Source organism: Pygocentrus nattereri, chromosome 24 (genome assembly GCF_015220715.1).
Source record: "Pygocentrus nattereri isolate fPygNat1 chromosome 24, fPygNat1.pri, whole genome shotgun sequence".
Taxonomy (NCBI): domain Eukaryota; kingdom Metazoa; phylum Chordata; class Actinopteri; order Characiformes; family Serrasalmidae; genus Pygocentrus; species Pygocentrus nattereri.
The window spans coordinates 15,142,481-15,203,426 of NC_051234.1; the positions used below are offsets into that span (position 1 = coordinate 15,142,481).

A 60,946-nucleotide genomic window follows, 5' to 3' on the forward strand; every position below is an offset into this window, starting at 1 on the left:
TTCTGTACACTCAAAAAGTCTGATAAGGCAGTTACAGCAAGGCAGAACTACCCAAACGCGGTAAAAAGGGCTAAAGCAAAACACATTTTATTACATGGACAACTACATCCTTATCTTGGCTTTGGGATTATTATAAACAGATATTTCTGACATGAAACTCACTTGTATTATCAGAAAACTAAAAGCCAAACACATTTTATGACATGGACAACTACATCGTTAACTTGGCTAAAGAGACCAGTAACAATAATGAAACCGTCGTTGTAAGCACACAAAAAGCGTGAAAAGGCAGTTATAGCAAGCCAGAAGTGCCATAAACGCGATAAAAAGCCCAAGATCATTGTGCAGTGAGCTGTTAAACTGAAAACTTGGGGATTGTTTTAAACAGACATTTCTGGCATGAAACTCACTTGTCTTGTCAGAAAACTGAAAGCCAAACACATTTTATGACATGGACAACTACATCGTTAACATGGCTAAAGAAACGAGTAACAATAATGAAACCGTCGTTCTATAAACTCAAAAAGTCTGATGAGGCAGTTACAGGAAGGCAGAACTGCCAAAACGTGGTAATAAGACCAGAGACGTTGTGCAGTGAGCTGTTATACTGAAAACTTTGGCATTATTACAAACAGACATTTCTGACATGAAACTCACTTGTCATGTCAGAAAACTGAAAGCAAAACCAAAGTTATGACATGGACAACTACAGCCTTAACTTGGCTAAAGACACCAGCACAATAATGAAACCATCGTTCTGTACACTCAAAAAGTCTGATAAGGCAGTTACAGCAAGGCAGAACTACCCAAACGCGGTAAAAAGGGCAGAGACGCTGTGCAGTGAGCTGTTAAACTGAAAACTTCAGGATTGTTATAAACAGACATTTCTAACATGAAACTCACTTGTCATGTCAGAAATCTGAAAGCAAAACACATTTTATTACATGGACAACTACATCCTTAACTTGGCTTTGGGATTATTATAAACAGATATTTCTGACATGAAACTCACTTGTATTATCAGAAAACTAAAAGCCAAACACATTTTATGACATGGACAACTACATCGTTAACTTGGCTAAAGAGACCAGTAACAATAATGAAACTGTCGTTGTAAGCACACAAAAAGCGTGAAAAGGCAATTATAGCAAGCCAGAAGTGCCATAAACGCGGTAAAAAGCCCAAGATCATTGTGCAGTGAGCTGTTAAACTGAAAACTTGGGGATTGTTTTAAACAGACATTTCTGGCATGAAACTCACTTGTCATATCAGAAAACTGAAAGCCAAACACATTTTATGACATGTACAACTACATCCTTAACTTGGCTAAAGAAACCAGTAACAATAATGAAACCGTCATTCTTTACACTCAAAAAGCCTGATAAAGCGATTCCCGAACGCCAGAAGCCCCAAAACCCTGTAAAAAGGCGAGAGACGTTGTACAGTGAGGTGTTATACTGAATATTTTAGGATTGTTATAAACAGACATTTCTCACTTGAATCTCACTTGTCTTGTCAGAAACTACCAAACTCGGTAAAAAGGGCAGAGACGTTGTGCAGTGAGCTGTTAAACTGAAAACTTCAGGATTGTTATAAATAGACATTTCTAACATGAAACTCACTTGTCATGTCAGAAATCTGAAAGCAAAACACATTTTATTACATGGACAACTACATCCTTATCTTGGCTTTGGGATTATTATAAACAGATATTTCTGACATGAAACTCACTTGTATTATCAGAAAACTAAAAGCCAAACACATTTTATGACATGGACAACTACATCGTTAACTTGGCTAAAGAGACCAGTAACAATAATGAAACCGTCGTTGTAAGCACACAAAAAGCGTGAAAAGGCAGTTATAGCAAGCCAGAAGTGCCATAAACGCGATAAAAAGCCCAAGATCATTGTGCAGTGAGCTGTTAAACTGAAAACTTGGGGATTGTTTTAAACAGACATTTCTGGCATGAAACTCACTTGTCATATCAGAAAACTGAAAGCCAAACACATTTTATGACACGTACAACTACATCCTTAACTTGGCTAAAGAAACCAGTAACAATAATGAAACCGTCATTCTTTACACTGAAAAGGCCTGATAAAGCGATTCCCGAACGCCAGAAGCCCCAAAACCCTGTAAAAAGGCGAGAGACGTTTTGCAGTGAGGTGTTATACTGAAAATTTTAGGATTGTTATAAACAGACATTTCTCACTTGAATCTCACTTGTCTTGTCAGAAATCTGAAAGCAAAACACATTTAATGACATGGACAGCTAAATCGTTAACTTGGCTAAAGAAACCAGTACAATAATGAAACCATCGTTCTATACACTCAAAAAGCCTGATAAGGCGATTCCTCCACTCCTGAAGCGCCCAAACACTGTAAAAAGGCAAGAGACACTGGGCAGTGAGCTGGTAAACTGAAAACTTTGGCATTGTTACAAACAGACATTTCTGACATGAAACTCGCTTGTCATGTCAGAAAACTGAAAGCAAAACACATTTTATGACATGGACAGTTAAATCGTTAACATGGCTTAAGAAACCAGCACAATAATGAAACCGTCGTTCTGTACACTCAAAAAGTCTGATAAGGCAGTTACAGCAAGGCAGAACTGCCCAAACGCGGTAAAAAGTCCAGAAACGTTGTGCAGTGAGGGACTCTGGGATTATTATTGACAGACATTTCTGACATGAAACTCACTTGTCATGTCAGAAAACTGAAAGCAAAACACATTTTATGACATGGACAGTTAAATCGTTAACATGGCTAAAGAAACCAGCACAATAATGAAACCGTCGTTCTGTACACTCAAAAAGTCTGATAAGGCAGTTACAGCAAGGCAGAACTACCCAAACGCGGTAAAAAGGGCAGAGACCCTGTGCAGTGAGCTGTTAAACTGAAAACTTCAGGATTGTTATAAACAGACATTTCTAACAAGAAACTCACTTGTCATGTCAGAAATCTGAAAGCAAAACACATTTTATTACATGGACAACTACATCCTTATCTTGGCTTTGGGATTATTATAAACAGATATTTCTGACATGAAACTCACTTGTATTATCAGAAAACTAAAAGCCAAACACATTTTATGACATGGACAACTTCATCGTTAACTTGGCTAAAGAGACCAGTAACAATAATGAAACCGTCGTTGTAAGCACACAAAAAGCGTGAAAAGGCAGTTATAGCAAGCCAGAAGTGCCATAAACGCGGTAAAAAGCCCAAGATCATTGTGCAGTGAGCTTTTAAACTGAATACTTGGGGATTGTTTTAAACAGACATTTCTGGCATGAAACTCACTTGTCATATCAGAAAACTGAAAGCCAAACACATTTTATGACATGTACAACTACATCCTTAACTTGGCTAAAGAAACCAGTAACAATAATGAAACCGTCATTCTTTACACTCAAAAAGCCTGATAAAGCGATTCCCGAACGCCAGAAGCCCCAAAACCCTGTAAAAAGGCGAGAGACGTTGTGCAGTGAGGTGTTATACTGAAAATTTTAGGATTGTTATAAACAGACATTTCTCACTTGAATCTCACTTGTCTTGTCAGAAACTACCCAAACTCGGTAAAAAGGGCAGAGACGTTGTGCAGTGAGCTGTTAAACTGAAAACTTCAGGATTGTTATAAACAGACATTTCGGTAACACTTTACTGTAGGGCACGGTAATGAAGGCTACATGACACCTACATAAGCACTTCATGACAACCGACACAAACATACATAAACATTTATAAACACTTATTCCATAAGTCGTCAGTTGTCATAAAGACTGCTTTTGTCAACTTTGATGTCATGTTGACATAACAACTATGTCAAGAGACATAGATTTTTGGTGACATTAGGTTGTGTCATGACATTTTCTGAGGTGAAATGACATAGCATGTTATGACAGGTGACTTAGTGGCTTTGTGTTTGGTATGTCAGGGTGACACAGTGCTGATGATGTGATACAGCTTTATAAAATGAGGCAGTTGGTTAAACTGAACAAAAGTGTTAATTTCAAGGCCTACACAGGCGCAGTAGTGAGTGAGAAGAAAACAGACTACACAGAAAGGGAAGTAAGTCTATGAAATTCTTTCTACAATTTTATTTCATCATGTGCAAATTCTTTAACCCTTTACTCGTTCTTCATTAAAGAGTAAACAATGGTGCAGGATGCAAGTTTCAGTACTTTTCAGTGACTCCTCTGTTGAGATCCTGTTGAGGGAAGAAGATACAACTCTTTAGTTCTTACCTTCCAAGCACACTGGCTTAGGTCTTCCACTTCTCTCTTGAAATGTCCTTCCATAAAATACAAGCTTGCCTCTCAGGTTACTGCTTCAGTGTCTTGGCCCCTCAGTGGTAGAACACACTTCTCCTTAAACTCTGCACTGCACCATCTCTCAGCTCCTTCTATTATCGACTGAAGAACCGCACTCTTAACTCATCTGTAGACTTGTGGTATAAATATGTATTTTACTATATTTAACTATAAGGTTTGACGTCTTTTAGGATATAGATTCCTGCTGTCTCAATCTAGAATATTCTGTTTTGATTTTGCTTCCACTGTTTGCACATTTTGTGCAGGTTAAGAGAATCTGCTAAATGACAAAATAATGTGGGTTATGAAAAATCATTTTCATGAATCCTTAATCAAATACTATGACACTGTATTGACATTCTTATGTATGTTTTCTCTGGCCCCTAAGTGAGTTTTACAGTTTATAATATTTTTATGAATCCTTATTCAAGTGCCATGATGCTCTTATGTATGTTTTCTCTGGCCCTTAAGTAAAGTGAGTTCCATTTTACAGTTTATAATGTTTTTATGAATCCTTATTCAAGTGCCATGACGCTCTTATGTATGTTTTCTCTGGCCCTTAAGTAAAGTGAGTTCCATTTTACAGTATATAATGTTTTTATGAATCCTTATTCAAGTGCCATAACGCTCTTATGTATGTTTTCTCTGGCCCTTAAGTAAAGTGAGTTCCATTTTACAGTTTATAATGTTTTTATAAATCCTTATTCAAGTGCCATGACGCTCTTATGTATGTTTTCTCTGGCCCTTAAGTAAAGTGAGTTCCACATCTTTACATATAATTTCTTAAATAAACTTTAGTCTCAACTTGTTTTATGTGAGTTTCATTTAACAATTTCTAATGTGCTGTTTGACATGCTACCTAATAAACAAATATTTGTAAATTAGTATGAAAATTGTTACTGTTAATATCAAATGGCAGCAGTAAATCAAAATGTGGAAACAAATTTACATTAAACACCTTTACTGAGAAAAAGAAAATGCCTTCAGTATACAAAGTTGTTTTTTTTTTTTCCAATATTTGTGATTAATAGGCAGGTTGTTCCATTACGTTATCACTCAAAAGTTAAATGCACGGACATATTTACTAGCTCGTACTACAAACTGACTGTAGTGAATATAAATGAAACTTGCATTGTAACAATCATGTTAACAATACCAAGATCCTCCAAAATTCGGTAACACTTTATTTGAAGGCTACCTACATAAGGGCTTTATGACGCATTCACACTGAATAATGTGTTTATGAAGCACTACTTGAACATTTATTAAGTGCTTATGTCGGTTCTCGCAACCTGACATAAGATGTTTTATGAAATAAATGACATTGTCCTGACATAATATGAATAAACCTTGAACATATTTACAGCACTAAACATTTAAAACACTATACATAATTGCATCAATCATCTTATCCATGCCATCGAGGGAAGAGGGGGTGGTTTCCAGGCACATTTCACCTGATATTAATACAGTCGTCTTAAGAATGCTGACATATACTTATGTATAGCATTTTAAATATGTTTAGTGCTGTAAATATGTTCAAGGTTTATTCATATTATGTCAGGACAATGTCATTTATTTCATAAAACATCTTCTGTCAGGTTGCGAGAACCGACATAAGCACTTAATAAAGGTTCAAGACATTTATTATTCAACACATTATTCAGTGTTAATGTGTCATAAAGCCCTTATGTAGGTAGCCTTCAAATAAAGTGTTACCCAAAATTCTAAGACATCCTATTTAAACACAGGCTTTAATTACTTAACATTTCCTACAAACAAAATTTTTTCAGTACAAAAGAAAACCTAAATGAAGTTTACATATTCAGATGCCTTTGTATCACAAATATTTTATCAACTTAACTTTTACGTGAGCTTATACACAATTGGTAGAAGGAGGTGTTTCTTTTTCATTTCTAGAATTTGCTGAGCCATGTCACTAGTAATTGCTTGCCTACAACGTTCAGCATATGCTGACATCTTCTCAACAGTGTCATTCCATTCTGGCAAAGCAGCAAAGGCATCTGGAAATGCTATGTAAAGCTCTGCAATTGGAGCAGTTCGCACAATCGTGTTTCTGTCGACATTTTGCTTTTCAAACGCCCTCTTCATCGAGCCACATCTTCTGTACGACTTCAGTGCCAGCTTATAGCGTTTTATGACCCCTTCAATCGTCTTCACTGCAAAAAAAAAAAAAAAAGGCATGAAAGGTCATAATCCTCAAATACTGTTCAATAATCATATGCATGAATATATAAAACTACAGTCTTGTATCTTTGGAAAACCTGACTAAGAATGCTGGCAAAATCAAACATGATTTTTTTTTTTTTTAATTACTTAAATAAATTGTGCTGTACAGTTAAAATGCCAACAGCAACATAAATACTGTATTTCTATGTAACCTGACCAGCATGAAAATGTCTAATTACTTCAGTGGTTGGTAATATCACTAAAGTTAAAATTTCCTATGTCCAAGACACAAAGCGAATCTTAATGATCAACACATTTTGCAGCTATGGCAACGTCTAGGCCTGCAACTATTGAAAATTGTTTTGAAAAATCCATCTTACAAAAGTAAGAAAAGCTCAAGACATGAACAATAACTGAACAATAATTGCTATTATTATTACCATCACTTACTGTTAGGTTGCTTATGTATGATTGCTGGAAAATATTTATTTATTATGCTCTTTATTTACAGTATTTTACAAAAGTTTTAATAGCCCTCCTCAAATCAGACTTGTTGATTATGTAAGTGTAAATAAATTAACACATCCACTCTAACAAACAACTTAAATATGGCATATATGTGGCAATTTCTAGCAATTTGCTAAATTTAACACATTCGAAAAAATTACATTTATATATATTTTAACTTTTGTAACATAACATATATAAAGTCTGCACACAGCACATTTTTTTGAAAAATTTCCAATCTGTCAGTGTCAGCAAATAACAATGATAGCAAATATTTTTTTTATTCCTTTGACCAGGGGTGTCCACACTGTCCCATATGGCTCTTTGCTCTTTAAATAAACTTTTTAATAAAAAAGTTTATTATGTAACACAGCAAAGTAATGAGAAAACATAACCGATAAACAATTATTGTTGTTGTGGGTAGCATATAGTGCTAATCCAAGTAAACCTGTCCAGTCCAGTAAATCTGAGCATGCTCTTGGTGTTCAACAGGCTCAGTAAAGACTGGTGCAGGAGACCCAGTCTGGTCTTAATTTCCTTTTTGCTCCAGCTAATTAACTAATTAATGTAGAGCAGCAGGAAACCTCTGTCCTGCCTCTGACTACAGCCAAGAAGTGTTTGCTTTGACAGAAAACAACCAAAAAGTGTTTTTTTTTTTGTTTTGTTTTTTTTTTACCTGTGAGCAGGTACTTTGCTAAGTTTAGACGTGCTACTTTTTGCAACAGGTTACTTGCTAGTGTTCAACAGTTTCCAATCAGAATACAAAAACACTCAGTACAGAAGCACATTGTAAAAGCCACTACAAATTTTCTGGCAAGGTGTTTAAAAATGTCTTCTAATGGTGCTGTACATTATTCTCAATTATGAAGACTTTGTATTACGCATATTTTTTTCAGAACTATGATTTTTTTTTTCCACAGTTTTCTACAATATTGCTCTTACATTACATTGCAGCATAAGACAATCATTAAAATGACCACTGTAGAAATAAGTCTAATAAATCACAGAACTGATAAAGACAAAGTAAACAGGAAAAATCAGTAATAAGGTGGAGTGAGAAAAGGAACCAGGAAGGGAGTGAGCAGAAGAGTGTGCTTATTCACTTACTACGGGTCCTGCTGTTGCCAAGTTGAAGACTCTCGTTATCACATCCACGAGAAGACTTTTTCTTCTTTTTCTTTTTTGGCACCTCCTCTGAAGAACTGGACGTGTATGATGATGTGCTCGATTCATCATCTGATGAAGTCTGAATGGTTTGCCTCTCTGGGTATACAATAATGAAATAAATAAGGGAGGAAGAAAACAAGAAAAATGCTGTTTTAAAGAATATGGATTAGGTTTAAGTCTGTTGTTATGTATGTATTATGTTATATGTATTAATTTACCCCATGTGTTACAATACATTGTTGCTGTTTTTTAATACATACTCAGCTGAGGAGCCGATGATTTTATCTGGCTGAGCAAAAATTCTTTGTCATCCTTCAGATCCGAATTCACTTGTTCCAGCATTTTGATCTTTTGTTCCATCAGTTCAACTTTGCCCCTCAACTTTTGAAGCTCCAAAGCAGCTGTGGGAGACATCCCTACCATGAAAAAGGTAACCGTTTCAAAAAATTACAAGACATATGAGACAAAAGAATAGACCTAATGGATCAAGTTTATCCATAAGCTAAGATAATATATTGCAGACACTGACTTTCCAGTCTGTCTTCAGACCTAATAAAAGATTCTGGGTCCTATTTAAAATGTATAGTATATAACTAAATGGAAACAAGCACATCATATTTAGGGCTATGTGGTACAAAAAGTTAGCGGAAGGCATTTTAAAAATGCATTTGCAATGCAAAAAAAAAAAAAAAACTCAAATTCAACACTAGTCATGGCACAATTAGAAAGAGAATGAATATAAGGTATCTTGAAAGTACCTCTCAGAAGGCAATATGATTTCTGTCTTCTGTGAAATCTGTTACGCTGAATTATCTCACATTACTAGCCTAATGCTTTCTTTCACCTGGAAGTTGTTTTCTTGTATGTGTGTAATCTTACTCTTAACGCCAATGTGAATATCCGGCTGTGAGGTTTTGATATAGGTAATCTGGGATAAATTGGTGGAATTTACATAGCTGGTCATTCTAATTCCTTACAAATTGCAATACCAGACCTCCTCTAGGAAAACAAATCCAGCTCAAATAGAGAGAAAGCTAGTCCTGAGCTCAGGTACTGCTAGAAACAAAAAGTCACTGTTGATAGGGCTTCATAAACAGAGTGTAAATACAATGTAACCCACTATGAAAAAATTATTTTGTATAATAACCTTTTTTCAGGGGGCTTGCCATCTGCAGCTTTCTCTTTTTAGGAAGTGAGGTGGATGCCTTGTCTGGGCTGGAGTCCAAAGCCAATGTCCTCTCATCTGTTTTATAGAAAAATAAAAAGAAGAGACAAGCATTAAGAGAAAAATTAAATGAAAAAGAAAAACAAGATAAAAGGAGAGAATTTATGCTTTCAAATATTATCTATGCTTGCATGTGAAATGTACAAACAATATACATAAAGATAGATAGAAAGAAAATTATAAACAGCTACTATCTACCAAGCTTGACAACCTAGACCTAGTTAAATGAAATGTAGGATATGTTTACTGTAGTTTGGAGTTTTTTCATTCACATACAGGCAATTTGTGGCTGAAAGAAACCTGTATTAATGAGATCAGTTCCCTTCCTTTCAACAAACGCACATTAAATCTACTTCTTGGGTGCTAACAGCTCCATCTTCAGAGAATTTTTACCCTGATTTTGGTTTTGACCTGGCTTTGTCCTTTTACCTGACTGTAATATGGATGTCTTAAATGATAAATGTATATGCAATAAATAAGTACAGATAACAAGCGTATAATAGTAAGAGACATATTATGCTTTTTTAAAAAAAAAGACCTATTATGCTTTTTGTGCTTGTAAATGGTCTCCAAAGTCACGAATTCTGTCAAATCGAAGTTTAGAGGGAGAAAATCTCTCCCACAGAAACCAATTTTCTCGGCTGCTCAAAATACCTTGTTGGTACTCCAGCCTTTTCTCTGTTACAAAGTGATGCCATCCCATAACACAATTCTTACTGCCTGCCTACCGGCAAGCTTAGCATGCTAATACAACATGGTAAAATGATTTAGTAACAGTGACGCATGTAAATCTATTCTAGTAGACCTCAAAAATAAAATCATGAACACGGAAAATGAGCATAAAAGGCCCCCTTTCACAGAACAATAATCTGTGGTTTATATCTTATTTTCAGTTTAATAAATTCAAACTTGTAAAGATCCCTGTTGCTTACTTTACACTGTTGCAAATAATTAAATAATAAAAGTTTCATTTTAGCTTAAAAGTAAGCAACCTACCTACTTTGTAACATTTATTTAATCTAAAATGAACTATGAGTAACCATAGTTTTAATCCCTTACACTAAAAATGTAAACTATTTATATATTAAGTACAAAAAGCTGTCAGTGAAACATCTTCATAAAATGGCATAATAGTTCATATTACCACTCTGTGAAACAACTATAACTGTAGATGTGTTGATTTTAACATTTACATAACATTTTTAACATTAACAAATACGAAAGATGAAGTATAGAAGATGTTTTGCTATGCAGACACCTTTCATGTGTATTACCAAACTCTACAACAAAAGTTGTAAGGTGATCGTAGTTTGCCTGTTTTACATGAGGATTTTTAATGCGATTCTATTTATACTTTATAATTCTAATTTTATTTAGAAAGCTTTTGTACTTCACTATATTGCATATTACATACACTTCATCTCCAAATTGCTGTACACACACTAAGATACAGAATGAAAGACCTTCATAAATTCATATTGTTCTGTACAAAATTGCTATTCAAAGAATTATAAATGAGAATCATGATTTTAGTTTTAAGTCAAAAATCATAAGTAAAATCTAATGAAAAATTGTGCAGCCCCATTTAAGTAGCCCACATAACCACATATAACCACAAACATGTTAGTTAGTTTACGGTCTAATTTATCTAGCTACTGACCTTTCTTGATGGATAACGACTGGGGTCGTGACAGCAGTTTCTTTTTGCCATGCTGTGGTCTGGAACATGAACTCTCGCCCGTGATTATTTCCACATCTGTTTTTGAGAAATAAAGTTACTTTACTTTATTTAGCCTTAAACCAGCCAGCTGGCCAAATACGTTGAGTAACTGTTACACACCGTGCTTTTGTGGTGGAAGAGATGTTCCTGGTTCCCCCTTTGGCTCCTTTTCAACTTGTTCTTTTGACTTAGCGCGTGTAGTTATACGATTCTGTTTCTCATAATCACACATGAAAGAAAATAAGATCACAAAAACATTTTGTTTTTGTTTTGGCGATCCCACAGCCCAAACACACTCAGGCTCATGTCACCACTTGCTAGCTAACATTTTGGTAGCCACACCTAGCAAGCTGGCTACCACTGTGTTAAGCAAGGCTATCTAGGAACTCAAATTCACAAGACACTGCACATTGGGACCTACCCTAAGAATACGACTACGCTGTATCTATAGTAAGAAACCATTATATGCGACCCTAAATTATTACTTACCATGATTTTCCTTTGCTGCAGACTAAGCGGTAAAAACATGAAACGGGAAATAATCGCATGCAACTAACATTACCGCACAATACAAAACTACCGCGACACACGTGGTACGAACTTCATTTCCCAGCATTCCGTTATGCTTAGACATCTAGAGCGCGTCCTTCTGCCTAGTATGGCTCGTTTACGTGAAGATATTCTTAAACTTGTACATCAACGGGACACACTTAACAACAGGAGAAGAACTGTGAGGTGGATGCAGCGCCGGGGACACTGAAACGATCAATGCGGTGCTGCATTTGCACACGTCGTATGCGACTGAGAGAAAGCGCGCGCAGTGATGGTCTTACCTGGTAAGTGGCCCGACTGCACTTTGTTAGATTTCATACACCATAACATTGCCTAGACTCATTTTGGCTCACAACACAGTGAAAATAATAAACTGATTGAACTTTTAATGTTTGCCTTAAGGGTTTGCGGAACAAACCACAAAGCAAAGAAAACATCAGTACGTTATGGATCTGTGATGTACAAATCTCACAAATCCCTGGCGAGATGGCTGATGTTCATATACAGGTAGCTAGTTACACTTATTTCTCAGCGCTTCTCTAGAGCTCGATGAAATTATCGTTAGCGTTACTCATGACTTGTTATTTATGCACGGGCTGGCTTTTAGAGGATGTCATTGGCCCATATACTTGTTTTTACAGTGTAGTAGGAAAGGAGAAAGCAATAACTGTTGACTGTCATTGCCGCCTATCCAAAGTAACATTAACATTAGGTTACTTTATTTACCAAAAGCCAGTGGCATTTGCTTTAGTCACAAACACAGTGAACTTTAGCTACCTTTCTGATTACCATAGTCACCCCTGATTGAACTTTACCTCCGTATTTCGATATCTTGATATCAATTCAAGGTTCGACCTCTGCCTGAAAATTAAAGTTTAAAAAGAAACAAAAATACCAAAAAATGCTTGCTGGCTTGCGTTTGTTTACATTTTTATGATTACAGTTACATATATACAAGATCCTGAGCAGATAGAAATGGAGTTATTATAGTTTAAGTTTATTTAGTATTATTTATTTAATATTTAGTTTATATAATATTATAGCTTAATTAATATTTTCCAAGTTTGACTTTGGCTAATGATCATCCAGTCACATAAGTTCAGAATTACTGAGATAAAGTTTTATTGTAACAGTCCATTGTCCAGCCCCTTTAGCTAAAGTTTGAATAATATTAACTTGCCACTGTAATTATTAAATGGGGCATTTATTTAATCCACAGTTTTTCCTGAACTGTAGACATTTATATGTTATGTGTATAAACTTGTGGGTTATTTGAACTAATGTTTTACCCTCTTACATCTAATGTAGATTTTCTCAAGGTCTGCAGCTAAGACAACTTGACATGCTTGAAGACGGGATTGCTGGCAGTTCAAGAACGCTGACCAAAATGGCACATACAGTAAGAAAGGTCTGTTTATGACTGCTTCATTATATATAGTTCCCTATCAAATAAATAGGTCAATCAAATTTGACAGGTATTGTTTGTGTGTTTTACAAACAACTCATTGGTGATTTAGGTGAATCGGGTTGTGACCCAGCCAGAAGTTGAGTTATATGTGGTCCATCACTCCCTGAATTAAAGCTGGGAGGCAGGGACAGATACAGTATTTAGCCTATACAGTGAAAAGAAACAGGTACTACTTAAACATGTCAAGTGGATAATAAATAAAATACATTACACAAGCACATTTTTTTTTTTTTAGGTTTATTTGTTTTGTGTTAATGCAACATATTTTAGTCATTTGCAACCAATGGACTCACCTAAATCAAGTAAATACAAAGCATAATTATTAAATTGTATTTTTTACATTTTGCAAGGGCTTAGAAATGGGAAATGGAAGTATATTCTAGCTACAATATTTATACAATATGTGGTTTTGTAATGTACTTCTCTATGATTAGCAGGTGTGCATGAAAGCTGTTTCCCGTCTTAAAAGCAAAGGCATGAAGGTTGGAGGTCGACATCACTTCGTTGTTCTAGATGAAAGTAAATTCTCTCACAAAAGGAAGGTAATGTATTATTTTACTAGATGTGTGATTAAGGTAATAGAGTTTTTTCACATCAAATGCTGTTTGATTAGTGTTTTGTGATCTGGAAGAAAAAGGATTCACAATTAAAATCAGTGTTCGTAAGGTTCCTGCAGAACTTATGATGGTAATGTAAAATAAATACACCAATCCAAGTCCAATACTGACTTCTTTTTTTATTTAAATTAAAATTGAAAAATGTGCTTAAGCTTGGGTTATGAAAAATATTGCAGGTTTTCTGTAATCATTTTTATTTTATGAAATACGTTCATGCGTGTTAGTACATGATGTTAAACATCTAGCAGGATGGTAACCCTATGCTATAAACAATAAGCTTACCTAAGGGCCTTTATACACCAAATGCAATTTCAGACAATGAAAATGTGCTCTTTTTAAACGTTTTCCATCGAAAGTCAATCTCTAACCAATCACAGTCATCTCTGCTGTTGGCATGGTGACACACCAGAGGATGAATTGTTTTTCAGCAACTGGAACATTTAACAAGTGCCAAAATGATCAGAAACTCCAAATGCAGCTCAAACTGGGTTACGAACATCTTATATGTGGATGCATCATATGTATTTTGGCAAGAATGCAGCGAATTTTTTCAGCGAATGATAGTTTACATTTGTGTAAGATCCTATGAAATAAACTCCCAGAATCCCCAAAAATATTTACACTATTTCAAATTCTTCAGCAATAACACAAAATATGGTAAATTTAGTGAAAAATTTAAATCTTTGGGCATAAATAAAAATGCAGTATACTCTGACTAGCCACTTAATCATTAGGTATACCTACCTTGTCCTTGTTTTATCAGCTTCACTGAAGATCTATGTGCGCTTTGTAGTTCTACAGTTACAGACTGTAGTCCATCTGTTTCTCTGCCCCTTTACCCCCTTGCATCAGTGGTCAGGACCCCTACAGAGCAGATACTATTTGGGTGGTGGATCATTCTCAGCACTGCAGTGACATTAAAGTGGTGGTGGAGTGTTTGTGCATGTATGCTGCGCATATTTGATCAGACACAGCAGTGCTGCTGGAGTTTTTAAATACCAGTTAACAATGTCCTGTGTCCTGAAACTGAGCACCAGTGAAAGACTGAGGATGACCAACACAATCTATGTGGCTTCAGATAAATTATGATCAAAAGCTTTCCATCTCCAAGGTGGTCCAATAGGTTAGATGTGTCTAATGAAGTAGACAGTGAGTGGACACTCACAAACTGTATGATCCACTCGTACCAGCACAGCACAACACACACTAAAATACAACTACCACATCAGTGTTACTATAGTGCTGTGAATGATCCACCACCCAAATAATACTTGCTCTGTGGGGCTCCTGACTACTGAAGAAAAGGGTAACAAAGTATGCAGAGAAACAGATGGACTACAGTCTGTAAGTGTAGAACTACAGAGTGAAACAATATGGTCAGTTGATCTGATAAAGTGGACAGTGAAAATACTAGATAGGTGGACCTAATGAAGTGGCTTATAGACATATAGGAGGTGGAGTCAGTGAATCAGTAAGTTGGCAAACATTATAGTTATCAGTTCAATTGCATAATCTATGTCTACATGACTTGTATTTAATATTGAGGCTGTCTGGGTATCAAGCTGACCTATACCTCACCTGTGAGCTTATGTCAGTTGCAAATGTCAGTTTTATTTTGTGTACTCTTGCTGTTCTTTTTAGCTGTAAAAACATGTCTGGTATTGCTACAGGTATGCAGGAACACAGGCATTGATATTGCCGGGTCAGGAAAAATGCAGAGCCTGTGAACTATTGGCTTTGACCTTGGATTTTTTTCTTTTTTTTTTCATTTTCTTTTTAAAAACACCAGATCAGCAGTATTTTTACAAATTCACAAATATTTAACATTAATTAAAAATGTTTTATGCCTGAGCAGTAGCTAATAATTAATTACCAGTAATTTTTTGAATAATGTTTTTGTTAAGCACACACAAGCCCTGCAAGCTATATGTGCTTTAGCTGATTCAGTGAAACTGAATATTAAATAACATAAGTAACTCAACATCCTTTTAGAATATACTGCTTCACCTAATGGCTCTCTGCTCGCATAATGGACACAAGTGAATGTGTGTTGTTGATGTAAATTTACTAAATATTTTAATTTCAAAGCAGCACCTGACAATTAATTTGGTAGTGATGCATTACTTTGAAATTGTAAATGTAATAAATATACAATTAAAGTATTTCTATAAACATGGCCCACAATAACTTAAATTTGACTACCAGATACATTGAGGGCCCAATGGCCCAAAGTGAATTCCTTATTATCTGTCTGACCCTGTAGGAAAGTACTGTGTGTTTAAAATAGTTACTGCGGTTTCATTGCTATAGAAATATAGTAAGATAACAGTTAAATGTCTTACAGTCCATTGCTGTATATTTACATTTCTTTGCTTACAACTAAGCTATTAATAATTTACTGTAAATAGATTTTTTTACAGTGCACTACCTCTAAACAAACTTTTTCCTCCTCTAGTACAATCGAGGACGATTTGGCAACAGCTGGCGTCGCAAACGGCAGTGGGTCTTCGGTATGCTGGAGGTCGGGATAACTACTAGAAGACCAATCCTCAAACCTGTGAAGACACGCTCACGCCGTGTTCTTCTTCGTGTGATCAGACGCCATGTCAAACGAGGAAGTTACATAATGAGTGACGAATGGCGTGCGTATAGGGGTCAGCTCAGTCAGTATGGATATCAACATTTCTCTGTATGCCACAAAGACAATTTTGTTGATGCCAGGACAGGCAGCCACACTCAGCATATTGAACGTGCTTGGCAGACATACAAGGTGGACATATGGCGTCATAGGGGTAATCGCACATCCAGACTGCTTAAGTACCACCTTAGGTTGATTGAATGGCGGTACTGGCTTGGAAATAAACACCCTGAAGGTCTGTTGGGTAGACTGATCCATGATTTGTAAAAATTCCAATGATGGATGAAGGTTAGGATGATTTGTTCATTTGTATCACTATTTGGATACTAACACTCCTGTTTGTTTTCTCAGTAAAATCAGTTTTGCGACAGGTAACAATTGTAGAATGGACTACGGCTTCACTCAAAGTGATTGTTATTGCAGATTTAAAGATGGAATGATGTTAATTTAAATTTTTTCAGCATGAAATGTGTACATTACTAATTAATTGAATGTTATTGAAATGTAATTTCAGTCAAGTTACTATTCTAAGTGTCAGATGTATCTGGGGAAAGGAATTTGTAAATTGATACTAGTTTGGAAAATATATATATGTAGCATATCTCATATGTAGCATTCTATGTAAAAAGTGTTTTAGCCATAAGTTCCAAATAATGTCTTATATTAAAGCTCAAGTACCTTTTGTACATATGATTGTCTTTACATTAAATATTAAATGGTACTCACTTAGTTGCGGAAGAAAACATACTTGAAGATATTAGAAATCATGGTATTTGAATAAGGATTTATAAAAACATTATAAACTGTAAAATGGAACTCACTTTACTTAAGGGCCAGAGAAAACATACATAAGAGCGTTATGGCACTTGATTAAGGATTCATAAAAACATTATAAACTGTAAAATGGAACTCACTTTACTTAAGGGCCAGAGAAAACATACATAAGAGCGTTATGGCACTTGAATAAGGATTCATAAAAACATTATAAACTGTAAAATGGAACTCACTTTACTTAAGGGCCAGAGAAAACATACATAAGAGCGTTATGGCACTTGAATAAGGATTCATAAAAACATTATAAACTGTAAAATGGAACTCACTTTACTTAAGGGCCAGAGAAAACATACATAAGAGTGTTATGGCACTTGAATAAGGATTCATAAAAACATTATAAACTGTAAAATGGAACTCACTTTACTTAAGGGCCAGAGAAAACATACATAAGAGCGTTATGGCACTTGAATAAGGATTCATAAAAACATTATAAACTGTAAAATGGAACTCACTTTACTTAAGGGCCAGAGAAAACATACATAAGAGCGTCATGGCACTTGAATAAGGATTCATAAAAACATTATAAACTGTAAAACTCACTTAGGGGTCAGAGAAAACATACATAAGAATGTCAATATAGTGTCATAGTATTTGATTAAGGATTCATGAAAATGATTTTTCATAACCCACATTATTTTGTCATTTAGCAGATTCTCTTAACCTGCACAAAATGTGCTAACAGTGGAAGCAAAATCAAAACAGAATATTCTAGATTGAGACAGCAGGAATCTATATCCTAAAAGACGTCAAACCTTATAGTTAAATATAGTAAAATACATATTTATACCACAAGTCTACAGATGAGTTAAGAGTGCGGTTCTTCAGTCGATAATAGAAGGAGCTGAGAGATGGTGCAGTGCAGAGTTTAAGGAGAAGTGTGTTCTACCACTGAGGGGCCAAGACACTGAAGCAGTAACCTGAGAGGCAAGCTTGTATTTTATGGAAGGACATTTCAAGAGAGAGGTGGAAGACCTAAGCCAGTGTGCTTGGAAGGTAAGAACTAAAGAGTTGTATCTTCTTCCCTCAACAGGATCTCAACAGAGGAGTCACTGAAAAGTACTGAAACTTGCATCCTGCACCATTGTTTACTCTTTAATGAAGAACGAGTAAAGGGTTAAAGAATTTGCACATGATGAAATAAAATTGTAGAAAGAATTTCATAGACTTACTTCCCTTTCTGTGTAGTCTGTTTTCTTCTCACTCACTACTGCGCCTGTGTAGGCCTTGAAATTAACACTTTTGTTCAGTTTAATCAACTGCCTCATTTTATAAAGCTGTATCACATCATCAGCACTGTGTCACCCTGACATACCAAACACAAAGCCACTAAGTCAGCTGTCATAACATGCTATGTCATTTCACCTCAGAAAATGTCATGACACAACCTAATGTCACCAAAAATCTATGTCTCTTGACATAGTTGTTATGTCAACATGACATCAAAATTGACAAAAGCAGTCTTTATGACAACTGACGACTTATGGAATAAGTGTTTATAAATGTTTATGTATGTTTATGTCGGTTGTCATGAAGTGCTTATGTAGGTGTCATGTAGCCTTCATTACTGTGCCCTACAGTACAGTGTTACCCAATAATGAAACCGTCGTTCTAATACACTGAAAAAGCCTGAAAAAGCGATTCCTGCACTCCAGCAGCGCCAAAACGCTGTAAAAAGGCAGAAGACGTTGTGCAGTGAGCTGTTAACTTTAATACTTTGGGATAATTATAAACAGACATTTCTGACATGAAAATCACTTCTCATGTCAGAAAACTGAAAAGAAAACACTTTTATGACATGGACAAATAAATAGTTAACTTGGCTAAAGTAACCAGTACAATAATGAAACCGTCGTTCTAATACACTGAAAAAGCCTGAAAAAGCGATTCCTGCACTCCAGCAGCGCCAAAACGCTGTAAAAAGGCAGAAGACGTTGTGCAGTGAGCTGTTAACTTTAATACTTTGGGATAATTATAAACAGACATTTCTGACATGAAAATCACTTCTCATGTCAGAAAACTGAAAAGAAAACACTTTTATGACATGGACAAATAAATAGTTAACTTGGCTAAAGTAACCAGTACAATAATGAAACCGTCGTTCTAATACACTGAAAAAGCCTGAAAAAGCGATTCCTGCACTCCAGCAGCGCCAAAACGCTGTAAAAAGGCAGAAGACGTTGTGCAGTGAGCTGTTAACTTTAATACTTTGGGATAATTATAAACAGACATTTCTGACATGAAAATCACTTCTCATGTCAGAAAAATAAACTGAAAAGAAAACACTTTTTATGACATGGACAAATAAATAGTTAACTTGGCTAAAGTAACCAGTACAATAATGAAACCGTCGTTCTAATACACTGAAAAAGCCTGAAAAAGCGATTCCTGCACTCCAGCAGCGCCAAAACGCTGTAAAAAGGCAGAAGACGTTGTGCAGTGAGCTGTTAACTTTAATACTTTGGGATAATTATAAACAGACATTTCTGACATGAAAATCACTTCTCATGTCAGAAAACTGAAAAGAAAACACTTTTTATGACATGGACAAATAAATAGTTAACTTGGCTAAAGTAACCAGTACAATAATGAAACCGTCGTTCTAATACACTGAAAAAGCCTGAAAAAGCGATTCCTGCACTCCAGCAGCGCCAAAACGCTGTAAAAAGGCAGAAGACGTTGTGCAGTGAGCTGTTAACTTTAATACTTTGGGATAATTATAAACAGACATTTCTGACATGAAAATCACTTCTCATGTCAGAAAACTGAAAAGAAAACACTTTTTATGACATGGACAAATAAATAGTTAACTTGGCTAAAGTAACCAGTACAATAATGAAACCGTCGTTCTAATACACTGAAAAAGCCTGAAAAAGCGATTCCTGCACTCCAGCAGCGCCAAAACGCTGTAAAAAGGCAGAAGACGTTGTGCAGTGAGCTGTTAACTTTAATACTTTGGGATAATTATAAACAGACATTTCTGACATGAAAATCACTTCTCATGTCAGAAAACTGAAAAGAAAACACTTTTATGACATGGACAAATAAATAGTTAACTTGGCTAAAGTAACCAGTACAATAATGAAACCGTCGTTCTAATACACTGAAAAAGCCTGAAAAAGCGATTCCTGCACTCCAGCAGTGCTCAAACGCTTTAAAAAGGCAGAAGACTTTGTGCAGTGAGCTGTTAACTTTAATAATTTGGGATTATTATAAACAGACATTTCTGACATGAAAATCACTTCTCATGTCAGAAAACTGAAAAGAAAACACTTTTTATGAAATGGACAAATAAATAGTTAACTTGGCTAAAGTAACCAGTACAACAATGAAACCGTCGTTCTAATACACTGAAAAAGCCTGAAAAAGCGATTCCTGCACTCCAGCAGCGCCAAAACGCTTTAAAAAGGCGAGAGACGTTGTACAGTGAGCTGTTAACTTTAATACTTTGGGATAATTATAAACAGACATTTCTAACATGAAATACACTTGTCATGTGAGATAACAAAGCAAAACAGATTTTATGACATAGAGAACTAAATTCTTAACGTGGCTAAAGGTACTACTACTAGAAAGCTTGAAATGGAGATTCCAGCACTCCAGTAACAACCAGACGCTTTAAAAAGGACAGAGACGCTATGCAATGAGTTGTTAACGTGAAAACATTCAGATTATTATAAACAGACATTTCTGGCATGAAATACACTTGTCATGAAAGAAAACTGAAAGCAAATCACATTTTATTATAAAGAGAACTAAATTATTAATTTGGCTGAAGAAACCAGTACATTAATGAAACCGTAATTCGATACACTTAGAAAGCTTAATAAGGCGATTCCAGCACTCCAAAAACGCCCAAACGCTTTAAAGAGGACAGAGACGCTATGCAGTGAGCTTTTAACGTCAACAAAAATGGGAGAGACGCTATGCAGTGGGCTGTTAACTTGAAAACATTCAAATTATTATAAAGAGGCATTTCTGGCATGAAACACACTTGTCATGTGAGAAAACTGAAAGCAAAACACATTTTATGACATAAAGAACTAAATCCTTAACGCGGCTAAAGGAACTAGTACAATAATGAAACCGTCGTTCTATACACTTAGAAAGCATGATAAGACGATTCCAGCACTCCAATAACGCCCAGACACTATAAAAATGCAAGAGACGCTATGCAGTGAGCTGTTAACGTGAAAACATTCGGATTATTATAAAGAGGCATTTCTGCCATGAAACACACTTGGCATGTGAGAAAACTGAAAGCAAAACACATTTTATGACATAGAGAACTAAATCGTTAACGTGGCTAAAGGAACTACTACAGTAATGAAACCATCGATCTATACACTCAGAAAGCCTGATAAGACAATTCCAGCACTGCACATGCCTCAAAGCTGTAAAAAGGCGAGAGACGCTATGCAGTGAGCTGTTAACGTGAAAACTTTGGGATTATAATAAACAGACATATCTGACATGAAACTCACTTGTCATTTTAGAAAACTCAAAGCAAAACACATTTTATGACATAGAGATCTAAATCGTTAATGTGGCTAAAGGAATTAGTACAATAATTAAACCACCGTTCTACACACTCAGAAAGCCTGATAAGGCGATTTCAGCACTCCACATGGGTCGAAACGCTGTTAAAAAGGCAAGAGATGCTATGGAGTGAGCTGTTAAAGTGAAAACACTGGGATTATAATAAACAGACATTTATGGCATGAATCACACTTGTCATGAGAGGAAACTGAAAGCAAAACACATTTTATGACATAGAGAACTAAATCGTTAACGTGGCTAAAGGAATTATATATAACTATAACAATAATGTAACCGTCGTTCTATACATTCAGAAAGCCTGATAAGGCGGTTCCAGCACTCCACATGCGCCGAAACGCTGTAAAAAAAAAAACACTATACAGCGAACTCTTCACATGAAAACATTAAGATGACTATGAACAAACATTTCTGACATAAAAGACATTTCTCATGTCATAAAATTGAAATAAAAACACATTTTATGACATAGAGACCTAAATCGTTAACTTGGCTAAAGAAACCAGTACAATAATGAACCTGTCATACTATACACTTAAAAAGCCTGAAAAGTCAGTTACAGCAAGCCAGAAGAGCTGTTAACATGAAAATATTGGGATTATAATGAACAGAAATGTCTGGCCTGAAACTCACTTGTCATATCGGAAACCTGAAAGCAAAACACATTTTATGACATAGAGAACTAAATGTACAGCAGGTTAGGCAGATAAAGGATAGAGACGTAAATGTACTATTGAGTGAACAGAGAGTGTTGAGTAGATGGAAGGCTTACTTTGAAGAACTAATGAATGAGGAAAACAAGAGAGGGAGGAGGACAACGGGGGGAGAGGTAGTGGATCAGTAAGTGCAGAAAATTAGTAAGGTGGAAGTGAGGGCAGCTTTAAAAAGGATGAAGAATGGAAAGGCAGTTGGTCCAGATGACATAACTGTGGAGGTATGGACATGTTTAGGCAGTGGACTTTTTAACCAGGTTGTTTAACAAAATCCTGGAGAGTGAGAGGCTGCCTGATGAGTGGAGAAGTAGTGTATTGGTCCCCATTTTTAAGAACAAGGGTGATGTGCAGGGCTGCAGTAACTACAGAGGTATAAAGTTCATGAGTCAGGCCATGAAGGCATGGGAAAGAATTGTTGAAGTTAAGGCGAAGCTAAGGCGAGAGGTTCAGATCAGTGAGCAGCAGTTTGGTTTCATGCCCAGAAAGAGTACCACAGATGCAATTTGAGTGTTGGTAGAGAAGTACAGAGAAGGTCAGAAGGAGTTACATTGTGTCTTTGTGGATCTAGAGAAGGCATATGATAGGGTGCCAAGAGAGGAACTGTGGTACTGTATGAGGAAGTCAGGTGTAGCTGAAAAGTATGTTAGGGTGCTGCAGGACATGTGTGAGTATAGTGAGACAGTGGTGAGGTGTGCAGTTGGAGTGACAAATGGTTTCAAGGTGAAAGTAGGGTTACATCAGGGATCAGCTTTGAGCCCCTTCTTGTTTGCAATGGTGATGGACAGGTTGACAGATGAGGTCAGGCAGGAGGCTCCATGGACCATGATGTTTGCAAATGACATTGTAATCTGTGGTGAGAGTAGAGAGCAGGTGGAAGAGAATCTGGAGAGGTGGAGGTTTGCACTGGAGAGGAGAGGAATGAAGGTCAGTAGAGACAAGATGGAATACATGTGTGTGAATGAGAGGGCGGCAGGTGGAAAGGTGAAGATGCAAGGAGTAGAGGTCATAAAGGTGGATGACTTCAAATATCTTGGGTCAACCATCCAGAGCAATGGACAGTGCAAAAAAGAGGTGAGAAAGAGGGTGCAGGCAGGATGGAGTGGGTGGAGACGGGCATCAGGGCTGATGTGTGACAGAAGGATAGCAGCAAGAGTGAAAGGGAAGGTTTACAAGACAGTAGTGCGTCCTGCTATAATGTATGGTTTGGAGACTGTGGCTCTGTCTAAAAGACAGGAGGCTGAGCTGGAGGTGGCGGAGATGAAGATGCTGAGATTTTCTTTGGGAGTGACAAGGCTGGACAAGATTAGAAATGAGCAGATTAGAGGGACAGTGAAGGTGGAGCAGTTTGGAGATAAAGCCAGAGAGGCCAGGTTGAGATGGTTTGGACATGTGTTGAAGAGGAATAGTGGATATATTGGGCAAGGAATGTTGATGGAGATGGAGCTGCCGGGTAGAAGGAGAAGAGGTAGACCTCAGAGAAGGTTTATGGATGTAGTGAAGGTGGACATGGAGATGGTTGTGTGAAAGTAATGGATAGTGTGTGAAAGGCAATGGATAGGGCAAGATGGAAGCAGATGATCCGCTGTGGCGACCCCTAAAGGGAGCAGCCGAGAGAAGAAGACGATTTCATTTTTTTGACATAAGAAATGGGTTTTATGTCAGAAATATTTGTTCATATTCATCGTAATGTTTTCACGTTAAGAACTCCCTGCATAGTGTTTCTTGCCTTTTTAAAGCATTTGTGCCCTTCTGGCTTGCTGTACCCACCTTTTCAGGCTTTCTGAGTGTATAGAACGACTGTTTCATTATTGTACTGGTTCCTTAAGCCAAGTTAACGATTTCAACTCTATGTCATAAAATGTGTTTTGCTTTCAGTTTTCTGACATGACAAGTGAGTTTCATGCCAGAAATATCTGTTTATAATAATCCCAAAGCTTCCATGTTAATCACTGCATAGCGTCTCTCGCCTTTTTAAAGAGGTTGGGCACTTGTGTAGTGCTGGAATCGCCTTATCAGGCGTTCTGAGAGTACAGAACGACTGTTTCATGATTGTTCTGGTTTCTTCAGCCAAGTTAAAGATTTAGGTCTCTATGTCATAAAATGTGTTTTTATTTCAGTTTTATGACATAAGAAATGTGTTTCAGTTCAGAAATGTTTGTTCATAGTCATCGTAATGTTTTCATCTTAAGAGTTCGCTGCATAGCGTTTTTTGCTTTTTTAAAGCGTGTGGGCCCTTCTGGTGTGCTGGAATCACCTTTTCAGACTTTTTGAGCGTACCGAATGACTATGTCATGACTAAATTAATGATTTAGTTCTCTATGTCATAAAGTGTGTTTTTATATGATATAGAATGACGGTTTCATGATTGTAATGTTTCCTTCAGCCAAATTAAAGTTTTAGGGCTCTCTGTCATTATTTGTGTTTTTATTTGTTTTATAACGTGTGTTTAATGTCAGAAATGTCTGTTTGTTATCATCCCAATGTTTTCACATTAAGAGCTCACTGCATGTCGTTTCAAGCCTTTATTGAGCGTTTTGGCGCTTCTGGAGTGCTGGAATCGCCTTTTCAGTCTTTCTGAGCGTATAAAACGACTGTTTCATGAATGTACTGATTTCTTCAGCCATGTTGACGATTTAGGTCTCTATGTCATAAAATGTGTTTTGCTATCAGTTTTCTGACATGTCAAGTGAGTTTCATGCAGGAAATGTCTCTTTATAATGTTCCCAATGTTTTCACTTTAACAGCTCACTGCATAGCGTCTCTTGCCTTGTTTAAAGCATTTGGTCGCTCCTGGAGCGCTTGAATCATCTTTTCAGGCTTCCTGAGCGTATAGAACGACTGTTTCATGATTGTATTGGTTTCTTCAGCCAAGTTAATGATTTAGTTCTCCATGTCATAAAAGTGTGTTTCAAGTCAAAAATGTCTATTTGTCATTATCACAATGATACCACATTAAGAATTCACTACATAGCGTCTCTCACCTTCTTTAAAGTGGTTGGGTGCTTCTGGAGTGCTGGAATCGCCTTTTCAGGCTTTTTGAGCGCATGGAACGATGGTTTCATGACTGATTTCTACTGATTTCTTCAGCTTTGTTAACGATTTAGGTCTCTATGTCATAAAATGTGTTTTGCTTTCAGTTTTCTGACATGTCAAGTGAGTTTCATGCAGGAAATGTCGGTTTAAAATAATCCCAATTTTTTCACGTTAACAGCTCACTGCATAGCGTCTCTCGCCTTCTTTAAAGCGTTTTGGCGCTTTTGGAGTGCTGGAATCGACTTTTCAGGCTTCTGAGTGTATAGAATGACTGTTTCATGATTGTACTGGATTCTTCAGCCAAGTTAACCATTTAGGTCTCTATGTCATAAAAAGTGTTTTTTATTTTAGTTATATGACTTAAGAATTTTTTTTTTTTTAAAAAGGGGACCGGAGGGTGTGTTCCAATTACAGAGGAATCACACTCCTCAGCCTCCCTGGCAAGGTCTATGCAGGGGTACTGGAGAAGAGAGTCCGGCTCATAGTCGAACCTCGGATTCAGGAGGAGCAGTGCGGGTTCCGCCCTGGTCGTGGAACACTGGACCAACTCTTTACCCTCTCCAGGATTCTGGAGGGTTCATGGGAGTTTGCCCAACCAGTCCACATGTGCTTTGTGGATTTGCTGCTGCATCACCTTTTCAGACTTTTTGAGCGTATAGATCGAATACTTCATGATTGTACTGTTTTTTTCAGCTAAGTTAACCATTTAGGTCTCTATGTCATAAAGCGTGTTTTTATTTTAGTTATATGGCTTAAGAAATGTGTTTTATGTCAGAAATGTTTGCTCATAGACATTGTAATGTTTTCATGTGAAGAATTCGCTATATAGCGTTTTCTGCTTTTTTAAAGCGTGTGGGCCGTTCTGGTGTGCTGGAATCGCCTTTTTAGGGCTCTACGTCATAAAATGTGTTTTTATTTGTTTTATAACATATCAAGTGTGTTTCAGGTCAGGAATGTCTGATTATAATAATCCCAATGATTTTATGTTAATAATTCACTGCATAGCGTTCCTCACCTCTTTAAAGTGTTTGGGCACTTCTGGAGTGCTGGAAATGCTTTTTCAGGCTTTCTGATCGTATAGAACGACGGGTTCATGATTGCACTGGTTTCTTCAACCAAGTTAGCGATTTAGTTCTCTTTGTCATAAAATGTGTTTTGCTTTCAGTTTTCTGACATGTCAAGTGTGTTTCATGCCAGAAATGTCTGTTTATAATATTCCCAATCTTTGCACGTAATAGCTCACTGCATACCGTCTCTCACCTTTTTACAGCGTTTGGCCGCTTCTCGTGTGCTGGAATCCCCTTTTCAGGCTTTCTGAGCATATACAATGACTGTTTCATGATTGTACTGGTTTCTTCAGCCAAGTTAACCATTCACGTCTTCTTCTTCTTCTTTCAGCTGCTCCCATTAGGGGTCGCCACAGCGGATCATCGGCCTCCATCCTGCCCTATCCACTGCCTCCTCTACTTTTACACAACCATCTCCATGTCTACTTTCACTACCTCCATAAACCTTCTCTGAGGTCTACCTCTTCTCCTTCTACCCGGCAGCTCCATCTCCAACATTCTTTGACCAATATATCCACTATTCCTCCTCAACACATGTCCAAACCATCTCAACCTGGCCTCTCTGGCTTTATCTCCAAACTGCTCTACCTTCACTGTCCCTCTAATCTGCTCATTTCTAATCTTCAGATTCCTTTATTGATTCCAGGAGGAAATTGCAGTTGTTACAGTTGCAGCCACTTATGTAAAAATAAACACTTTACTAATAATTTAAGACAATATAGAGAAATTTACAGTATGTACACAAGATTTAAGTACTTATGAATATAGTAAGGTGGCAGTGATTGTGATAGTAACATCAGGTATAAAGCAGTTACAATTATTTAAATTAAGTTAGTGTCCCTCTGAGTTATTGCACACACAATTGTTATTATTGCACATATGAACAGTTTCGTATTGAGTTTGTGAATCACACACTGAGGGAGGAGTTATAGAGTTTGATGGCCACAGGTAAGAATGATTTCCTGTGGCGCTCTGTGGTGCATTTTGGTAGAGTGAGTCTTGAGCTGAATGAGCTCTTGTGTCTCATCACTGTGTTGTAGAGTGGGTGGGAGCCATTGTTCATAATGGCCTTCAGCTTAGACAGCGTCCTCCTCTCCGACACTGCCGTCAGCGAGTCCAGCTCCACACCCACAACATCACCGGCCTTGCGGATCAGTTTGCTGAGTCTGTTGGCATCTGCCACCCTCAGTCTGCTTCCCCAGCATGCAACAGCATAGAGGATAGCCCTGCCACTACAGACTCATAGAAGATCCTGAGCATAGTCCGGCAGATGTTGAAGGACCTCAGGCGCCTCAGAAAATAGAGACGACTTTGGCCCTCCCTGTAGAGGGCGGCAGTGTTCTTAGCCCAGTCCAGTTTATTGTCAATATACACACCCAGATATTTGTAATCATCCACAGTGTCCACACTGACCCCGCTGATGGACACAGGGGTCACCGATGCCTTGTCCCTCCTCAGGTCCACCACCAGTTCCTTTGTCTTTGTCACATTGAGCTGCAGGTGGTTCCGCACGCACCATGCGACAAAGTCCTTCACCGTCGCCCTGTACTCATCCTCCACTCCCTTGCTGATACATCCAACTATTGCAGAGTCATCAGAAAACTTCTGAAGGTGGCAAGTATCTGTGCAGTAGCTGAACTCCGTGGTGTAGAGGGTGAAGAGGAAGGGAGAGAGGACAGTTCCTTGTGGAACTTCAGTGTTGCTGACCACTCTGTCCGACACACAGTGCTGCAGGCGTACATACTGTGGTCTGCCAGTCAGGTAGTCAACAATCCAGGACACAAGGGGGGCATCTACCTGCATTTAAGCACCCTGGGTGGAACCCCATCAGGGACTACAGCCTTGTTTGCGTGGAGTCTCTTCAGTTGTCTTCTCACCTGGTCAGCAGTGAGACACACTGTAGAGGTAGTGGGTGGGGGAGGGATGGAGGTGTGAGATGGCCATCCTTGTCCATCCTTGTCACTCCCAAAGAAAATCTCAGCATCTTCATCTGCGCCACCTCCAGCTCAGCCTCCTGTCTTTTAGACAGAGCCACAGTCTCCAAACCATACATCATAGCAGGAAGCACTACTGTCTTGTAAACCCTCCCTTTCACTCTTGCTGCTATCCTTCTGTCTCACATCAGCCCTGACACCCGTCTCCACCCGCTCCATCCTGCCTGCACCCTCTTCTTCATCTCTTTTCTACACTGTCCATTGCTCTGGATGATTGACCCAAGATATTTGAATTCATCCACCTTTATGACCTCTACTCCTTGCATCTTCACCTTTCCACCTGCCTCCCTCTCATTCACACACATGTATTCCCTCTTGTCTCTACTGACCTTCATTCCTCTCCTCTCCAGTGCAAACCTCCACCTCTCCAGATTCTCTTCCACCTGCTCTCTACTCTCACCACAAATTACAAAGTCATCTGCAAACATCATGGTCCATGGAGCCTCCTGCCTGACCTCATCTGTCAACCTTTCCATCACCATTGCAAACAAGAAGGGGCTCAAAGCTGATCCCTGATGTAACCCTACTTTCACCTTGAAACCATTTGTCACTCCAACTGCACACCTCACCACTGTCTCACTATCCTCATACATGTCCTGCACCACCCTAACATACTTTTCAGCTACACCTGACTTCCGCATACAGTACCACAGTTCCTCTCTTGGTACCCTATCATATGCCTTCTCTAGATCCACAAAGACACAATGTAGCTCCTTCTGACCTTCTCTGTACTTCTCTACCAACACTCTCAGTGCAAAAATTGCATCTGTGGTACTCTTTCTGGGCATGAAACCAAACTGCTGCTCACTGATCTGAACCTCTCGCCTTAGCCTTGCTTCAACAACTCTTTCCCATACCTTCATGGTGTGGCTCATCAACTTTATACTTCTGTAGTTACTGCAGCCCTTGTTTTTAAAAATGGGGAACAGTACACTACTTCTCCACTCATCAGGCATCCTCTCACTCTCCAGGATTTTGTTAAACAACCTGGTTAAAAAGTCCACTGCCTTCTCTCCTAAACATGTCCATACCTCCACAGGTATGTCATCTGGACCAACTGCCTTTCCATTCTTCATCCTTTTTAAAGCTGCCCTCACTTCCACCTTACTAATTCTCTGCACTTCCTGATCCACTATCTCTCCCCCCGTTGTCCTCTTCTCTCTCTCATTTTCCTCATTCATTAGTTCTTCAAAGTACTCCTTCCATCTACTCAACACTCTCTGTTCACTCACTAGTACATTTCCCTCTCTATCCTTTATCAGCCTAACCTGCTGTACATCCTTTCCAGCTCTATCTCTCTGTTTAGCCAAATGATACAAGTCCTTTACTCCTTCTTTACTGTCCAGCCTCTCATACAGCTCATCATAGGCCTGAGCCTTTGCCTTTGCCACCATTCTTTTTGCTATGCGACTAGCCTCACAGTACTCCTGCCTACTTCCTTCATCTCTCTGGTTATCCCACTTTTTCTTAGCTGCCTTCTTCTTCTGAATACTCTTCTGGACTTCCTCATTCCACCACCAACTTTCCTTGTCTTCTTTCCTCTGACCAGACGAAACACCCAACACATTTTTGCCAGTTTCTCTCACCAACTTAGCTGTAGTTTCCCAGTCCTCAGGTAGCTCCTCACTGCCCCCAAGGGCCTGTTGCAATTTTTCCCTGAACTGCCATTCTCTTTGCAAATCTACAACCATCTGACCTTCCGCATTTCTGTCTTTCACACCATACATACCCAGCACCTCTTCATCCCCTCTGTTCCCTTCACCAACATGTCCACTGAAGTCTGCACCAATCACTAATCTCTCCTCTCTAGGGACACCATCTACCACTTCATCCATCTTACTCCAAAATTCCTCTTTCTCCTCTAACTGACAACCAACCTGTGGTGCATATGAACTGACCACATTCAAAATTACACCATCAACCTCCAACTTCAGGCTCATGATCCTGTCTGACACTATCTTTACATTCAGAACACTTTTCCCAAGCTGTTCCTTTAGGTTTATCCCTACTCAATTTCTCTTCCTCTCTACACCATGATAGAACAGTTTGAATCCACCTCCAATGTTCCTGGCCTTCCTTCCTTTCCATCTGGTCTCCTGGACACACAGAATATCTACCTTCCTTCTCTCCATCATGTCTGTAAGCTCTCTGCCTTTACCAGTCATTGTCCCTATGTTCAGAGTCCTTACTCTAACCTCCACACTCGTGCCTTTCCTTCTCTCTCGCTGCCTTCTAACCCACCTTCCTCCTCTCCTCTTTGAAGGTCTTCGACCTACAGTAGTCCAATTTCCACCGGCACCCTGCTGGTCAACAGCACTGGAGGCGGTCGTGGTTAACCCGAGCCTCGACCGATCCGGTATGGCAATCATAAACACAAAGTACACCCCTAATGGCTGGTTTATAAAAGGAGACTTGGTAACACTTTATAATAACGTTCATTTATAAAACATTTATGTGCTTTTAATTCATAATTAACTAATCATGAACTAATGATGTATTTAGAGCTTTAAATCATTAATTCATATATTAACAGCACTTTATAAGACACCTATAAGCTGTTACTGCATGATTAACAAATGAGGAATAGCTCAGGAATTCAGCAGTTATTCATCAGTTATGTACATACTACAATAAAAATTCATATGTTAGTAGTATATTTGCAAACGTTAAAGTTTAGGTGTTCTTTAGACAAAAAACCTTTCAAAATGAAACATCTATAAACTTCTACTTTATTATCTATTAATCATGAACTAATCAAGTATTTGAGAGTTTTTCTTCATTGTTTTATAGATTAATGGCAGAGGTGGCATTTGGGCAATACAGTTTACAATGTGTCCTCTTTACAAGATATCAGGGTTTTAAAATAGCCCATATATAACATGTAGAACTGTCATCACATCTCTATGGAGAACTCCTTATTCCCTGCCTGCATATGTATGAAGACCTGGTGTTGTTGATGACTGTTTACAGTCACTGCAAAGCTGTCATGCAGGTTTCTCCACTACATCATCTGGACGATTTGATCCTTTCTCTCTAGGATGGTCACCTTTCATGTGGTCAAAAGGTTTACTTGTATCACCCCACTGCTGCATTTTTTTCACTGGTGTCCAGCAACTGTTCACATCACATTTAAACTCTGGCACCAGCCTGCAAAGCCAAAAAATGGACCAGCTCCTTCCTACCTGATGACGTAGAGCAATTTAAGCTTCAAGTACAGCCCAGCTTAACCCACGGCACATAAAAGACAAACATCAAGACTCTTCCATGTGGTGGAACAAACTTCCACTGAACAGCAGAATTCCTCACCATCTTCAAAAGGCGACTGAAGCTCCATCTCTCTGTGAAGCATTTAAATGAACTGTAATCTAGTGCTTCTGCAAAACCTCAAACCCCCCTGTACTGCGTGTCTCCTACACCGACTTTAGTATCTTAGCTCAGGGTTATCTTTAGACTCTCACTTTTCTCTGCATAAGTGCTTTTGCTATATGCAATAAATGCAATTTATACATAAAGAATGATGGACAAACAAGCAAAAAAATCCCATTAAATTAAAAAATAAAAATCTGCTAATTCAACGTGCCTTTTGTGAACCACAGTAAGATTCATTAAAACTTTTTGGGCCTACAAATGATTTGTTAAACATTAACAAACAGTAGTGACTTTCTTACTCATGTTTTATAAATTGCCTGTTCATTACATATAAATTATTTGCAGCCCCTAATCTAAAGTGGGAACTATTCCATATATATAAATATCTAAAAATACCTATAAGTCATTTACAAACTAAAGTCCTTCTGTTAAGTCATTTATACATTAATTGGTCAACATTTATAAAACATTTTGCAGCCCCTAATCTAAAGTGGGAACTATTCCATATATATAAATATCTAAAAATGCCTATAGGTCATTTATAAACTAAAGTCATTCTGTTAAGTCATTTATACATTAATTGGTCAACATTTATAAAACATTTTGCAGCCCCTAATCTAAAGTTAAGACAAAAAACAATATACAGACATTTAATCAGGTTGTTTATTCAGTACTATTGCTAGTATTAAACATGAGCTGGCACACAAATTCTTCCTTTCATTCAACCATAAAATACAATTTATCAAAAGAGAACAAGTGAGTTGTTTGAATTTTTATTCCATATAATAAACAAATTTGAATGAAAGTTTTATTATAGTTATTTGCTAAACATTTAAAAGGGGTATTTACTTTTGACAAACATGACATGACAATTTGTAGTGCTAATTAATTTTAAAAATTTGACACATTTGAAATTCCTTCAACCATAACTATATTGTAACTTGTCCTGCATGAACACTACAGTGCAAAAATGCATGTATAGTCTTTACAGGTTGCCTGATAAATGAATAGGACTTAAAGTCTGGTTAAGTTTAATGTGGCATCTCATTCATGGAGTTTTCCAAGATCATGAATTAGCTGTCCTAGAGGCCCATTATGATGCTTTTTTGCTAACCATTCATACCATTCAATTACAGTCAAGTGATTCTTCAACAGCTCTTCTGTCCGGTTAACTCTAAGCCTCCAAACTGTTTCCTTGTATGTTCTCCAGGGCCTCTCTATATGCTGGGTATGAGCCCCTGTCTGAGCATCCACATATGATACGCTGTGATTGACCGTGTAATGCCTGTAGCCAAGCTGAGGTAGAGTCTGTTGGTAGGCACGCCACTCATCACTTAGGATAGTGGTTCCCCTCCTGACATGTTGAGTGATGAGTGGCATGAGTTCCCTTCTGGATCTTTGATTTGTGTCCCCAACTTTCACACCAAGCATGCCGAACACCCACTTCCTCCTCCTCCATCCCCCAGCCATCCGTCCTCTTCCATGCTAAGTTAGATAAAAAGGAAATCACTATCACATTAACTGCTTAAATGGCTATATCCCGCCACCCAGTCCCATCTTCTGTTACAAAGCAATAAAAATTAAGAAAAACTTATGGTTAATGAATAATAACCCAGGACAGGGACTAACCTCAAACATTCAAAACACTTATTTGATACTTCAGTTTCTTGCTCTCATTTTACATAATATATTAGCATTTTAGGTAATGCTTTACTGAAGGGCAGTATTCATAAAGCCACGTGACAACCTCCATTAGTCTTTCATGACAACAAACAAACCTACATAAAGATTTATAAAGGCTCCAACAAGCATTCATTGTTACAAATGCTTTTTTTTCAACAATTTATTTGCAGTCTTCTGGAAGTACCTGGGTTAAAAAAATGTGCCAGGATCTGCTAACCCTAGAAAGTGACTCAACAGCCAACATTAAAATGTCCTATGAGTTCTATGATGTGTTTTAAGAATTGCATCTGAAATGGACACTATAAGGAATAGAAGAACTGTGAAAAAGTTGACAACACTAAAACATCAGTTGTCATAACATGCTATGTTATTTCACACAGAAAGTGAAGTGTTGTAACCCGATGCTGACATAAATCTGTACATTGGTGTGTTCATTATGTCAACTTTGAACTTGACAGAACCGGCCTTTATGACAACTAACACTTGTTGTGATAAACCTTTATAAATGTAAGTTAAAGTCAGTCATAAGAGACATGTGTAGGATGACACCTAGCCTTAAACACGGCATTTGAGTAAAGTGTTAGTTAGTTTAGAGTAAACCTGTTACATGTAACCAACAAATTCATCATTGTTACTTGGCAATAAGTCTTAAGATTAACAAACTGAAAGGACGAAAACTGTATGTCCATTCAACATCATCAAGACTACACAAAATGCTATACTCATATTAAAATATACTTGCCTTTTTTATGCCTGAAGTGACTCTTGTCTATAACAATGAACTGCCTGTGTCCTCCAATATGCTGTCCTTTCCTTCTTCTGAGTTTTTCCATTGATATCACACAAGCCTCTCTTACCTTTCTGGCCATTTGTGTTAGAGTTGCTGAACTCCCTGCTATTTCATCAGCAATCATGTCAATTTGGCGTAAACGCAGACCTTGAGAAAACCTGTAGGCACATAATGATACAAAACGTTTTAATTATTTCTAACACCTCACCAATACTCTGATTATATGAATTTAAGTTGTAAAATGCAGCATTTAGTGCAGTGTAATTATATCTAAAAATGGAACGGCTTTTGTTGTTGTTTTGTTTTGAAGTGCTTTTGTTCACCTGAAATGTTTGCTTTGCTTGATTTTAAACAAAGAACACTTAAACATAAGTAAACTTGCTCATTAGCACATTAAGTGCCTTTACAGGTTGCACTGTAAACATATTTTTACAGGGCAGAAACACAGTCATTGTACATTCTGAACAAGAATAATATTTAGTATTTGGTAATATTAAACTCAAGAGCAAAGTTCAAATGGCCTCCCTGCCCACACCTGTAATATGCAGCAATAGAATGCTGTTGCTAAGACGTAGTAAACCTGTATGAGTACGCTGCTTTCACCTGTACACAAATTCCATCCATTTGATAAGAGACACTTTGGAAGTGGACTTGTTGGACGAGTAAAAACAGAGTTGTGCCTGACAGATCTCTTTACTTGCTGTCCTCTGTGGACAGCCCGTTGACACCTCCTGCATGGATGAGAATTATATTTATGTCCAACTTGTATTTAAGGTAAAGGGTATTTAGGATAGTCACGTTCAATTCCAGCACTAAATTACTATTCATTATAGAGAAGGGTGATATGGCAAAATCATACTAAGTTACTACAACACTTCAATAAGTTTATGATTTCTGACATCTGATAAGTTAGAACAGACAATGTAGTTTCACTTTTTAAAGTGTGGTGAATTTGACCTTATTAATTCTATAGTCGTAACATTATTTTCTATCATATTGGTTATTAGACTGTAGATTCTGGTTGAGTTTATCCTGTGGGCCTCTGACTGAAATATGGTGGAGCTGATTCAGGAGGCAGCTGCACAGGATGGGCCCCCCCTGAATGTAAACAATGCTATATATTAGACTGGGGCTACTCTGGACAATAACGTATGTTTATACCAAATTTGGCTAAAGAAGATCCATACATTGAACAAACTGAGGCTATTTTGACAGAAGCCAGATGTCCACACCGGTATAAAAACCAGGAGTTGGAATGTACGTGTCAGAGAATTTTGGCTTTTCTCTCCAAGCTCTTTCGCGAAGGCTTGTCTGTGACTTCGACCACTCAATGCTAATAAACATCTTTATATGCAAGAGACGAGTGTCACCGAAGAGTTTGTTCCTACACCTTTACAGCATCGCAACTAAAGAAACCACAAGAATTTGGCGTCACGAACTTCGGACGTTGCTGTGGCCAGCAGGTGCAGACGACCGCTTCAGCGCATCTACCTTCGCTGCTATTGCCAGCAGAAAAGGGTGAGTCTTTCTCACATGTGTGAGCGCTGGTCCATTCAGTGAGGCTGTGCTGTTCTGTTGTGCTGTTTGGTCGCACCGTTAAAGAGCTTTGTGTGGGTGTTCCATGCTGTCTTAGTTGTGGGTTTGCCTCTTCATTCTAAATTTTGTTGCGTTGCGTTGTAATACGCTGCAACAGGGGGGAGTATGGTAGAATAAAGGGAAAAAAGAGTAGAAAAGAGTAAATAGAGTTAAGAAGAAGTTAATACCCTAGGAGTAACACTAGAAGTGGGATTGATTGACACCATGCAAGCGTAACGCAGATTAGGGTACTTTTTATCTCGTTAACAGTAAGTCATGTGTTTTCCATTCGCCACAGTGTGAAACTTGGGCCTTGAGGAATAAGTGTAATAGTCTAAATTTGGGGGAGAACACCCTGGGCCTAGGGAATTCAGTAGTTAAAGGTAATAGAGAAAAGTGAAGGAACAAAGAGAAGAAGTAAAGTGAAGTGTAAAAAGGAAAAAAGTGTAAAGAGAAATAAGGAAAGGAAAAGAGTAAAGGAAAAGGGGCCGCAAATGGGGAAAGAAAGCCCTCTTGTAAGAGGCTGCAATAGGCAGGCCGATAAAAACCTTGATTATTATTAGTTGATTTCAAGGTCAGTTTTATAATGAGTTTATAAAACTGGAGGTTAAAGTTGCAAATCCGGCGTAGAAAGAAGCCCCTCGCCTGTAGTTGGCCACTCGGGATGGATGCTGTCTTGTCGTTAGGATAACTTTGTCTCAAAGGTAGCATAAATTTAGAGTTTTTAAAGGATAAGGAAAATAAAGGGAATGCCATAACGCATGCGTCTAGGGTATGAATGAATGGGAAATGATCAATCCCTGTGTGAGAGAATTTTATGTTGAATTTGTATGTGTTTTGTTGAAATAGTCTGTGTGTGTTGTGAAAAGACTAGTCATTCTCTCTTTCTCTCTCTCTGTCTGCGAAAAAAGGGGGGCCAGTTGACCTGTGTGTGTGTGTTCAGAGCAGGACGCTCTGTCTGTGTGTGGGCTAAGCGCCCCTCCTTTGTTTCTTTCTCAGTGTGTGCGCTGCTTGTATTGTTGAAACTTTATGAGCCTCCAAGGGGACAGTTTAGAATTTGTTAATGTGTACTTTATGAACATGAATAAATCTATGAGCCTTTGTTGATAGAAATAAATTTATGAGCCTCTTATAAGGAGGACATAGTGAGATTAAAGTTTATAAGCCCCACAAAGGACGTATTAGGAGTTTTCATGAGCCCTAAGGAGGACTTTTTATTGTTTAAGGTAAATGAGGAGAGTATTTGTTAATAAATTAGGAATAAAAACCATGAGCTTTCAAGGGGGATTTGATAGAAAATGAGCCTTTTTGAAAGGACACATAAGTTAAGTGATCCCTATAAGCCCCTGAGAAAGACTATGTAAAAAAGGGTATATATGTTTGTTTGCTGGTTAGTAGGAGAATATTTGCTAATATAGGTGAAAATAGTATTGGACTGGTGCTGGGTCAGTCTGTTGTCTGTGTTCGTGCCTGATCATCTCTTCATGGGCTTTTTCTATTCTGGGGTGCTGTGCTGTGTGGCTTTTTGTGTCTCTCTCGACCTGATTAGGGTGACTCTGAAACTGCAGAAATCCTAAGATAGTCTCAAGACTGAGTGAGTCCGACTCCGGTTAGTGCGCGGCCGGACCGGTTCTCAATATACCCAGGATTTGAGTACGGTCTCCATGGGAATGGTCCCAGGGGGTTCCGATGCTGGGGTTACTGTACTTGGGCTGGTCATTTTTGAGTATGCTCTGAGGGTGAGCACTGAAAAGTGGCCCCTGAGAGTTCAAATTTGATTTTGCTCAGGTCTCTAATTGCTGGCTTGGTGCTATTCTGCAGTCACTCTCTGTCATGCTGTCAGGGGGGCGAGCAGGCTTCATGGTGGGTGCCGCTGAGTGGGGAAGTTCTGGAGAGTATGTTCAGGTGTGGATGCAGGAGTGGACAGACCTTTGTACGAGCTCCAAAAGTTTAAAATATAACTTAGGGTACATAGGAGATTTGAGAATTATTAGGGTTGCGTGAAAAGTTTTGTTCTTGAGAGTTGGAAAAGAAGGACAGTGTGGAAGTGATGTGCATGAACTGGGGGTTTGTGCTGATGAGAGTGAAGTGGTTGGCACCGTTCTGTGAAATGTATTGAAGTTTTTGCTTGTTCTCTGCCTTATATGGGCGGAGGAGCCACGAGAAGAGGAGGCAGTCGGAGAGTGTGTGACGTGGAGACTTGCGGATGGAATTCTGACCCCAGCCCTTGATTTCCACACAGGAAAAAAAAAAAGAGGCCAGTTTTTTGTTTCATCCACAAACTCTTTGTTTGAATGCATGCTAATTGCTGTTTCTGATACACATTTTACTAGCTTTCGTGGAAGATAATAATAGCATTTTTTAGTTTGGGTTTAAATTGTACATTCATTTGTTCACATATAAGTAACTTAATTATGTTGTAGTAATTATTACAAAAAAGGGAGAAAATAAAACAGAGACTTGGCAACAGACTGAGCTATCCTATTTGAGGTATTGTTTGGTTCAAGGTTGTTGGTGTGAGCCTGATTGTTTAATTTGTTGAGTTTTAATTGGATTGAAATTTCGTAGGAGGTATTGGTATTTTTACAACTTGGCACTTATTGATGGGCTTTTGATTCTTCTGAGGTTGGCAAGTTCTGCAGTGTGAAAGTGGTACACAAATAGAAGGGTTAAGTAGTTTTAAAATAAGTTTAAGTAATATACTCTGAACAACTAAGTTTTCAAGTAGAAGGAGTATAAGGGGGCTATTACAATGTCAAAACAGGTTACTCAAGTTTCAAAGGTAATTACTCCTGTTGATGTGGTACAGAAAAACAATCCTTTAATTAAAGGTATAACAAAGATATCAGAGAAATGGAATAAGCGTTGGCCTGATATTGACCAACCTTGGCCAGTAGAGGGGACACTTAATTTAGATGTAATTAAAACAATGCAGGTGCTTGTGTCTACATACAAGGCAGATCAAAAGTAGGGTAAAAAAGGGGAGAAGCATAAAGAAAAGAGACAGGTAGAGCTTGGTATGCTACAGCTGTTTGAGCATGAGGGACAGAAGCGGATGAAAGCTGCGCAGGAGAAGAGAAAAGAAGGTGAAGAAGAAATAAGGAAAAATACAAGAGAGACAGATAAATTAATGGCAGAAGTTAATACACCTTTTCACATGTGGACTCACATGTAAGCCTCCACCTTAGAGAAGGAAGTGAAGTTTGAGGATATCTATCCCCAGCTTCCAGTGATCAGTCAGGAGGGCAACTATTATATTAGAGATGTGGATGATCGAACAATAGAAACAGGACGAGCGGAAACAACTATAAAAATGTATCCAACCTCTAAAAGCAAGAAAAAACAGAGACCTTTTGAGACAAAGGGTAAATTGAGAATGAGGATGGAATCTGGAGATGAGGGTGATCAGAGTGACCGTGAGATCAAAGGTGGATATGACCCAGCAGTGAGGCGGATACTGGCAAGAGCGGAAAAAAGAGGAGACAAAACTTGGAGAAAAGAGGATTCAGGAGATGACAGCTCTGATGAAAGTAAGAATGGAGACAGTGATGAGGATCCAGAAAGTGAGGAATTTTCGTCAAGAGCATTTTTTCCGGCAACATCCAGTACCAGAATGGAGGAGGACAGACAGAGAGCCGTAAAAGAGGTTGAAAGAAGTATAGAGCAATGCCTTTCTTATTTGGACAAATCTACTGGATTTGAAAGCTGAAGAGCACTGGAGAACCAATTAGAAGGACTGCAGAAGCAGAAGAAGAAGTTGCAAAAAGAAGGCTCTAAAAAATTTGATATGAAATATGTGCTGCGCTCCAGAAAAGGGAAGACACCTGAGAAGATGTGTCCAGTGGTCATTTGGGGACAGAGTTTGGAGTATAAGCCTTGGCAAAATACCGATATGTCAGATATTCTTGAGAAGTTGCCAACTCTTCAGGATGGAGCATATCCTTGGATTTCGAAGCTGGAAGAGATTAAGGAGATAGGAGATATTAAGAGACTTTTAGCTAATCTCCTAGGTGTTCCAGCTATGGAAGAAATTTTACAGAAAGTTGGACTTGATCGATATGTGGGGACTGCTGTGAATGATCCAGAATTGTTCTCTGCGATTAGAGGTCGGACGTGGAGAGCGCTGAGGAAAACGTTTCCAACCAACGTGCATCCTGATAATATCTTTATTGAGCCATTGGGACAGGAAGAAAACCTGAGAGCGTATGTGTCAAGAGCTCATCATGTGTGGAGAAATGTTACAGGAAATGATCCAGATTTGAATCAAATGGAACAGTCAATTCTGAGAGCTAAGATACAGAAGGGTTTGCCCCTGTCAGTGAGAAGTAAATTGGCAGAAGTTGTTGGACTTGGGAGTATGGCCAAGGGTGTATATACGGATCATATTGCACATCAAGTGGAACTGTATAGGAAAAAGGAACAGGAGAAAAAAGAACAGGACCAAGAGACTTTGAGGAAACTCACTCAAGTTCAATTAACAGACAGTAAGAAGAAGAAGAAGAATCAAGCGGTAGTGATGCAGAGTCAATTCTCAAGAAACCAAATAGCATCACAGCCACAGCCAAATCAGGCCCAGCCACAAGTGTTTCAACCATCGTCAGTAGTTCCAGTTGTTCCCAATTCACAGCCAGTCTTTGGTCAGGAACAGACCTGGAGAGGAAGAGGTCGAGGAACCTTAGGAAGAGGAAGAGGAGGACGGTTTAATGCGAATTTTCAACAATTTTCAGAAGTGTGCTACAATTGTGGACAGTTTGGCCATTTCGCCAGGGAGTGTAATAGACCTGGAGGAAACTTCAGAGGAAATTTTAGAGGGAATTTCAGAGGAGGATTCAGGGGCCAATCAAGGCCATCTGCAGGGCCGGTGAACCCTTATAGGGGTCCGGAACTGGGGTTTTAGGGGTTTTAGAGAATCCGGAGGGGAGGTGTCAGCTGGTAGCGTCAGGGCCGGAGAAAGATCCAACGATAAAAGTGAAAGTAAATAACCAATCATTGGAAATGATGGTGGATAGTGGAGCTGCTTTCACATGTATTCGGCCTGAAGATGCTATACATCTCCCTATGTCTGGTCAATGGATTCGGACAATCAGATTTGAGGGAGTGAAACAGCTGATTCCTCTCACAGAACCAACTGAGCTCTGCTATAAAGATCAGACAATTACAATACCCATACTGGGATCAGAACATACACCTATTCCACTTTTGGGACGAGATGCTTTGTGCAAATTGAACTGCACGATAAAGTGTACACCGGATGGTTGTCTGGTGGAGATGCCTAATGATGTTGTTCGGCAGTTATTGATGACGGGGGAAGACAAAGCCTCTACAGTATTCTGGATTGGAAATTTGAGTGCAGATTTCTTGGAGCCAGCCAAGTTGTGGGAGAAGTTTATCATAGCAAATTTACCAAATGTGAGGCCTCCAGAGTATCCTTTTCATTGTACACTCAAGTATTTTAAGGATACTACTAAGTCAAACCCAGAGGAATGGTTGAGTCGCCAAACAGAGTGGACTCAACTACGGTCATGTTATATAATTTTGGGACCACAAGGTGCTGCTATGAAAGTGGACAGAGATGATTATATGCAAGAGGAGTTTGATGTTGAGAGCAGTGTACCACATGTCACTCTGTGGGTGTCTGAGGAGTATGAGCAGAAGCATATTGGACAAATGATGCTAGAAGCAGAAGAAGTGGTTTTCATGCCATTGAAGGAGAATCATGCTATATGGAGAAGTGAGGATCAGAGATTTATTAAGCTCATGATTACTGCTCAAAGCCGCAGACTGTGAGAATGATGCATGAGACAATTTGTAGTGCCAAGGAGGATTTTGATCCTAAAAGAGAGAAGATGTTGCGGGAAGTTCCAGAGTGTTTATGGTCTCAACACAGTACTCACATTGGGCTTGTGAAGTCAGCTCAACCAGTGAGGGTTGAACTTTGGCAAGGGGTTAAGCTTCCCTGGAAAAGTCAGTATCCATTGAAAGAAGAGGCAAGTCGAGGGATTGAACCACAAATTGAAGGACTTTTGAAGGCAGGTGTACTGAAGATTGCACAGAATCCACAGTGTAATACGCCGTTGCTGCCTGTGAAGAAGCCAGATGGAACTTATCGCCTGGTTCATGATTTGAGAGCAGTCAATGAAGTAGTAGCAGATTTTCCTGCAGACGTGCCAGATCCGCATACTTTGTTAGCTCAAATTCCTTCAGAAGCAACACACTTTACACTGATAGATTTATGTGGAGCATTTTTTAGTGTTCCACTTAGTGTAGAGAGTCAAGGTTTATTTGGGTTTACGTATAACGGACGGTTCTATGACTACCAGAGATTGCCACAAGGGTTTAAACACAGTCCTCATATCTTCAATAAAGTATTGAAGGATGATTTGACAGGGATAGATCAGATAATAAAGAGTACAGTAATTCAATATGTGGATGATTTAATTGTTTGTTCACCAGATGAGAAAACGTGTCAAGAGGATTCAATTAGGTTGTTACAGATATTGGCAGAAAAGGGACATAAGGCGTCTCAAAAGAAGTTGCAGTATTGTCAAGAGAAAGTAGTTTATTTGGGACAAATTATAACACAGGGACATAGGAGTATTTCTGATAGTCAGTTAGAGGCTATTCGTAAAATACCTAAGCCCAGGACAGTAAGGGAAATGTTGATGTTTCTTGGCATTGCGGGTTATTCTTCAGCATGGATAGAAGACTATGCTAGTTTAACGGGGCCTTTAAGAGCAATGGTTAAAGATACTGGGAGTGCTCAGCTTCACTGGACGCAAGATGGTCTTTTAGCATTTGTGACGTTCAAACAGAGATTACAGGAAGCCCCAGCATTAGCACTTCCAGATTACTCTAAGAATTTTTTGTTGTATGTGTCTACTTCTACAGGGGGTAAATATGCATGTGCAATTCTTTGCCAGTCAACGGGCACAGGGACAAATCCTCAGCCTATTTCATATTACTCAACTGCATTTTCAGATGTAGAGATGGGGTTGCCTTTGTGTTATAGAGCAATGGTGGGAGTGTTTTTGATGTATGATAAGGCATCTTCTGTCACGATGGGTTATCCGGTGACAATTCTTACTCACCATAGTCTTAGAAATCTTTTGAACTATGGTAAATATATGCTGACTATGCCTAGACTTAGAGACTATTATAGGCTCTTAGAGCAGGAAGATGTTACCCTAGTGAGATGTGTCACAGTTAATCCGGCGGAGAATTTGCCAACTTCAGAGGATGGTGAGCCACATGATTGTGTTCAAGAAGCAGAGAGATATTCAAAGCTTAGGTCAGATTTGCAAGCTCTTCCGTTGTGTGAGCCAGATTTGGAATTCTGGACTGATGGGTCCTGTTATCGTGTGGGGGACACATTAAGTGCAGGTTATGCAGTGGTAGAAGCTCAAGGAGAAGACTTTGATGTAGTAAAGGCTGGAGAGGTGCCACAGCCTGCTTCAGCACAATTAGCAGAACTAGTGGGATTGACAGAAGCGTGTTTGTTGGCGGAAGGTAAGAGAGTGACAATATATACCGATTCTGCATATGCACATAATGTCTGTCATTTGTTTGGAGCGGTGTGGAAGAGCCAAGGGTTTAAGAAGACAGATGGATCTCCCATACAGCATCATACTCAAATAGTGAAGTTGTTGCAGGCTATGATGAGGCCTAAAGAAATAGCTATAGCAAAATGTGCAGCACATCAAGCAGATATGTCAAAGGTTACACAAGGGAATAAAGTGACAATATATACCGATTCTGCATATGCACATAATGTCTATCATTTGTTTGGAGCGGTGTGGAAGAGCCGAGGGTTTAAGAAGACAGATGGATCTCCCATACAGCATCATACTCAAATAGTAAAGTTGTTGCAGGCTATGATGAGGCCTAAAGAAATAGCTATAGCAAAATGTGCAGCACATCAAGCAGATATGTCAAAGGTTACACAAGGGAATAAAGCAGCTGATGAAGCAGCAAAAGCAGTTACAGGAGCGGATAAATTGGGTAAGGTTTTCTTGGTTACTCATGAAGTGGATTTGGAGGATAAGATTACACTTAAGGATGTGCAGTTAATGCAGGAAGCGGCTTCCGCAGTAGATAAACAGTTGTGGGTAGAGAGAGGTGCCACACAAGATTCTACTGGTCTTTGGAGAAATCATGAGGGGTTGATAGTAGCACCCTCAGATTTGTTAGGTTTGATGATTCATGAAGCACATGGTTTAGCTCATGTGGCTAGAGGTGAAGTGAGGAGGAAAAATCACAAAGGAGTATGGATTTTGGGCTCCATGCTTTTTAGAGCAGATTGACTATGTCATAGGCAGGTGTATTATCTGTCTAAAGAATAATGGAGAGGAATAGTGGTTCCTCCTGGTCATATTCCGACTCCGAGGGGTCCTATGCGTGAGTTAGTTGTGGATTATGTTGACATGATAAAACCAATTGAAGGTAAGAGATATTTATTGGTAGTAGTTGATCGTTTCTCGCGTTGGCCTGAGGCATGTCCAACCAAGCGAAAAGACGCTCAGTCACTCACCCAAGTTTCTGTGTAGGGAAGTCATAAGTAGATGGGGATTTCCAGATCGAATATCTTCGGATAATGGACGAGAGTTTGTGGATAAGACAATGAAACTGATTTAGCAAAAACTAGGAATCAAGCAGCGGTTTGGTGCAGTCTATCATCCACAAAGTCAGGGAATTTGTGAAAGAATGAATGGAGTTCTGAAAAACCGTATTATTAAGATCTGTCAGCATACAGGATTGAATTGGGTAGCGACGCTTCCATTGGCGCTAATGGTATGCCGATCAAGTGAGTTGCGTGATTTGCATATGACACCTCATGAGTTGCTTACGGGAAGGTGGATGCCAACGTCTTGTTTATGTACAAGTGGAAAAGGTCCAAGCTTATCTCTTTTAGAAGATGAGATGCGAGCATATGTTACATATATGGAGACCTTGCATAAAAAAATATCTGCGTATGGTTCTGAAGAAAAGAAAGAGGAGGTGCAGGAGAGACTTGATGAGCAAAAGAGGGACACAATACAACCGGGGGACAAGGTGTTCGTGAAGGTGTTTAGAAGGAAGTGGTATAATGAACGACGTGAAGGACCGTTTGAAGTTGTTCGCAGTACAGGAACCGCAGTCCAGGTTAAAGGGTCTCCAACGTGGTATCATTTCTCACATTGTGTTAAAGCAACAAGCGATGAGTTGCCATGTTCGCAGAGTCATGATGAGGGTTCAAAACAGTCAGAAGAGAATGCACAACGATGTGAAGAAGTCGAAATGCATAGAGATTTCCAGAGTCAAATTTCAGAAGGTGAGATTGTCCATGGGGTGGAAGATGTTGATGATGTTGTGTACATTTCTGATGATGCCAGAAGTGACTCTGCAGTTAATGGACAGGAAAGAAGGTTTGGTGACATTGACTTCCAATATGTCCCAGAACCAGCAGAACCTATTTCAGTGGAGTGTGAAGCGTCAAAGGCCACAAAGGGCAGTAACTTAGCTGCAGGAGCATCAGGGGGTTCAGTTAGAAGGAGGAGCCCAAGGCCAGTTCGGAAAAGAGTTAGATCCAAACGGTACGAGAATTGAGGGAGAAAGGATTTTAGATAATATAACTCTGCTAGATGAGTCATATTCAACTACAGAAGCTTCTCAGATAATTTTGACAACACCAGATCCTTTAAAGACGGTAGTTAGAGATAAAATAGGAAGAGGGGTTTATCTTCCTTGTCGATGTGAGAGATTTAATGTTGGAGGTAATAATCCTCCTCATTGGAGAAATAGTCATGGTGAAGATGTGCTGTTAGAGGGACCTGAAGTTGATGCAGTTCCTCATGATAAGAGGAAGTATCTTTTATATAATGCCATGAGGTGGTTCAAAGTTAAGAATGATTGTTCGCTTTTTGTGCGCAATGTCACATGGGAAGATCAGGGAGAATATACATGTACTTATTTCAAGCAACATTTTAAGTTTGTGCCATCTAGTAAGGGGTGGAGAGAAGGCTACATAACTCGTAAGGTGGTAGTTGTGTTAAAAGAGTCCTACTGGAGTACTTACAGCAACTACTCCGAGGGTGAATAATACACAGATGAGGGTTACTACTTTAGCTCCGGAAATAACTAAGAGTGTTAATACATCAATACAGACTACTACTTTAGATATGTCTCTGAAGGGGTTGAATGTTACTACAGCAATGGTGACAGCCTCTACTATTGTCACTTCAGGAAACATTAGAAGATAGGACAAAGCTAATTTTGGCTAATGAAACAGAGACAACATCTTTGTTGCCTATGAACTCTGTAAATGTGACACAGACATTTGATATGTCATCATTAAAATTTAAAGAGGGGGTAAATGTAACTCAGAAGTCTATGCTAAAGATAGAGTCTAGTGTGAAGACTAGTAATGAGACTTTTGAAATTAGAGAACCAATGGTGGATGATGAGTTTTTTGATCCTGATTGGATATCAGAAGATACGATTGACCATTATCATCAATCAATCAATCAATCAACCTTTATTTTGACTCGGAAGTACATTGAGGGCAACCCTCATTTTCAATGTAGCCGAGCATTTACAAAGACAGGGATTGACATGACAAAGAACTTGAGATTTTAAATAGTAAGAAATTAAGATCAAAATAGATAAGAAATTAGTAAAGTAATAGTACAATATCACAAATTAAAAAAGTAATCATAACTTAAAATAAAATGAGAGGAAATAAATAAATAAATAAAAAGAGATAAAAAACTAAGGAGAACTAATACAAAAATAAAAGTTACGAATAAATATAATTAAGTAAAACAGGTACAGGCTGTCTGTAGGTGGTTTGATATTAAAAATTTAAAATGACTGAGTGACACCAGTGACCTGAGTTTTAGTGTTTCCTGTAGTGAATTCCAGCTCACTGGTGCACTGTAACTAAAAGCAGATTTTCCCAGTTCCGTAAAAATTCTTGGTACCTGGCAGCTGATCCAATTACTAGAGCGAGTCTGATAATTACTGTTATTTGTAATCATCAATGAAGTGATGTATTCTGACAAATGACCGGAAAGTGTCTTTTAAATAAAAATCAACCAATGTGTTTCCCTTCATACCGTTAAAGAGGGCCACCCAACTTTTGCATACAGCTCACAGTGGTGAGTTCTGTACGCATCTCCAGTGATGAACCTCAGGGCGGAGTGATACACGGGGTCCAGTAATTTGAGAGAGCTGGAGGGAGCATATTTATAAATAACGTCACCATAGTCCAGCACTGATAGTAAAGTTGCTTCAACTAGTCTTTTTCTGGCGTGCATGGGGAAACAGGACTTATGTCTATAAAAATAACCCAGCTTCTGTCTGCATTTACTGACTAGTTTATTTATGTGTGGTTTAAAACTGAGTTTATCATCCAGCCATATGCCAAGGTATTTATATTCTGTGACTCTCTCAATAGTGGATCCTGCCAGGGTAGTAATATTTACAGTACTAAAATCAGTATTAAAAGATCTGGAAAACAGCATGAACTTAGTTTTCGTGGCATTTAAAACTAGTTTGTGCTTATATAACGCCACCTGCAGAGCATTAAATGAGCTCTGTAATTTTCTTGTTGCAGCATGAATAGAATCAGCTGAGCAATATAAAATTGTATCATCTGCATAAAGGTGAATTTTGCAGTCTGAGGTTGAAGCAGAGGTAGCAATATCATTTATGTAGATATTAAATAAGACTGGACCCAAAATTTAACCTTGTGGTACACCTTTAGATACAGATACCAACTCTGATTTATAATTATTCAATGCCATACATTGATTTCTGTCAGTGAGGTAGTTTTGGGTCCAGTCCAGCGCAGTTGCATCAAAGCCAATCTTTTCTAAGTTCCGTAAAAGAAGAGTGTGATCAACTGTGTCGAATGCTTTTGTTAAGTCAATAAAAATAGCTGCACAATGTTTCCTCTTGTCTATGTCTGAATAAAGATTGTTTAAAACCAGTGTCGTAGCAGAGATAGTGCTGTGACCTTCTCTGAAACCAGACTGATATTTAGATAAAACAGAATTTTCATGAAGAAATGATTTCAATTGCTGGTTTACTAGAGATTCTAACATTTTTGCTAAACACGACAGTTTTGAGATTGGCCTATAATTATTCAGATCTGTTGTCTCACCACCTTTATGCAGAGGAATTACATGAGCTGTTTTCCAGACCCTGGGAATTCTGCAAGATAAAATTGAAAGATTAAAAATGTATAAAATGTATTCTAAAATAATCGGGGCTGCGAGACGCAATAAAAAGGGGTCCAGCCCATCTTCTTCAGTGGCTTTTCGTGGATTAATTTTAGCCAGGGCATTAGCAACTAAATAAGGAGAAAATGGCTGGAGTGAGAAAAGACCATGCGTCCTAGAAACAGTAGAGCTGAGATCAGTTTTATTCAATGGGTTTGTGCTATTCTTATCAAAGATGTGGCCAGCTGCAGCAAAATGTGAGTTAAAAGCTTGACATATTTCCTTCTGGGCAGAAATCAGCTGATCGTCAACTAAAACGCTTGTTGGAAAAAGGGGGGAATTATTTTTTAGAGAATTTACTATTTTCCAGAAGTTTTGAGGGTTTCTAGTGCTGGTGATTAAGCTGAGGTAATATTCTGATTTAGCTTTTCTAACAGCAGAGGTACATTTATTTCTCAGCTGTCTAAAGGTAAGCCAATGGTCTCTCTCCCCTGAGCGTCTAGCATTTGACCAAGCTTTATTTCTGGCCTTAAACAATGAGGAAACCTCACCTGTAAACCAGGGACTTGATCTGTCTCTGATTCTTGACTTTTTGAATGGGGCATGTTTGTTTACCACTGTTAGAAAAGTTTTACTGAAGTGGTTTAGTGCCCCATCAACATCTGAGATTTCTAGTGTAAGGTGGATTTCACTCATTGCTAAGTCAGAAAGGAAAGCTTGCTCATTAAAATGATTAAAATTTCTTCTAACCACCAACCGAGAGCCTGTTTTGTTTGTGCAACTGTTTCTAATGCATCCGATGGGACAATGATCACTTATGCCAAGTTCAAAAACTCCTGAGGCAGTAATTTTGTCAGCTTTATTGGAGAGTATTAGATCTATCAGGGTTGACTTGGTGGGTTCTTTCAGATTTGGGCGAGTCGGTTCACTGATTAACTGTGTTAGGTTAAGATTGCCACATATTTCCTTTAAGTGATCGGATGCATTAGAAAGCCAGTTGAGGTTAAAATCACCAAGGACCAGCAATTCAGAAGCACTAAATTTGGATAAAAGATCCGCTAATTCCTCGACTGCAGAGTGTGGGGCAGAGGGAGGCCTGTATATCCCATGCATTACAGAAGAGAGAAGCTAAGTGGAAAGCATACGGATTTGATTCCTCAGCAATGAAAATAGCAGACCCATTTGCGGGGAGAAATTTATGGTTTCAGCAGTTGACTCATTCTGTGAGATCAGTGAGTAAAGTGGATGGTCTATGTGTAGTGAAGATTCCAGCACCAGGTTCATGGTCTTTAATTTTAGAAGCGGTGCCGGAACCATTAGCTACCAAATGTCAATATTATGTAGTATCGTGGTTGTTATACCATCAACACTCGCCACAAAATAGATGGATGGCTATATCATCGAATTTGTTTAGACCTCAGTTAGAATGTGCTTGGTTAAGTAACTTGCCATACATAAATTTACTTGATCAGCATGAGGATGTGACGATGGCGATTCCTGATGCAATAGAGGTGAATCCAGTGCAGGCTGACAAGTGTTTTTGCTCAAATAACACTCGTGGAGGTCCAGGGGTGTTTATGGGAATATCAGAGTGTAAGACTTATATGATGACTTTGGGTGATCGTACAAAGTATCCTTGGGAAAACTTATATGAAGTGGTTTTTCATTTATCAAAGCGAAAGTCGAGTGTAACTTTAATGGTGAGGAATCAAATTTCACCAGGAAATGTAACTATTGGGAATTTTAAGGACATTTGGTGGGTTTGTGGTGATAAAGCTTATATATTTTTGCCATATGGATGGACAGGTTGTTGTTATATGGCAATGTTAAAGCTTACCGTATGAAGTTTTTACTGTAGGGATAGGACAAGCTCCTCGTGAGAACTCATCAAGTGGTCGTTTGGGAAATAGGAGGAAAAGAGAAATGGCAAAATTTCATGACTTGGAAGCCTATCATTGGAGAATAAGTCTTGGAGAGAAGTGGGGAATTGGAATATTTCCATGGTATGGTGTGACGTTTTTGGCTGATCATATTGATAATATTACTTATACATTACAAGTTTTTGCAAATGAGACAATCAAAGGTTTTGAATATTTGTCTAATACTCAAAAGAGTCATAGATTGACATTGTTGAAACATGATATGGCGCTTGATTACATTTTAGCTAAACAAGGAGGTCTTTGTGTGGCTTTGAATTTGACAGGAGACGACTGTTATACTTTAATTCCTGGTAGCACTGATAACATAACTAATGTTATAGATGCATTGAAACATATAAGAGATGCATTTGGTCGTTCTGAGGGAGCTGGATGGTCAGCTAATGCTTGGTTGTTAGAGAAGTTGGGTCCGTTGGGGTCAGCTATAGTTCAGGTTTTGATAGCAGTGGTTATATCATTGTGTGCAATGTTTTGTTTTTGTACGCTGATATTGACCTGTGCGAAAGCTATGATATTGAGACGGGTAGGAGTTGTGGTGCCAGGGGAAAAAGGTCAGTTGTCAGTCTTACAGATGACTGATATAGAAGAGGAAGAAGTGATAACTCCTAAATTGATGGATAAATATTCAATTTGAGTATTGAGCTTATTATAATCTTGACATTTATTCTTGTCTTTTGTCATTATGTAATAGGATAATTAATTTCCATTTATTTGATTTATATTAACTAATGTATTAATCAATATATTACTGTATGTCAGTGGTTTTGCAAAAAGATACTGGCTGTTGCTTTCTTTCTTTCCTCAAGTATGAGAGAAAAAAGGGGGGAAAGGCCACTGGGAATGCTGAAGGAACTTGTCCCAACAGAGAGAATAAAGTGGACTGGAGGATGTTCCTATTCACGACATCATTGACACCACGATGCTGTGATGGACTGTCCAGAGTCAAGGAGGAGCTTCAGTGTGACATATTCTTATGTTTATGTATACCTTTACAAGTATTTGTTTGTGTTCCATTATGTTATAATTATTTATTGTACCTGTTTGAAGAATGATGTTTCTGTTATGGGGTAAGTACATTGGGACCTCAGATGTTTTTTTCTTTTCTCGATGGCTAGGGATATGGTTGTTAGGCAGGGATAGGTCTGCTGGAAAGTCCGATGGGTTGACCAGCTGGAAGGTGGACATTTTTGATTTTATTTTCTGAGGTTTCAAATGTATTTGCCAATTACATTTTAAGTGATTTGTTATCATTCTTTTAAGATTGACATGGAGTACAATAGGTGGTTGCTCAGGGCAGGAGGACCGCGAGAGACTTTTTCCTGTCTAGATTGTTTGATGGACATTTAAGAAAGAAAGCTGCCTGACAGGATTTTTGTTCTCGCACTCCATGTACTTAAAGTATGCAAGTAAGAGCCCTTACTTGGTTTTTTGAGACGTAAACGTCCCAAAAAAGGGGGGAACTGTGGTGAATTTGACCTTATTAATTCTATAGTCGTAACATTATTTTCTATCATATTGGTTATTAGACTGTGTAGATTCTGGTTGAGTTTATCCTGTGGGCCTCTGACTGAAATATGATGGAGCTGATTCAGGAGGCAGCTGCACAGGATGGGCCCCCCCTGAATGTAAACAATGCTATATATTAGACTGGGGCTACTCTGGACAATAACGTATATTTATACCAAATTTGGCTAAAGAAGATCCATACATTGAACAAACTGAGGCTATTTTGACAGAAGCCAGATGTCCACACCGGTATAAAAACCAGGAGTTGGAATGTACGTGTCAGAGAATTTGGGCTTTTCTCTCCAAGCTCTTTCGCGAAGGCTTGTCTGTGACTTCGACCTCTCAATGCTAATAAACATCTTTATATGCAAGAGACGAGTGTCACCGAAGAGTTTGTTCCTACACCTTTACAGCATCGCAACTAAAGAAACCACAAAAGTGTGATCAAAAACTGTTCAAATTATTTGTATAGAACATTTCACACTGGGCTGCACTAATTCCAATTAAACAGGACTAACATATAAGCTAAGGACATCATTAACTGCAATAAACACTATAAACATCATATTGCCAAACCCTAATTCAATGTTTCACACATTTAAATGTATTTCAAAGGATAAACGGCATAGAGGTATTTGATTAAAACCTAAAATAACAAACACAAATACAAAATGTATTTCAGATAATAAGATTTACTTTCTGTAATGGCTATTTGTTAAGCAATAGTTTATTTTCTGCCGACTAAATAACATTTTAGATAAGGTTAGCTTAAATTCTGTTAACTCACATTAAAAAGCGTGACGTGACTTACCATTCATAGCAGTCCGAGCTGTTACTGACTGTCATCTTCATCTTGTGGTTACAAAGACTGCATTTCACCTTTCTTTGTAGTAGTTTCTTCTTTTGGAGCCGCTTTATTAATTTTAAATGTTTTCTTTTTGATTTCTTGCCCTCGATCAGTTTCCTCACATTTTTCTCTAAATACATTTTGGCGCAATTATAACCGGATGATTATAACCGGCAGTTAAATATGCACCACTCCAGTGTATGAGATTCAACCTTATATCACCATCTATTAGCTATATATTGTACATATTTATATTAAACATGCATAATGCACATTTAGATACTTTTTTACTTCACAAACTAACTTGATTTGCGTTTAATGGTTTATTTGTAATTTTAAATACGAATAAACTATTAAAAGTAAAGGTGGAACGTTGGTGGACGAGTTCAGTTTATTCAGGACTGCACCAGGGGGCGCAGCAACACGCACGCTGTAGAGGTTTCGCGGTAATGGATTTAAACGCAGCCGCTTTAACTCGCTCCAGGCGAGCTCACAGGGGAAATAAAAGCAAAACGTCGCCATCGACAAAGACAAACAAGCCAACGGAAGACAACAAGGATGGAGAGCACGGCGCATGTGAGGGGCGTTAATGTGGTTACACAGCCAGCTACCTGTCTGCTAGCTATTCACGAGCTTCGCGGGGCGCCTGGCGGACATGCGCGAGTCAGCTCGCTGCTGTTTTAACATCCTCGGTCCAATTCGGTTCGGCTAACTACTGAACTAGTACGGGTTTGCTCTGAATGTCACTGGAGAAAGGTTTAGCGAATGATGACGGACAGAGGCTCATCGCTCCCGCGATCACTGCATGAGCCTCTCAGTCAGTATTTCAGTCAGCCAGCATTTCAGTCAGTCAGTATTTCAGTCAGCCAGCATTTCAGTCAGCCAGTATTTCAGTCAGCCAGCATTTCAGTCAGCCAGTATTTCACTCAGTCAGTATTTCAGTCAGCCAGCATTCTCCCATGGCTGTTGGGCTAAAGCAGCTAATATTCTGTTGATGCTATCTTGTTAGGATCTTGTGAGAAATGTATAACGCACAGAAATAGTTTAGAATATTTATCCTTTCAACTCTCAATAAATAGAAAAGAAGCTTGTTATTGAAGCCTGTTTCTAACTTACCGTTTATATCTAAGATCTTAGAAAAAGCTGTGGCCCAACAACTTAGTTCATATCTACACAAGAACCATATATATGAAAAATTTCAGTCTGGATTCAGGCCACACCATAGCACTGAGACGGCTCTAGTTAAGATAACTAATGATCTTCTTCTTGCCTCTGATCAAGGTTACATATCTCTCTTAGTGCTACTTGACCTCAGCGCGGCTTTCGATACAATAGACCACAATATTCTCCTAGAAAGGTTAGAAAACATGGTTGGAGTCACAGGGACGGCCCTATCATGGTTCAGATCTTACCTATCAGAACGTTATCAGTTCGTTAGGGTAAACAATTTATCTTCCAATTATTCAAAAGTGAGATTTGGAATTCCGCAGGGGTCTATATTAGGACCATTACTATTTACACTATACATGTTACCGTTAGGCACAGTTATAAGTAATCATGGCGTAAACTTTCATTGTTATGCAGACGATACTCAACTGTACATATCAGCCAAGCCTGATGACCAACACAGGTTAAAGAATATGGAGGACTGTGTAAAAGACGTGAAAGGCTGGATGTCATGTAACTTCCTCCTATTAAACACTAACAAAACAGAGGTTCTCCTTCTGGGTCCAAAATTAGCAAGAAGTAAATCACCAGATTTAATCTTAAATCTCGCCGACTTTCCAGCCACACCTGGCTCAGCAGCAAAAAATCTCGGCGTTATAATAGATTCAGATTTATCATTCGATCAACACATAGGCAGCATCACTAGGACAGCTTTTCTACATCTTCGCAACATCGCCAAGATCAGAAATGCCCTGTCCCTGCGTGATGCAGAAACACTAGTACATGCCTTTATTACTTCTAGGCTAGACTACTGTAACGCGCTACTGTCAGGATGCACGAGCAGGAATTTAAACAAACTCCAACTAGTCCAAAACGCCGCAGCTAGGGTCCTCACTAAAACTAGAAAATTTGAGCATATTAGTCCAGTGCTATCATCACTTCATTGGCTACCTATTAAATTCCGTATTGATTATAAAATCCTTTTACTGACTTATAAAGCCCTACATGGTCTTGCTCCTGAATACCTGCAAGACCTTATTTCTCATTATGAGCCATCACGACCACTCAGATCCCAGAGCGCTGGCTTATTAATAGTTCCTAGAATTCAGAAGGTTTCAGCTGGGGGAAGAGCTTTTTCTTATAAAGCCCCCAAACTCTGGAATGATCTTCCAGAAACTGTTCGGGACTCAGACACAGTCTCAATCTTTAAGACTAGGCTGAAAACACACTTGTTCAGTTTAGCTTTTGGTAGGTAATGTTCCCCCCTAGATAAAGGCAGCAGATCAAGGGGTCCATGGACACAGGTAATTATAGTAAACTGAGACGCTGGTGCTGTCGTCCCGCTGCTCGCACGCGGTCACTCAAGTTTGTGGACGGTGGAGTGGAGGGATGCCGAACTGTTTCAGAGTGCTGCCGTGTCTGTGTGTCCTTCCGGTTCTCTCCTTTTAGTTAAGCTGTCATAGTCAGATCTGCCAGAGTCGTTAGCCACACTCTGTAAATGTTTACATTCCCTGTTTATATACAAACGGATAGAACAAAACTAATCCCATTTACCTGCTTTTTTTTTTCCGAGTATACAACTGCCCACATGTCCGGCTGGACACTGAAGGACGACTGACTGCCGAGCCCCCCTGCTACCCACTTCAGACCAGCTGCCCACGCCTACCACCAACCACCTTGGATGAGCTGCCCACCCTACCCTGATGTTCTCATAGACTCCTAGATATTCGTAATATCAATATTACTGCTGTTAATAATTGTAGTATAATCACTTGTAGGTAGTTTGACCAGAGGAGGATGGGTCCCCTCTGGTGAGCCTGGTTCCTCCCAAGGTTTCTTCCTCAGTTCTGAGGGAGTTTTTCCTTGCCACTGTTGCCCCTGGCTTGCCCACTGGGGGGTTTCTGTACATTCTGTACATTCTTTCAGTCCTGTGGAAACTTTGTCTTTTCTGAAATCCTGTAAAGCTGCTTTGTGACAACATCCGTTGTAAAAAGCGCTATACAAATAAATTTGATTTGATTTGATTTGATTGAGAAATGTTAACATCACATTACATTTTAAAACAGCTCACTATATATGTAAGTATTGCATTGATACAATATCAAAACAGTCTCAGCAACAAGATTAATTTCTTTAATTCTTTGAAAATATTACAGGCCCCCTGTTAGCCCCAACAGCTGCAATGTCCTTGAAAAAACAACAGATTCTGCTGGCTGAAGCAAAGAAGAACGAAGAGGCTATGTCAAAAACAATTGCTGACCTGAAAGAAGAAAGGGACAGTCTTCTAAAACAATTAGCCAAATGTAAGTATTTTTTTTATTAATAGAGGTACAATGTGGCTATGTGTAGTCTTATTAACCTTATTGGTTACTTTGCCCTGTTATTAGTCACCGTTTCACTAGAGTGTATTGCAGTTCTGTGCACATGATTTATGGCAGACATCACTAATACAGGAGGCTAAGGTGGCTAACTACCCCAACACAGACACGCCTTGCTCATAGTGTAAGAATATTCTGTGTTTGTCCAGGTTTTATATATGTATGAATATATATGCATATACATGTATGAATAAAAGTTTGGGCAGCCCTTGTCAAAATTACTGTTACTGTGAATGGCTAAGTGAGTAAAAGATGACCTGATTTCCAAAAGGCATAAAGGTAAAGATGACACATTCTTAAATATTTAAAGCAAGATTACTTTTTATCTCCCATCTTTTATAGCTTGAAAATAATAAAAAATCAAAGAGCCTGAAGCCAAAGTTTGAGCACCATGCATGGTCAGTACTCTTCCTACCACTGTTCCTACCAAAAGGCTTGTAACTCTGTGAGATTCGTGAGCACTGCTCTTTCGAGGTGTTTTTTGAGGGTCATAGCAAAACCTTTCAGTATTCTGTTGCAGAAGACATCCTCTTTTCATTGAATTGAATCAGTTCTTCCCTCTACCAGTGAAAGCATGAAACATTTCTGTTTTCTCCAAACATACATTTGCTCATTGTGGCCAAAAAAAGGTCTATTTTTAGTTAATCAGTCCACATGACTTGTTTCTTAAATGTATTCCTTTGAGAACTTCAGATGCTCAATTTTGTTGTGGGATGTTGGACAAGATTTGTTTCTGATGACTCTTCCATGAAGGTCATATTTCGGCAGGTGTCTCTGCACAGTAGAACCTTTCACCACCACTCCAAAGTCTGACAAATCTTGAAGGTCTTTTGCAATCAAATGGAGGTTTTGATTTGCCTTTCTAGCAGTGCGACAAGCAGTTCTCTCAGACACTGTTTGGTTTCTTCTTGTAGCCTTCTGCTTTGTGGTCATGAATTATTGTAATTTTCTGAGTGCTAGGCAGCTGCTTGGAGAAGCCCATTGGTTGTTGAGACAAGGTTTGAGAATTTATAAAGCTTTGAAATTTGCATTGCCTGGCCTTTCCTTACAATGATTGTGAACTAGTTATGGCCCTTAAAAGCTAATTAAGTTCTGAGACTATCTGAGAGTTTAAAAGGTATTTGAGAGTTTAAATCTCTTGGGCTGCCCGAACCTTTGCATGGTGCTCCTTTCCATTTTTTCCACACTCCTATTGTACAAAACAAAAGTAATACAATTATCTTGCTAAAAGATTGAAAATAATGTTGGTTTTTTTATGCCTTTTGGAGATCAGCTTTATGTAGGTCTATTTTACTAGTGCTGGAATCATTTGCAAAAAAAAAAAAAAAAGATCTGTTATTTCTCATGTCTCATTAATGTTTGGTTTGTTTGATATTAGACCAGAAGAACGATCAGAAAGGTGACACAGCAGAGGAAGATTCGATTGATCTTTGTGGGGACCAAGACTCCGAGTGGTCTGACTCGTCTTCATCCACTACATCATCCTCTTCTACATCAACCTCAAGTTCCTCTGATGAGCGGAGAAAGAAAGGAAAGAAACACAAGTGCTGCCACAAGAAAAAGCTCAAGAGAAAGAAGAGCATAAAAGAAAAACGGAAAGATCCAACAATTTAGACAGAGAGGTAAATGAAACCACAACTAACCCATTGATATATCTAATATTCTTCTTGCTGTAAAACAGAGCTGTTCATAAATCTGAGTGGAGTTTTGGGGTCTATGTCTATGAGTTGAGCCTTGAGTCATAAGTAAAAGCCTACTAAAAATCTGACTAAAATAATGGGCCTGCCATTATACAAAAACATTACAATGCTTAAAAAAAGACAAAACAACTTGAAACAGATGGTTAGTCTGCAGTTTATATATTATGTAAGCTTGTAAACATCTCTGCCCTATCAGTTTTTTCTAACAAAAGGCTCATGTTTAAAGCTTTGTCTAAGCAGATAATGTGGTGAGGTGCAGGAGAACAACACTGAAGTAATGTCTGCCCAACACTGTATCAGTTACCAAACTAAAAGGCAAAGACTAGATTAGATCTGAAATATTTTATTCATTTACTGCATTAAGGTTAGCCTTTCAAATCAGTTTCAGTTCTCTGTCAGAAAACTCATAAGTCCTAAGTCTTGAGTTTTAAATCATTCAGGAGTTGCTGAATAGAGTTCTGCTGTATAAAATTAAATAAGATTAAGGGACTGATGGAAAATTAAGGGAATATATCAGTTGATTTGTTTGTAATGTTTTTTATTATTTATTTATTTATTTTATCTTTGTGTTGTTTCTCTATAGCAGGAAATCCTCAGCAGGCTGTAAGAAGATATAGAAAGATTTTGCAGCAGTACAAGAGGGGAAAAAATCTTCGTACTGCCTACAAGGCCATTTGTGTAGATTGAAACACTGTAGTGGCCAGTGCTCCCATTGCAGAGCTTGCTATTGTGGCACCTCAAGAGTACAGTAAGCTGTTGGAGGGTTACTCACGACAAGAGAAATTGCAAGTGTTTGCAAAGAAGTGCATGGATATTTTAAACAATGATGCACAGCTGTTGACCACTGTGGAAATGTACAAAAAGAAAAACAAACTTTTACCTTTAATGAAAAGAAAATAAGAAGCTTGTTTTTTTGTTTACTACAGCTGGCAACACTCTTGAATTAGGAGTTAGACGTTGTGCATAATAAGAGTCAAATTAGCACTTTTCAGAGGACATTTGTTAAGAGCCCTCTGTGTTTTCTTTGTCTTTTAAAATTTTTGCAAAGAGAGAGTAAAAATATTTTCTACTGTGTTTGTTACAAAGTAAAGAAACTACAGCCTGATTATTCAGTTGCTTTTTTGGTTTATTCAATAAAGTTCTAACTACCCTGTTATCTCCTTTTGAGGTTTCCCTGTGATTTTAAGGTCCTAAAGCCAAAAGGCAGGTAAAAAACAAATGTATACCAGCTTATGCTCAATACTTACATTGAGTAAATGTCCATAAATTGTTTTTTTTTGTTGTTTATCTTAACTTTAGATTAGGGGCTGCAAAATGTTTTATAAATGTTGACCAATTAATGTATAAATGACTTAACAGAAGGACTTTAGTTTGTAAATGACTTATAGGTATTTTTAGATATTTATATATATATATATGGAATAGTTCCCACTTTAGATTAGGGGCTGCAAATAATTTATATGTAATGAACAGGCAATTTATAAAACATGAGTAAGAAAGTCACTACTGTTTGTTAATGTTTAACAAATCATTTGTAGGCCCAAAAAGTTTTAATGAATCTTACTGTGGTTCACAAAAGGCACGTTCAATTAGCAGATTTTTATTTTTTAATTTAATGGGATTTTTTTGCTTGTTTGTCCATCATTCTTTATGTATAAATTGCATTTATTGCATATAGCAAAAGCACTTATGCAGAGAAAAGTGAGAGTCTAAAGATAACCCTGAGCTAAGATACTAAAGTCGGTGTAGGAGACATGCAGTACAGGGGGGTTTGAGGTTTTGCAGAAGCACTAGATTACAGTTCATTTAAATGCTTCACAGAGAGATGGAGCTTCAGTCGCCTTTTGAAGATGGTGAGGAATTCTGCTGTTCAGTGGAAGTTTGTTCCACCACATGGAAGAGTCTTGATGTTTGTCTTTTATGTGCCGTGGGTTAAGCTGGGCTGTACTTAAGCTTAAATTGCTCTACGTCATCAGGTAGGAAGGAGCTGGTCCATTTTTTGGCTTTGCAGGCTGGTGCCAGAGTTTAAATGTGATGTGAACAGTTGCTGGACACCAGTGAAAAAAATGCAGCAGTGGGGTGATACAAGTAAACCTTTTGACCACATGAAAGGTGACCATCCTAGAGAGAAAGGATCAAATCGTCCAGATGATGTAGTGGAGAAACCTGCATGACAGCTTTGCAGTGACTGTAAACAGTCATCAACAACACCAGGTCTTCAAACATATGCAGGCAGGGAATAAGGAGTTCTCCATAGAGATGTGATGACAGTTCTACATGTTATATATGGGCTATTATAAAACCCTGATATCTTGTAAAGAGGACACATTGTAAACTGTATTGCCCAAATGCCACCTCTGCCATTAATCTATAAAACAATGAAGAAAAACTCTTAAATACTTGATTAGTTCATGATTAATAGATAATAAAGTAGAAGTTAATAGATGTTTCATTTGGAAAGGTTTTTTGTCTAAAGAATACCTAAACTTTAACGTTTGCAAATATACTACTAACATGAATTTTTATTGTAGTATGTACATAACTGATGAATAACTGCTGAATTCCTGAGCTATTCCTCATTTGTTAATCATGAAGTAAGAGCTTATAGGTGTCTTATAAAGTGCTGTTAATATATGAATTAATGATTTAAAGCTCTAAATACATCATTAGTTCATGATTAGTTAATTATGAATTAAAAGCACATAAATGTTTTATAAATGAACGTTATTATAAAGTGTCTCTCCTATCAGCATTTAAAAATGGTGCCTTTTAAGTCAGCCCTAAAGACACATAATTTTTTTCAAAGCAACTACATGAAGTCTTGTCTATTTTATCAGCCTAGGAGGTGGCAGCCCTATAAGCCTATAAGGACTATGCCTTTAACATCAGCCTCAAAGTAAATGACTGAGTATTATTAAAGATGAAACAGCATGAAATGACCATTGGCCATCTTATCTAAATTAAATGAAACCTGAAAATTCACCAGAGACAGAAGGAATACTTGAGTTAAAACTGTTTCTGTGGAGTTATCCAGTAATCCTGATTTGTGAAATACCCCTGCAGTATTCATATATAACCATCGGAATATATTACAAATCATGCTAAATATACATTTAAAAGCAAATATATGTTCTTATTATTCATATGTAATGTACCCCATTATTAGACCATTTAGTATTACCTTGGTTGAACTGGCACA

General features: G+C 38.4%; 2 protein-coding genes across 2 annotated transcripts; one reads left to right on the forward strand and one right to left on the reverse strand.

The window, feature by feature from the left end:
- Positions 1 to 6,185: 6,185 nt before the first annotated feature.
- LOC119262342 (coiled-coil domain-containing protein 106-like) lies at positions 6,186 to 11,075 on the reverse strand. The gene is made up of 5 exons (XM_037533793.1): positions 11,069 to 11,075; positions 9,331 to 9,426; positions 8,444 to 8,584; positions 8,124 to 8,279; positions 6,186 to 6,499 (listed from the first exon to the last, which is right to left on the reverse strand). Exons 2-5 carry the CDS (start codon positions 9,350 to 9,352, stop codon positions 6,186 to 6,188), a joined length of 633 nt encoding a protein of 210 aa, XP_037389690.1. The 5' UTR covers positions 9,353 to 9,426; positions 11,069 to 11,075.
- A 1,917-nt stretch (positions 11,076 to 12,992) lies between these two features.
- On the forward strand, positions 12,993 to 58,903 carry LOC108411421 (vitellogenin-like). The gene is given in 9 exon segments (XM_037533794.1): positions 12,993 to 13,088; positions 13,586 to 13,690; positions 16,221 to 16,322; positions 37,837 to 37,948; positions 39,192 to 39,578; positions 55,817 to 55,972; positions 57,426 to 57,633; positions 57,635 to 57,669; positions 58,331 to 58,903. Coding segments are annotated over 9 exon segments (1,488 nt in total). The 5' UTR covers positions 12,993 to 13,022; the 3' UTR covers positions 58,648 to 58,903.
- Positions 58,904 to 60,946: the final 2,043 nt, after the last annotated feature.

Excerpts from the sequence above, each read along its gene's own strand:
- LOC119262342 (XM_037533793.1), bottom strand. The coding sequence starts at position 9,352 with ATGGCAAGCCCCCTGAAAAAAG. Across the intron at positions 8,280-8,443 it reads ATCATCGGCTCCTCAGCTGA|AGAGGCAAACCATTCAGACT; the intron begins GTATGTATTAAA and ends TTGTATACCCAG. Across the intron at positions 6,500-8,123 it reads TGGCAACAGCAGGACCCGTA|TGAAGACGATTGAAGGGGTC; the intron begins GTAAGTGAATAA and ends TTTTTTTTGCAG.